This window comes from Pseudophryne corroboree, chromosome 1, assembly GCF_028390025.1.
Source record: "Pseudophryne corroboree isolate aPseCor3 chromosome 1, aPseCor3.hap2, whole genome shotgun sequence".
NCBI lineage: Eukaryota > Metazoa > Chordata > Amphibia > Anura > Myobatrachidae > Pseudophryne > Pseudophryne corroboree.
The window spans coordinates 20,406,879-20,478,967 of NC_086444.1; positions in this window are offsets into that span (position 1 = coordinate 20,406,879).

Below are 72,089 nucleotides of genomic sequence, written 5' to 3' on the forward strand. Positions count from 1 at the left end.
GCCTCGGGCTCTTTGAGCCGATCCTGGTTGCAGAAATATGGGGAAAAAATTGACAGGGGTTCCCCCATATTTAAGCTACCAGCATCGGGCTCTGCGCCTGGTCCTGGTTCCAAAAATACGGGGGACAAAAAGAGTAGGGGTCCCCCGTATTTTTAAAACCAGCACCGGGCTCCACTAGCTGGACAGATAATGCCACAGCCGGGGTTCACTTTTATATAGTGCCCTGCGGCCGTGGCATCAAATATCCAACTAGTCACCCCTGGCCGGGGTACCCTGGGGGAGTGGGGACCCCTTCAATCAAGGGGTCCCCCCCCCAGCCACCCAAGGGCCAGGGGTGAAGCCCGAGGCTGTCCCCCCCATCCAATGGGCTGCAGATGGGGGGGCTGATAGCCTTTTGTGATAATGAAAAGATATTGTTTTTAGTAGCAGTACAACAAGGCCCAGCAAGCCTCCACCGCATGCTGGTACTTGGAGAACCACAAGTACCAGCATGCGGTGGAAAAACGGGCCCGCTGGTACCTGTAGTACTACTACTAAAAAAATACCCAAAAAAAGACAAGACACACACACCGTGAAAGTAAAGATTTATTACATACATGCACACAAACATACATACATACTTACCTTATGTTCACACGAGGGTCTGTCCTCTTCTCCAGTAGAATCCAAGGGGTACCTGTTGAATAAATTCTACTCACCAGATCCCGGGTCCCAGGGTCCTCGGGGCAACCATTTGTAATCCAGGTACTTGAATAAAATAACAAAACGGAAAGCCGAGCCACGAACTGAAAGGGGCCCCATGTTTTCACATGGGACTCCTTTCCCCGAATGCCAGAAACCCACTCTGACTTCTGTCTAAGTGGGTTTCTTCAGCCAATCAGGGAGCGCTACGTTGTAGCACCCTCCTGATCGGCTGTGTGCTCCTGTACTGTCTGACAGGCGGCACACGGCAGTGTTACAATGTAGCGCCTATGCGCTCCATTGTAACCAATGGTGGGAACTTTCTGCCCTGCGGTTGACCTAAAGTGACGTCACCGCTGAGCAGAAAGTTCCCACCATTGGTTACAATGGAGCGCATAGGCGCTACATTGTAACACTGCCGTGTGCCGCCTGTCAGACAGTACAGGAGCACACAGCCGATCAGGAGGGTGCTACAACGTAGCGCTCCCTGATTGGCTGAAGAAACCCACTTAGACAGAAGTCAGAGTGGGTTTCTGGCATTCGGGGAAAGGAGTCCCATGTGAAAACATGGGGCCCCTTTCAGTTCGTGGCTCGGCTTTCCGTTTTGTTATTTTATTCAAGTACCTGGATTACAAATGGTTTCCCCGAGGACCCTGGGACCCGGGATCTGGTGAGTAGAATTTATTCAACAGGTACCCCTTGGATTCTACTGGAGAAGAGGACAGACCCTCGTGTGAACATAAGGTAAGTATGTATGTATGTTTGTGTGCATGTATGTAATAAATCTTTACTTTCACGGTGTGTGTGTCTTGTCTTTTTTTGGGTATTTTTTTAGTAGTAGTACTACAGGTACCAGCGGGCCCGTTTTTCCAAGTACCAGCATGCGGGGGAGGCTTGCTGGGCCTTGTAGTACTGCTACTAAAAACAATATCTTTTCATTATCACAAAAGGCTATCAGCCTCCCCATCCGCAGCCCATTGGATGGGGGGGACAGCCTCGGGCTTCACCCCTGGCCCTTGGGTGGCTGGGGGGGACCCCTTGATTGAAGGGGTCCCCACTCCCCCAGGGTACCCCGGCCAGGGGTGACTAGTTGGATTTTTGATGCCACGGCCGCAGGGCACTATATCAAAGTGACCCCCGGCTGTGGCATTATCTGTCCAGCTAGTGGAGCCCGGTGCTGGTTTTAGAAATACGGGGGACCCCTACTCTTTTTGTCCCCCGTATTTTTGGAACCAGGACCAGGCGCAGAGCCCGATGCTGGTTGCTTAAATATGGGGGAACCCCTGTCATTTTTTCCCCCATATTTTTGCAACCAGGATCGGCTCAAAGAGCCCGAGGCTGGTTATGCTTAGGAGAGGGGACCCCACGCAATTTTTTTTTTGGATTTTACAGTGTTTAATTTAAAAAAAATGAACCCCAGCACGGATCACACAGATCCGGCCGAGATTCATTGTAAAAAAGTCGGCAGTGTTTTGCTAATCACTGCCGTAAAAAACAGAAAAAAAAAACGAATGACATCGACATCGGAAAACCCGAAAAAGGTAAATACGGCAGCTTAGTAAATTAGACGTAATCAATTCAAAAAGTTGCAGTTTTACACTTTCGATGTCATTCGTGATTGAACTTTGACCTCAAACGGGAAAACACGAATCTTAGTAAATTTACCCCAATGTTGTGATGAAAATGTGATTCCACGGTCCGTTTCTTTCACCCGTTTCTCCTTTGTTTTCCTCCAAGGTACAAAGACATCCGCTTGGAAGAAGAATTTGACAACCTTTTACACAGACCATTGATGGACAATGCCATAGACCCCCATTTTCCCTAGTGACTCTAAAATTTTACGATAGCCCAACACTTCAAAGATTGTAAGTCTATGGACATTGAGAAAGCTTTTTGCTCAAGCAATTATAGCAAAAGCATCGGGAGACTACAGGCAACATGTACATCGAGACAAGACACAAGACAAGACCTCAAGCAACAAATGTACATTAAACACACATAGTTTATGACTGCATTTACCATAATTGCTTCTTATCTTCATCTCTACAACCTTCAGGTAATGACACACATAGTCGATAGGGAATATAGGCACATATATCAGCACTCACATATCCCCCCATTCATGTATCATCAACTAAAATGTGCTCCCCCATTTTGTTGCAACCAAAAGCCGAAAAGAGCTCGGTAAAGTTTGACAGCCCATCCACAGACCCGTACTACGGGATAAGAAGGAATTCAAATGTATACTTCGCAATACCTCGAAGCTTGATTTAAAACATGTACGGCACGATGATACATGACCCCTCAAACATGGACTCATACATACATGCTTCTACTATCTCACTAGGTCATACCTTTTTCCCACCTTCTTCTCTTCTCCCTTACCCAATCATAGAAATGTATTTTTACATGACATATATTTTTCTCTTTTTGAACTGTTTTTAGGAAGTGGCAGTTATTGATGACTGCCAAAGGGTGGACTGTCAAAGTCAGAAAAATATCACGCTGCACGTTGCCATATATTCACCTCATGCGCGTGCCTGCTGCACGTGCACATTTTCTCCCGTGCGTGCGGAAACTCGCAGCCGCATGATGGCGCCTCGGCCATGCGCTCGAGCGCGTGGTATGTGCATTTACAGTAGAGTTTGTGTGCGTCTAGCGGGCGACTCAAACGTTAGATAATAAATCCATATAGCATGTTTAATAGATAATGTTCCCCTTAGTAATAACTGTAATTTTGTTTAATGTGACTTGTTCACGGACTCGGGAATCCCTCTTTGTGTGGTACGAAGAGTCAGACAGGGTTTGAACAGCTGTGTCTGGTACCTAACTGAAGAGTATTTTAATAGCAACAATCCAGTGCTGGTTAGGTAAAGATTAATCGCTCCTGCGTATAGTTATGGCCATTAGTAGATTCTGGACATTTCATATATTTGCGATTCATTATCCATGCGGCGGGAATCCGGAGATTCCCACCCACCTGAGCTGTTTGAAATAGTCACAGCCCACCTGTTCAAACTAACCTATGACCTTTTGATATGATGCGAGGAGACATTCCTGTGTCCAATGAACAATGAGATTGTAGGTCCCTTTGTAGTATACTGTACTCATTGTATATAAGATCAGCCAGCCTGAACAGCTCCCCCACTCTCCACAAACGGTTTTCATATTGATTAACTCGGGACTGGTACCAGGCTGCGCTGCGATCGTTCCCAGTGTGTGTAAGTAATTCTCTGTAATCATCTCGCTCTTTGTTTGTATTGGCCACATTCTCTCTCTCTCTCTGTTTAGTATAAGATTATAACGTTATTGTATATTTCTGTCTAGATATTCTGTTAGAATTATATGTTAGTATGTAGTGTATGACTTGTAACTGTTTTACCCCTTTTCGATATAACTAAAAGCTTGTTAGTAAAGGTGTTGGATCCTTAGCACGGTATTGTGTGTTCATGTTCATTACATTGCAGAGGGTAATAGGAGCGTCTCGATCGCTCAAACAGCTTTAGTGTTAACAAGGTTAAGCAGCGTTATATCGCTACAGTGTTTCAGTACAAGGTTTACAGTATAAGAATATCCTTTCTGTGTGTTACATTCAAGGTTTACTGATTGTCATCCTGTGAGCGTCTGCGCCGCTCGTGATCTCCTCGTGGTCTCGAGCGTCCGCTACGCTGGTAGCGTAGCATTACGGTAGTCGCTCGCCTATAGCGTGCTCGACACCACGCATTAAGCTGTGAGCGAGCGTGCCGCATGTGCGTCTCGATCACGGCCTAGCGTATGCTACGCTAAATACGTACCCTTACGGTACCCCATACGCCAATTGCGTACTGTGTCTCTTACCCATTATTGTGAAGTTATAAGGTAATCTAAATCAGCATTATCAATATATATATATATATATATATATATATATATAGTCCCGGTGCCCTCTGGAGGTACTCACACTGATGAGCCCATATTACTACGCCCATGGACGGCGGCACTTGGTAAAAAATCCACAAACTGCAGAATACTGCAACGTTTCGATGTGCCTGACGACGATGTTCTTAATAGCGGCACTCGGAAACGTAGTCAAAAAATCAACAGTGTGTTTAATACATCACTTCAATCAATACAATGTTTCGGGACCCAGCGGACCCTTTGTCAAGGTGATGTATTAAACACACTGTTGATTTTTTTACTACATTTCCAAGTGCCGCTGCTGGTTTGATGTTTTGACTACAAATTCCACCTGATGGCACCGAAACAGATATACCTGCAGTAAGGGTGAGTACCGATTCAATCTGATATATATATATTGGGTAGTGAAGAAAACAAGCGCTAATGAGTGTAGTGACAATTATAACGGAAACACTCAGGTGGGTTAAAAAATTAGTATGGCCTTGGGCACTTATCTGGTGAATAAAAACTTCCAGCCGATGTTCATCATTTTAGGATTAACATGTAAAAGAAGAAACAGCAAACATGTGTATCGTTCATAGATTAAAATAGTGCTTTTCGCAATATAGGGCACGAATTTAGGGAACTAGCTTATTCCCAATAAAAATGTAATCTGTAACTTCACAACATAAAATACAGATTTTAATTAACAATACAGAAACGGCTAGACAACACACGTACAAGATTTAAAATCATAAAAGCTTATCTGTCCATTATGAGGATAGGGAAGTCAGCAACAAACTGTCCCAGGGACACAAGATAGCCAAAGGTTATGCGTACAGGATAAAAAAGTTCAAACGCTTATCTGTCCATCAAGGGGAGTTTCAGCAGCAAACAGTCCCAACGCGTTTCGTCCTTCAGGGTGTGGACTTCTTCAAGGGGAAGAAGTCCACACCCTGAAGGACGAAACGCGTTGGGACTGTTTGCTGCTGAAACTCCCCTTGATGGACAGATAAGCGTTTGAACTTTTTTATCCTGTACGCATAACCTTTGGCTATCTTGTGTCCCTGGGACAGTTTGTTGCTGACTTCCCTATCCTCATAATGGACAGATAAGCTTTTATGATTTTAAATCTTGTACGTGTGTTGTCTAGCCGTTTCTGTATTGTTCATTAAAATCTGTATTTTATGTTGTGAAGTTACAGATTAAATTTTTATTGGGAATAAGCTAGTTCCCTAAATTCGTGCCCTATATTGCGAAAAGCACTATTTTAATCTATGAACGATACACACTATGTTTGCTGTTTCTTCTTTTACATGTTAATCCTAAAATGATGAACATCGGCTGGAAGTTTTTATTCACCAGATAAGTGCCCAAGGCCATACTAATTTTTTAACCCACCTGAGTGTTTCCGTTATAATTGTCACTACACTCATTAGCACTTGTTTTCATCACTACCCAATTTTTTTTCTACGTGTACACCATACACTAATCTTGTATTACGAGCTGCTACTCTTAAAAGGGTTAAACGAGTGTTTTCTTTATTACTGTTTCCACCGCACGTCTGTACTGTAGCGCCTAGGTCTCTATTTCTCTATTGATATATATATATATATATTAGTGATGAGCGGGTTCGGTTTCCGAGAAACCGAACCCCCCCGAGCTTTAACTTTTTTACACGGGTCCGAGCAGACTCGGATCCTCCCGCCTTCCTCGGCTAACCCGAGCGCGCCCGAACGTCATCATCCCGCTGTTGGATTCTCGCGAGATTCGGATTCTATAAGCAGCCGCGCGTCGCCGCCATTTTCACACGTGCATTGGAGATGATAGGGAGAGGACGCGGCTGGCGTCCTCTCCGTTTAGTAGAAGTCAGAAGACAGTTGATTTGATTGCTTGTTTATTACTATAATTGTGGGGAGGATTGGGGAGCAGCTGTTAGGAGGAGTACAGTGCAGAGTTTAGTTTTTTTTATCCGTTCTCTGCCTGAAAAAAACGCTCCATACCATATCTGTGCTCAGTGTGCTGCATGATATATCTGTGCTGAGTGCTCACACTGCTTAATTGTGGGGACTGGGGAGCAGCTATAGCAGGAGTACAGTGCAGAGTTTTGCTGACAGTGACCACCAGTATACGTTGTCTGCAGTGGCGGTTCTTGCCACGGGCAAGCAGGACTTTTGCCCGGGGCGCCGCCTTCCGGAGGGCGCCGCACCGTGGCAAGATCCGCCACTGCTGCCCGCTGTGTCCCCCGTCCGCCTCCGCTGCCCGCTGCCGTCCCCGTCCTCGGCGCCTCCTGTGAAGGGAACTAGACGCTATGCGTCTAGTTTCCCTTCGTGGAGAGTAACTGCTGAGCGGTGCGCGATGACGTCATCGCGCACCGCACAGCAAAGGTCCTCTCCACGAAGGGAACTAGACGCATAGCGTCTAGTTTCTCTTCGTGGAGAGGACCTTTTGCTGTGCGGTGCGCGATGACGTCATCGCGCACCGCTCAGCATTCAAGCGGCGCTTTCAATGTACAGGGGGCGTGACTCACCACGCCCCCTATATTAGGCCACGCCCCTTTCCTGCCCGGGGTGCTCTGCGCCCTTGAACCGGCCCTGGTTGTCTGCCTGAAAAACACTCCATATCTGTGCTCAGTGTGCTGCTTTATTGTGGGGACTGGGGACCACCAGTATAATTAATATTATATAGGAGGAGTACAGTGCAGAGTGCACTGCTGTACCTACCTCTGTGTCGTCATCCATTAAGTATACTATCCATCTACATTCCTATACCTGTGGTGCATTTTAGTTTAGCAGTTTGCTGACAGTGTCCACCAGGTCCAGTATATACTGTATATAGCAGTACGGTAGGCCACTGCTGTGTACCTACCTCTGTGTCATCACTCGTCATCCATAAAGTATACTAGTATCCATCCATCTACATTGTATACCTGTGGTGCCTTTTTTTTAGACTAGTTTAACAGTTTGCTGACAGTGTCCACCAGGTCCAGTATACTGTATATAGCAGACGGGTAGGCCACTGCTGTACCTACCTCTGTGTCGTCACTCGTCATCCATAAAGTATACTAGTATCCATCCATCTACATTGTATACCTGTGGTGCCTTTTTTTTTAGACTAGTTTAGCAGTTTGCTGACAGTGTCCACCAGGTCCAGTATACTGTATATAGCAGTACGGTAGGCCACTGCTGTGTACCTACCTTTGTGTCATCACTCGTCATCCATAAAGTATACTAGTATCCATCCATCTACATTGTATACCTGTGGTGCCTTTTTTTTAGACTAATTTAGTAGTTCGCTGACAGTGTCCACCAGGTCCAGTATACTGTATATAGCAGTACGGTAGGCCACTGCTGTGTACCTACCTCTGTGTCGTCACTCGTCATCCATAAAGTATACTAGTATCCATCCATCTACATTGTATACCTGTGGTGCCTTTTTTTTAGACTAGTTTAGCAGTTCGCTGACAGTGTCCACCAGGTCCAGTATACTGTATATAGCAGTACGGTAGGCCACTGCTGTGTACCTACCTCTGTGTCGTCACTCGTCATCCATAAAGTATACTAGTATCCATCCATCTACATTGTATACCTGTGGTGCCTTTTTTTTAGACTAATTTAGCAGTTCGCTGACAGTGTCCACCAGGTCCAGTATACTGTATATAGCAGTACGGTAGGCCACTGCTGTCTACCTACCTCTGTGTCGTCACTCGTCATCCATAAAGTATACTAGTATCCATCCATCTACATTGTATACCTGTGGTGCCTTTTAGTTGTGCGCAGTAAATATAGTAGTAGGCCATTGCTATTGATACGAAGGGCCATCCTGTCTTGATTGACACTGCAGTGCCACTCCTAGATGAGCCAGGTGTTTGTGTCGTCCACTTGTGTCGCGCTTAGCTTAGTCACACAGCCACCTTGGTGCGCCTCTTTTTTTCTTTGCATCATGTGCTGTTTGGGGAGTATTTTTTGGAAGGGCCATCCTGTCTTGATTGACACTGCAGTGCCACTCCTAGATGGGCCAGGTGTTTGTGTCGGCCACTTGTGTCGCTTAGCTTAGTCACACAGCCACCTTGGTGCGCCTCTTTTTTTCTTTGCATCATGTGCTGTTTGGGGAGTATTTTTTGGAAGGGCCATCCTGTCTTGATTGACACTGCAGTGCCACTCCTAGATGGGCCAGGTGTTTGTGTCGTCCACTTGTGTCGCTTAGCTTAGTCACACAGCCACCTTGGTGCGCCTCTTTTTTTCTTTGCATCATGTGCTGTTTGGGGAGTATTTTTTGGAAGGGCCATCCTGCCTGACACTGCAGTGCAACTCCTAGATGGGCCAGGTGTTTGTGTTGGCCACTTGGGTCGCTTAGCTTAGTCACACATCGACCTTGGTGCTCCTCTTTTTTTCTTTGCATCATGTGCTGTTTGGGGAGTATTTTTTGGAAGGGCCATCCTGTCTTGATTGACACTGCAGTGCCACTCCTAGATGGGCCAGGTGTTTGTGTCGGCCACTTGTGTCGCTTAGCTTAGTCACACAGCCACCTTGGTGCGCCTCTTTTTTTCTTTGCATCATGTGCTGTTTGGGGAGTATTTTTTGGAAGGGCCATCCTGCCTGACACTGCAGTGCCACTCCTAGATGGGCCAGGTGCTTGTGTCGGCCACTTGTGTCGCTTAGCTTAGTCACACAGCCACCTTGGTGCGCCTCTTTTTTTCTTTGCATCATGTGCTGTTTGGGGAGTATTTTTTGGAAGGGCCATCCTGCCTGACACTGCAGTGCCACTCCTAGATGGGCCAGGTGTTTGTGTCGGACACTTGGGTCGCTTAGCTTAGCCATCCAGCGACCTCGGGGCAAATTTTAGGACTAAAAATAATATTGTGAGGTGTGAGGTGTTCAGAATAGACTGAAAATGAGTGGAAATTATGGTTATTGAGGTTAATAATACTATGGGATCAAAATGACCCCCAAATTCTATGATTTAAGCTGTTTTTGAGGGTTTTTTTAAAAAAACACCCGAATCCAAAACACACCCGAATCGGACAAAAAATTTTCGGTAAGGTTTTGCCAAAACGCGTCCGAATCCAAAACACGGCTGCGGAACTGAACCCAAAACCAAAACCCGAAAAATTTCCGGTGCACATCACTAAATTATATATATATATAAATTTCACCTGCTTGCTTGTTAGGGCCATGCTGTTTGAAGTGCTCTGGGCCCCCCATAGCCTTACTCCGACTCTGCCTAGCATCTCACGCTGCATGGCGTATTCATGATAATACCTGTAATCCGGTCACTAGTGTACACAACAAATCTCTAGTCCTGCAGCAAGATCAGCGGTCTGATGGTCAGTATAGTGCCGTAACTAGGCATTTTAGCGCTGTGTGCAAGAAACGGCATTGGCGCGCCCCCTCCCCTTGCAAGACATGGGCAGTGCGCGCCGTAGGCGCGCAAGAAATTTATGGGGGTGTGGCTTCATGGGGAAGGGGTGTGGCCACAAAATAATACCAATTCATACTACGGTGCACAGTAGTCTCCATTATTCAAATTACGCTGCACAGTAGCACCACTACACCAGGTAGAGCCCCTTTTACACATTACGGCAGACAGCGTCCCCTTTTACACATTACGGCAGGCAGCGTCCCCTTTTTACACATTACGGCAGCCAGCGTCCCCCTTTTTACACATAACGGCAGACAGCGTCCCCCTTTTTACACATTACGGCAGACAGCGTCCCCTTATACACATTACGGCAGGCAGCGTCCCCTTTTTACACATTACGGCAGACAGCGTCCCCCTTTTTACACATAACGGCAGACAGCGTCCCCCTTTTTACACATTACGGCAGACTGCATCCCTTTTTACACATTACAGCAGACTGCGTCCCCTTTTTACACATAACGGCAGACAGCGTCACCCTTTTTACACATTACAGCAGAAAGTGTCCCCCTTTTTACACATTACGGCAGACAGCGTCCCCTTTTTACACATTACGGCAGACAGCGTCCCCCTTTTTACACATTATGGCAGACAGCGTCCCCTTTTTACACATTACGGCAGACAGCGTCCCCTTTTTACACATTACGGCAGACAGCGTCCCTTTTTTTACACATAACATCAGCAGGGTCCTAGAGAGAGAGTGTGTGATAGAGAGAGAGTGAGTGATAGATAGAGAGCGTGTGTGAGAGAGAGAGAGAGAGAGAGAGAGTGAGTGTGAGTGTGTGTGTGTTACGCACCTGGGGGGGTCACGATCCGGCATCCAGAAGACGGCAGAGACACCCATCAGCGGCAATACACCAGAGGCGGACAAGCGGCAGGGCACAGGCGGCGGCGGGACTGTCAGCTGGCAGCTGCGGAAGAGCTCCCAGGTGCTTGCGGCGGCCAGCGGGACTCAAGTACAGCGGCGGGACTACAGGGCGGAGTGGAGGAATAACAAACAGTGTGGAAGAGCTCCCTGTACTTGCAGTGGCAATGGCAGCGTTCAGCGGGACTCTGTGACAGCGTCAGCGGGGGCCGGTGGCGGCAGGACTAAGAGATAGAGCAAAGGGACAGGGGGATGGTGTGTGCTGCTGCCAGTTGGCGGCTACGGCAGCGCTTCCCGTCCCTTGCAGTGGGAGGGGGGGGGAGACAAGTGGCGGCTGCGGGACTTTTAGTGTGGTGACTTTCTGCTGCTAACGGCTGTGTGGGGGGGGGGGGGGTGCTGCCGGATGGTGCGCCTTCAGTGCATTTGCGCTGTGGGCAAGGCACTAGAGATGGCTACTGACTCACTGTCTCAACACAGTGACTGGAATCATCAGGAAGTGTGAATGATTCGAGTCACTCACTGTTTAATGAGTGGAGACAGCTGCAGCAGCAGCCTCTCTCAGCCAGAGGGAGGAGACTCAGTGTGTCCTTCAGTCAGTGTGTTCTGCTGAGTGTCTTTAGCTGTGATTGGCCAGAGGCTATACCAGGTGACACCCAGTGGGAGGGGGGAGGGAGCAGTCACGACTCACCAGTCAGTGAGTGCTGTGCTGCTGTGCCTGATCCATGTCATGAATCATGATTCCTCCTGAGTCTGCCAGTGAGTGAGACAGTTGTACACTGTGTAGACTCAGTGACTCAGTGGATGGATCTGATTCATGCAGCATAAGCCTGCAGGAGGTGGAGCCCCTGTGGTACAGTGTTCTCAGCACACTGTTCCTGCACAATGTGATTGTGGGTGGCAAGCTCCCTGGAGGCTAGATAGTGGATAATATAATAAATCCAAGGCCACCTAAAATCATCCAATTAGCAAAGTATGCAAAGTAAAAAAAAATGTTTTTATTTGGTTTAGTTACAGACTGAATGATGTGTTTCATGGCTGTTAAGCTTTCTCTCCTCAGCCAGAAGTAATGTGCATATTCTGTAACTAGTGGTTATTAATAATATATTGTCAAAGTCAGAAAAATATCACGCTGCACGTTGCCATATATGCACTTCATGCGTGTGCACGCTACATATTTAATCAAAATAATGGATTTTATAAGTTAATATTCCCCTGAGTCCAGCAGGTATCAGTGGGTCTCAAATGGCTCTTTGACCTTAGAGATTCCCCAAACAATAGTTTGCATGTTGGGAGGGCTTCACGTGTTCTTATGCATAGTTAAGCACAGGAATAGTAATTGAAGATTAATTGTATTCCAAATCAGTATCTTTCCCGCAGACGGAGTACAATAGCCTTTAATTACACTGAGCTTTGAGACTCAATGAGGAGAGCCAACACCTGTGTTTACAAATGGGCTTAGGGTTTGTCTCCAGAAGAATGATTGCTGAGATGTCATTGTCTCAACTGAAAGTGGACATCATGAATATCGAACAAAACCCAGAGACAGGGTTTTGTTTTGTATTCGCCAAACAATAGCTTTCCACAAGACAGGAATGTGTTAGTCATCACCCAACATTTTGCATAACCAAGGCCACTGATACAAGACAGCCCACATACTGTGAAAGACACACTTCCTGTGGTTGACACACCCCCACAGCTGGAATGCAGGTATGATATTATCCACTGGAAATCACAGGGCTCACTCACTCACACAGCTACCTGGCACCCAGCAGCATGGCTGCTTCATCCCCAGGACTGACCTCCAAGTGAAAGGCTAATTATTGAATTCACATGGCTAGATAAGGAAATATAGACAGATGGCTTTAAGGTCAATGGTGCTGGTTTAAATAGGATATTGTAACTTGTTAGTGTGATAGATCTGGGAATCTGTGATGGTAGCTGGGACATTAGACAACCTGTAGCATAGCATTTGTGGTATTTGTTTGCCTATGGTGATTTAAAATAGATTGTGCTGGTTTGTTATAATATATCTTGTCAATCATGAATACCGCCATGCAGTTACTTGTGAATATGGGTTTTGTAGCAATGGCAGGCTGATATGTGTGGTTACATTGTGATCTGGTCTTGTGATAATTCATATAGCATAGCCAGCATACCATATGCTCTGGTTATTGAGATACTGAGTTTGTTTGGAATGTGAAATTGAATAAGATGGTTCTAGGAAGTTGGATTGGAATGTGGAATAAGATTAGTTGGTTTGTAAGAAATGGCTGCTGCTGGGTGTTTTCCCCTCCCCCTTTCAACCATGTGTTGCAGTCTTTGGAATCATGGGAGGTTTTTCCCAAAATGGAGTCTAGCTTCTGCCCCATGCGGCATTGTAGGGACAATTGTGTTGCTGGGTGTTGTGTATATAGGGACAGGCAGCCTGGGTAAGCTCAAGTATTTTCTCCACAAAGATTCTCAGCATTGACTAACTGCGCAGCGATTGTTCCTCACATGTGTAAGATTCTCTGCAGCCATATAACCATATTGTCTTATTGTTATTGTTAGCCCTCTCTCTCCCCCTCTCTCTCCCCTCCCCCTTAAACGTACTTGTGTCTTTATTGTATTATATGTTAGTTACTTGGTTAGATATTCTATGTTATTTTGGTAGTGTATAGCTTGTATTGTATTATTCTTTTTGAACGTTCATTCTCTCACTAAAGGCGTTAGAACCTTAGACCGGTATTTGATTGATTATTATAAATGCATAAAGGTTCTCAGAGCGTCATAGTCGCTCATACAGCTTTTAAGCTAACAAGGTTACACTGCATTACATCTACACATTATCACTGCACAAATGTTTACAGTATAAGTACATTCCTTAAGGTATAGTTAAGGGCGTACCCTTGCGGTACTTTTTGCGCCAATTGCGTACTGTGTTCTTTAACCTTTAACGTGTTTTTAATAGGACAAATATTATAGACATTGTCAATTGGGAGCTCCTCCGGTCTTCACATATCTGCACTAGGTAACTTCAGCAGACATTATCGGTCAGCAAAGAGTGGAAGGTAGTATCCCTCGTTAAACCGTTTGGAGGTCGGGGATACTGCAGTGCTGACCAGTTAATTGTCTGCTTCACTTGGTAAGGAGTGCTGAGGGAATTCGGGAACTGGAAGGTAGGAACAGTACGTTATTGTCTTTGAAAATCTGTTTTTTTTTTATTTCTATTTGGTGCCAACTACACACGCAGATTGGATGGTTTATCTGTTTAAGTAGGTTTAAAAGTACATTTAAAAGTTGCTGCATAGCCTTGATATAGTTTTTTTTTAAAACTCAGGCCTAGAATAACTTTAGGAGTTTGAATGATGACTTTCTTTGTGACAAGAGGCCGCATGGTCTGTCCACCATTTTGTGTGACCCTCATGCTGGTGAAAGGGGGAGGAGCAGCGGCCATTTTGGGAAGGTCACATTTTTATTTTTTTTCCCTAAGCGGCTGATTTTCAGTTGACTCAGGAAATAATCAGCCATCCATTGTCAAAAAGAAATCATCATTTAATTAGTTTTTTTATGCATTTATTTAATCTATATCATAGTCAATCATAAGTAATAGTGATTGGTACTTATATGTAATATCTATATGCGTGTGCTTACATCAATGTATGTTATTAGATTAAATTTAGAATTGCATGTTCATTTGTGTAGTTTTCACATCTCACCTTCCTGTTTGCCATTTGCATTGATAACGTGCTAAGAAAGATTTGTTGCTATTGGTAGTTAAAAAGATAAAGTAATATTTAAGGGTATAATTGTAAAAAGCACGCACACAGTCTCGCCTAAGAATACAAGGGAGATTTGGGTGGTGTATAGTGAATGATTACAGTTAAAGATCATTCACATTGATAAACGTGTTAATTGTATTTCTGTGGACATATCTGGCTGGCATACACGTGTTTCTAACAAAAGGGTTAGACTAGTGTACGCAACGTAAAGGCCGACGCACGCAGCGTATATTACGCAACGGAGCGTCTGGGTACGCCCACGTAACTCAAATCACACTATAGTATTATTTTCACAGGCGAAAAGGAAGCAACGCGATAAATAGCGCAAGTCAATTTTAGTGTCCGAAATTTAAGCTAATAGATCCTTCTCCAATTTGCGACTCATCTGGTCTAAAGGAAAGAAATTTCTGCGCAGAAATAGAAATAGAAACAAAAGTAAAGTGTACATGTGGTGAGTGAGTGTTTGTATATATAAGTTTCAACAATTTTTTGGGATTGAACTACAGAAATCATCGAGTTCTCGTGAATTACATACGTGTAAGTGACATGCACGGTGGCTAGGGAGGCATCCCTTGTTAAACATATAAAGAGCATTAGAGTGTAGCAGACCAGGAGGTCATACTGTAGCAGACCAGGAGGTCCGGAACAGACCAGGAGGTCTAGGTACAGCAGACAAAGAAGTCCACTATAGAGACAAGTAGCACAACACCAGGAAGGGTTGGTGCGGAACCCATATAGGCCATAAAGCTCAGGCTGAAGGAATTCGCAGCTGCTGAATGTCGATTCCACTGGTCGCTCCGCACATAAGATTAGTTGCTTATGTGCTGAACGATTGTACCGCACGTAATTGTGTGCATTAGTTAGTAATCTGACCCAGTACCATTTGCGTACGGAAGGGGTCATAAACGCTATTTGTACATTCTGACGTGATTTGTGTAATTTTTTATTTTCTATAGGGAAGTTCGCTGGTCACTCAGGAATTATCCAACAACCAACAGTTACTGGAAAGGGTTAATGCTCTGCGGATCACACTCACATGTTCCAGTAAACAAAGGTTCATAGGGGCCCTGGGTCGAGTACGCCAGCACTAGGGCAGTGTGTAGGTCGTATTGGTCGGCGTGGGCGAGTGAGTGGGGTACTCGGTAAACCGCCACCGTCAGCCTATCCTGAACATCTTGGTTTTTGTAAGGGTTCGCTGAAGACCCTGATTAAGGTCAGAGGTAGTGAAAGCAACACCTGCAAGTTATGGGGGCCAGTTGTTCAGGTAGGGGGCGATCAACCTCGGTTCGGGTTGATTTAGTAAACCGACCAATCGGGTCGGCAAGGTACGTAATGTGTGAAAAATACGGTTCACACACAGAGGTTTTATGTGATGAATGGGAAAGAATGACTGTACATGACGGGGAGAAGTTCCCAAGAGTAGGCAGCTTTAGCCCAGATGTGTTACTAAATCTAAGGAGAAAAGGATAGGTCTCATTAAATCAGCAAAGAGACGAGTTAAACATTTTGATTGTTTACAGTTATGGCAACAGGAAAGTGAATTGCAAAGAGAGTTAACTGACATATCTGACTCTTACCTTGGGAGGAGAGACATGGCAATGGAGAGGATTATGGTTGCGGAGAAAGGCACAATGTTGAACAATAAAAACGCACTTAGCAACTGTATTATAGATGATAAGAATAAGTGTAATAAACATAACAATGATAATTGTAATACTGTTAAATGTACAACTATTAACCTATGCAAGTTGCACCCCATGTCAAACTTCCCTCAGGAATACAAGCAAGAAAGTGAGCCCAGCCCGATGTCGGCACCTCTTCCAGCAGCCATCACACAAGACATCCAGGTGGACGCGACCAAATCGGTAAAGGCAATAATCAAACCCCTAACGGAGGGTCAGGTGAGGTCGTGTCCACAGGTACGTACAATGTTTTATATCACGCACAAACAAATGTACCCCATATTGTAAGACCAACACAAGGTGATGTAATTGAATTTAGTCCTGTCAGGGTGATCACAGTCCCCAATGGGAAGACTGACGATCAGGGAATCATTCCCGTCAAGGACAGTGCAATGCGCCATCCCTGGTCCCGGACAGAATTGAGATCAATCATGTCTGATTTCCCAGATCCTAGGAAAGATCTAAGTGTATGATCAAAGATTCACAGAAGGTATATCAACTCCCTAGACAACGACATAATCATGGTATCCAAGGAATCAGGGAGGTACAGGGAAAGCGGTTGATGGTGATGAGCATCCAAGCGTTTGAGGAGTCATCAAATCAACCAAGACCTCATTTCACTGACACTTGGAGGAAGCCCAGGGTTTGTGATCTTTGCAAAAGAGAAGGGCATTATGCCAGCAACTGTAACAGCACACATAAAGTCAGACCCCCTAGACATGAATATGAGCATGAATATGACACACCAAATTATAAAAGGTGATCATTAGGACTGATGGTAAGCCTGAGGTAACAGTTAATAAATTGGGAGGTCATTCCCTGAAGACACAGGAATGACCGGGTGAAACGTTGTAAATGTATCTGTGAAATGTTTCTTTTTCTCTCCCCATCTCTGACGATTATTGGTAGGACTCAAACATTGCATATCTGCTTGGTCTTTGCAGAAGTCTTCCAAACCCAATCATGACCTATCCGCATCAATGTATCCTGGCCAGATACAGAGGGTGGAGTATGGAGGTGCTGGTGGGAGGGACTGCGCAAGGAAACCATTGGACATGTAGATATGACAGCCTGATGATCTGACAATGTTTTAAAATGTTTGAAAAATGTTTTTTTTCCTGTTGTTGTTTATTGATGTGTTATGTTATATATATATATATGAATTGTTCTCTCTCTCTTTTGTTTTTTTTGTTTTCTCTCTTCTCACTCATGTTTTCGTGTTTTAAAGATGGTATGTCACACATCAGTTAGACAAATGGTAATGCAAGATTTTTGCTCCTTACAGAAAGATCGCTGGTTTGGAAGGAATATTGCATCACCGGAATGTTCGTTTGGAAGACTGAGAGACAGCACCTTTGAGATGACAGCAGAACGAGAAGAACAACAAGACTAGAGAACTAATTATCGTAACAAGTTTCTCTCCCCCTCAAACTGTTTTCCTATACCCCCATTACAAATTTCTCCTTTTTTTCCTCCTGTAAGATGGACTTGCCCCAAGAGACTGTGATATGGATTTTCCTGTTGACCATGATGTTGACCAGAGCAGTCTGTTCCGGCGAGAGTACCATGGAGGTCGAGAAAGGATCCAGAAAGGTTCCGATGACTGAGACGGAGGTGTAAATTTCCAATAGCAACACAACCACCAAGCAAAGGCGAGTACCGGAAACGATCTAGCAGCCATGTTATTTGTAAACATTGTTAGCTGAAAAGAGAACTGTATCTGTAGACTCTGTGACAGTGTAGTAGAGGATGGGTGCATCAAGAAATGTCAGTCCAGTTTTAACATTAACATGAACCGGCATCCATTGAGTGACTATCACTCCTTAGTGGGTAAAGTGTTAAATCAGACAGATTGTTGGGTATGCTCTCAAGTACCTCAAGGCCATAGCAAATCAGGATTAGTACCATTTCCTTTAACGGTAGGGGAGGTACTTGAGCTAAGTGGTGGGAGGCCGGTGGACAGGAGGTTTAACATCTCCAGTCCTCCTAGTTTGAAGCTCCACCAATATCATGTGGATAGGTCCCTAGTATGTTTTAACATTTCCAATCCCCGAAAGCCGGGAAATTGGGAAGTGTCATGGAGTAACCAAACCATGACCTTTTCATATAGAGCAGATAGAATGCCTACAGATACAGAGCTTGTACGCCACATAGCCGGTAAGGAAAAATCTTTCCGATATAGGTATACCCTAGGAAATAGGATCATGAGAGTTGGAGAGGTATCACCAGGATACTGTGCACATATCATACAAACAGATACGTGTACTAGACAGATGGGAGAATTAGGGTTAGGAGGTTTCACATGGAAGATGTGTAATATGGTAATGTCCTACTCCGTCCCATATGTTCTCCCCGATGATGCATATTTCATATGCGGGAGGAAGGCGTATAAGTGGCTTGCCCCAAACTCTGAAGGATTGTGTTATATTGGAAAAGTACTGCCTGAGGTAATGACTGTATCACATGCCAAAATGAAAGATATACACCGTGGTGCCCAAGCTCCTTATACTCACACTCATTACGAGCACGTAGTTAAAAGGCAACTGACAGAAAGGACAGAGCATTCGGCCTCTGATATGATCCACGAATCCACCGGGATTCAGGTTCTACTCGCGTTAGACATCACTCGCACCGCCAGAGGAGTGTTGAACTATAAGTATATCTCTGCGCTTGCTAATTTGTTAGACAATATCACAGAAATGTATGATGACACTTTTAGGTATACTGGAAGGGAGCTCCAAGCTTATAAAACAGAACTGGTTCAGCATAGGATGGTTCTTAATTATCTCACGGCAGTGACAGGTGGATATTGTGTCACACTGGCAACGCAGTACGGCGTGAAATGCTGCACTTATATTACGAATAGTACCGAAGACCCGGTCGAGGTCATAGACCAAAAGATGGACGACATTCTCCAATTAAAGTGGGAATTTCGCAGGAGACACAATCTCACCCTTGCTGCTGTGGGTAATGAGTTGACCGGTTGGGTGTCATGGTTGAACCCGCGAAATTGGTTCTCTGGTTTAGGAGAATGGGCTCAAGGAGTGATAATGGATCTAGGGAAGTTTCTCCTATGTATCTTGGGTGTTGTCATAACGATTGGCTTGATATTTAGATGCGGTCAGGCTTTAATGAAGTGCAAACGTAGTACCAGGGTAATGAGTCTAAGGAGTGAGGAAATTGTAATTCCAATGGATTTGATTTATGACCCAACGGTAGAGACAATGATGTGATGAAAATGCGATTATACGGTCCGTTTCTTTCACCTGTTTCTCCGTTTTCTCCAAAGTAAAAAGACCCACTTGGACGAGGAATTTGACGAGCCTGTATACAGACAACTGATGGATTAAAGAAGAAGTTTTGACAACCTTGTACACAGATAATTGATGAACTATGCCATAGACCCCCAGTTTCCCTAGAAATTTTAAATTTACGCTAGCCCAACACTTTTGTAAGTCTATGGACATTGACAAAGCTTTTTGCTCGCACTTTTTGGCAAAAGCCCAAAGAAAACTGCATTCAACAGACACCAGACAAGACTTCAACCGACAAATGTTCATTAACCTGACATAGAATACCACTGCATTTACCATAATTGTTTCTTATCTTCATCTCTACAACCTTCAGGTAATGACACACATAGTCGATAGGGAATACAGGCACAGATATCAGCAATCACATATTCCCCCATTCATGTATCATCAACTAAAATGTGCTCCCCCATTTTGTTACAACTAAAAGCCGAAAAGAGCTCGGTAAAGTTTGACAGCCCATCCACAGACCCTTAATACAGGATAAGAAGGAATTCAAATGTATACTTCGCAATACCTCGAAGCTTGATTTAAAACACGTACGGCACGATGATACATGACCCCCCCAAACATGGATTCATACACACATGCTTCTGCTATCTCACTAGGTCATACCTTTTTCCCACCTTCTTCTCTCCTCCCTTACCCAATCATAGAAATGTATTTACATATGACATATATTTTTCTCTTTTTGAACTGTTTTAGGAAGTGGCAGTTATTGGTGACTGCCAAAGGGTGGACTGTCAAAGTCAGAAAAATATCACGCTGCACGTTGCCATATATGCACTTCATGCGTGTGCACGCTACATATTTAATCAAAATAATGGATTTTATAAGTTAATATTCCCCTGAGTCCAGCAGGTATCAGTGGGTCTCAAATGGCTCTTTGACCTTAGAGATTCCCCAAACAATAGTTTGCATGTTGGGAGGGCTTCACGTGTTCTTATGCATAGTTAAGCACAGGAATAGTAATTGAAGATTAATTGTATTCCAAATCAGTATCTTTCCCGCAGACGGAGTACAATAGCCTTTAATTACACTGAGCTTTGAGACTCAATGAGGAGGGCCAACACCTGTGTTTACAAATGGGCTTAGGGTTTGTCTCCAGAAGAATGATTGCTGAGATGTCATTGTCTCAACTGAAAGTGGACATCATGAATATCGAACAAAACCCAGAGACAGGGTTTTGTTTTGTATTCGCCAAACAATAGCTTTCCACAAGACAGGAATGTGTTAGTCATCACCCAACATTTTGCATAACCAAGCTCACATGCTCAGCTCACTGATACAAGACAGCCCACATACTGTGAAAGACACACTTCCTGTGGTTGACACACCCCCACAGCTGGAATGCAGGTATGATATTATCCACTGGAAATCACAGGGCTCACTCACTCACACAGCTACCTGGCACCCAGCAGCATGGCTGCTTCATCCCCAGGACTGACCTCCAAGCGAAAGGCTAAGTATTGAATTCACATGGCTAGATAAGGAAATATAGACATATGGCTTTAAGGTCAATGGTGCTGGTTTAAATAGGATATTGTAACTTGTTTGTGTGATAGATCTGGGAATCTGTGATGGTAGCTGGGACATTAGACAACCTGTAGCATAGCATTTGTGGTATTTGTTTGCCTATGGTGATTTAAAATAGATTGTGCTGGTTTGTTATAATATATCTTGTCAATCATGAATACCGCCATGCAGTTACTTGTGGATATGGGTTTTGTAGCAATGGCAGGCTGATATGTGTGGTTACATTGTGATCTGGTCTTGTGATAATTCATATAGCATAGCCAGCATACCATATGCTCTGGTTATTGAGATACTGAGTTTGTTTGGAATGTGAAATTGAATAAGATGGTTCTAGGAAGTTGGATTGGAATGTGGAATAAGATTAGTTGGTTTGTAAGAAATGGCTGCTGCTGGGTGTTTTCCCCTCCCCCTTTCAACCATGTGTTGCAGTCTTTGGAATCATGGGAGGTTTTTCCCAAAATGGAGTCTAGCTTCTGCCCCATGCGGCATTGTAGGGACAATTGTGTTGCTGGGTGTTGTGTATATAGGGACAGGCAGCCTGGGTAAGCTCAAGTATTTTCTCCACAAAGATTCTCAGCATTGACTAACTGCGCAGCGATTGTTCCTCACATGTGTAAGATTCTCTGCAGCCATATAACCATATTGTCTTATTGTTATTGTTAGCCCTCTCTCTCCCCCTCTCTCTCCCCTCCCCCTTAAACGTACTTGTGTCTTTATTGTATTATATGTTAGTTACTTGGTTAGATATTCTATGTTATTTTGGTAGTGTATAGCTTGTATTGTATTATTCTTTTTGAACGTTCATTCTCTCACTAAAGGCGTTAGAACCTTAGACCGGTATTTGATTGATTATTATAAATGCATAAAGGTTCTCAGAGCGTCATAGTCGCTCATACAGCTTTTAAGCTAACAAGGTTACACTGCATTACATCTACACATTATCACTGCACAAATGTTTACAGTATAAGTACATTCCTTAAGGTATAGTTAAGGGCGTACCCTTGCGGTACTTTTTGCGCCAATTGCGTACTGTGTTCTTTAACCTTTAACGTGTTTTTAATAGGACAAATATTATAGACATTGTCAATATCAGCATAACAGTGAATCTATGTTAATATATTATTAACAATCAGTGCATAAGCAGCTGCCTCCCCCAGATACACTGCACAATCACAGCAGCTGAATAACTCCCTCCATGAGTCCAGCACTGATCTGCCAGCACTAGCAACTCACTGATTCATGTGCATTCTCTGCAACACATTCCAGTACAAATGAGTCATGACTCGTGTGCCGAGACACTGACTCGAGACACTTCACTGAACTGAGTCATGTGTCTCAACTCAGTTCAGTGAATCACTTTGCCCATGACTACAAGGCACCATCAGCACACACCTAGTTACGGCACTGTAACAGACCCCAACTCTGGGGATTAATCTACAGCAGACACCCCTCCCATAATGAACTCTCCATCCTTGCTGTCCGAGGCTTCCACTCTGCTACTTGGCCATTGGGGTTGGGCAAATGCCACTGGGCGCTGTTATCAGGGTGACTCGCTGTCCAAGCTCTACCCGAGATGCATAAAGTCATGACCTTTCTCCAGTGTGTGAAAGGAAATGTGACATCCATATGATGGTGTTACTGTACATATCATAAGTAGAGGCTGAAAGCAACACCATGATTGGGGTCAAATTAATACATTGTAAAAAATCCAGGGAAATGGGATAAATTCTGCAGACTGACAACATTTGCAACAACAAGTAATTCACAAAGGTTATTCCTTGTTGCATTGTGCTCTCTTTTGTGTCAGGTCTTTGAGTTCCTGGTAATGACGCTGGTGGACCAGTGGTGAAGTCTGAGGAAGGAAACTGGGAGACTTAGGATAGTTCTTGCGCATGGACAGAATGGAATGGTTAGTGAATACCAGTCAGTTGACTAATACCCAGACCAGAGGCGCGGGGTCTAACACGCCGGCGGTCTTCACTGTCATGAGCCACTGCTGTGGCTCATTCCTGTTGCATTCTGTTTATGTATTTTATGTTATATTTCTGTTTGCATGCCAAGTTTTCTCATGTACTTGTTTAGAGTACTGTTGCGGGCCGCCTTTGGTGAGTCTGTGTAACTGCAGCCTGTCTCTTGTATGTGTGGCCTATGCAGCCTCACCTATCAGATAATTAGGCCATTATGTTGTGAGTCTGTATAACTGCAGCCTGTCTCTTGTATGTGTGGCCTGTGCTGTCTCACCTGTCAGTTAATCAGGCCATTACCTTGTGTCTGGCTTCCAGCCATCCTGATTGGGGCGTGCTTCCTTTATTACCCAGCCTGCCTTTCACCTGACACCGGTGATAGATACACGTTTCATGTTTGTACCTGTGTCCAGGCCCAGTCCCATGGTGGAATCTTGAACTTGTCAGGTCGAGAGAGATCCTGTCTATCTGTGTTGTTCCCGTGACCAGGAGACCTTGCTCGATTGATAACCTGACCAGATCCAGCCGGCCTTGTATTCAGGTTTTTGCTAAGCAGTGTGTGGAGTTCCACACAGACACTGTCTCTCTTATATCTCTATTATTACATCTTAGAGCGTTCAGTGAGAAGCTGCCAGCTTGTATTCTGCCTGTGTAGAACCCGTGATCCGGAGACCTTGCCAGTTTGATTACCTGACCAGAACCAGCTAGCCTTGTGGCATAATAATTACCCTGATCTTCTTGAAAATGGCGGTGGAAGGATTGCATTGTTCCCACAAGCCGCAACCAGGCGCTGATAAAAAGCTAATTTCAATTAATAAATCACCATTTGTTGTTTTCAAGCTGCAACACAGAGCTACTGACTTGGGGTCTTCAAGTCAGAATAATTAGCACAGGTGAACCCTGTGCTAGTTACCAAAGCTAATCTACCACTTAACTCTTTGCGCTAATGAATAAGGTATGGCTGATGTTCAAATGACCAAACTACAAATTTTCTTATAATTCATGAGTTTTAATACACATAAAAAACTAGACCGGTCTAAGATATCTTAACAATATAAGAACAATAGTGTAATCAGTATTATCAAAATACTATTAAAAATGACTCAAGGAGGTGGAGCCAAGCTGATCTATGCACAGTTCTCAAACGGACAAATTAGTAACTATATTTCAGTCCGCGTAATATACTTGTTATAATACGAAACAATTTGCTTCTAGAACCCATGTAGACATATAAGTTCTTTAGATGTTTTTTATGTAAAAGCAATGTTCCATATTTTATTGCCCATCAGCAGAGACAGAAAAATGGCATGAAGATATGCTCCTAATCGGAGCCTTACGTGTGGTTTCCGTCACTGTTGTGTAACGCAAGATGGAGCCCCAATGGTAAGTACAGCGGTCCCGGTTTCAGGGGATCCAGCGCCTGCAATGATGCCCGCTGATGACGAGGATGTCCAGCTGCGGGGAACAACAAGACCCAAGAATCATTGGATAAAGCTTCTGTGAAAGGAGCGAAACGCGTCAGAAGTGTGGATTTTGGACCTTTATATTGCCTTTGAACCCATCTGTATTGCTGTTCTTCATCATTAACATCAGCCCGATACCCATTGAGAGGAGAGAGACCGGGACCTGGGTGCTTGCAAGCAGCACTGGAACGATGCGGTCTCGTTGTTCCCCGCGGCTAGACATCCTCGTCATCAGCGGGCGTCATTGCAGGCGCTGAATCCCCTGAAACCGGGACCGCTGTACTTACCATTGGGGCTCCATCTTGCGTTACACAACAGTGACGGAAACCACACGTAAGGCTCCGATTAGGAGCATATCTTCATGCCATTTTTCTGTCTCTGCTGATGGGCAATAAAATATGGAACATTGCTTTTACATAAAAAACATCTAAGGAACTTATATGTCTACATGGGTTCTAGCAACAAATTGTTGCGTATTATATTGCGGACTGAAAATAAGAATTTACTCACCGGTAATTCTATTTCTCATAGTCCGTAGTGGATGCTGGGGACTCCGTAAGGACCATGGGGGATTAGCGGCTCCGCAGGAGACTGGGCACAACTATAAAGAAAGCTTTTAGACTACTGGTGTGCACTGGCTCCTCCCACTAAGACCCTCCTCCAGACTTCAGTTAGGATACTGTGCCCGGAAGAGCTGACACAATAAGGAAGGATTTTGAATCCCGGGTAAGACTCATACCAGCCACACCAATCACACCGTATAACTCGTGATACAATACCCAGTTAACAGTATGATAACAACTGAGCCTCTCAACAGATGGCTCAACAATAACCCTTTAGTTAAGCAATAACTATATACAAGTATTGCAGACAATCCGCACTTGGGATGGGTGCCCAGCATCCACTACGGACTATGAGAAATAGAATTACCGGTGAGTAAATTCTTATTTTCTCTAACGTCCTAAGTGGATGCTGAGGACTCCGTAAGGACCATGGGGATTATACCAAAGCTCCCAAACGGGCGGGAGAGTGCGGATGACTCTGCAGCACCGAATGAGCAAACTCAAGGTCCTCCTCAGCCAGGGTGTCAAACTTGTAGAATTTTGCAAACGTGTTTGACCCCGACCAAGTATCTGCTCGGCAAAGTTGAAGAGCCGAGACCCCTCGGGCAGCCGCCCAAGAAGAGCCCACCTTCCTCGTGGAATGGGCTTTTACTGATTTAGGATGCGGCAGTCCAGCCGCAGAATGTGCAAGCTGAATCGTACTACAGATCCAGCGAGCAATAGTCTGCTTTGAAGCAGGTGCACCCAACTTGTTGGGCGCATACAGGATAAAGAGCGAGTCAGTCTTTCTGACTCCAGCTGTCCTGGAAACATAGATTTTTAGGGCCCTGACTACATCCAACAACTTGGAAGCCTCCAAGTCATTTGTAGCCGCAGGCACCACGATAGGTTGGTTCAGATGAAAAGCTGATACCACTTTGGGGAGAAACTGGGGACGAGTCCTCAATTCTGCCCTATCCATATGGAAAATCAGATAAGGGCTTTTACATGACAAAGCCGCCAATTCTGATACACGCCTGGCCGAAGCCAAGGCCAACAACATGACCACTTTCCACGTGAGATATTTCAAATCCACGGTTTTCAGTGGCTCAAACCAATGTGACTTTAGGAAATCCAACACCACGTTGAGATCTCAAGGTGCCACTGGAGGCACAATAGGGGGCTGAATATGCAGCACTCCCTTAACAAAAGTCTGAACTTCAGGTAGTGAAGCCAGTTCTCTCTGGAAGAAAATCGATAGAGCCGAAATCTGGACCTTAATGGAACCCAATTTAAGGCCCATAGTCACCCCTGACTGTAGGAAGTGCAGGAAACGGCCCAGCTGAAATTCCTCCGTTGGGGCCTTCCTGGCCTCACACCACGCAACATATTTTCGCCATATGCGGTGATAATGGTTTGCAGTTACTTCTTTCCTAGCTTTAATCAGCGTAGGAATGACTTCCTCCGGAATGCCCTTTTCCTTCAGGATCCGGTGTTCAACCGCCATGCCGTCAAACGCAGCATGGCCCCTGCTGCAGCAGGTCTTGTCTGAGCGGTAGAGGCCATGGGTCCTCTGACATCATTTCTTGAAGTTCCGGGTACCAAGCTCTTCTTGGCCAATCCGGAACAATGAGTATAGTTCTTACTCCTCTTCTCCTTATTATCCTCAGTACCTTTGGTATGAGAGGAAGAGGAGGGAACACATAAACCGGTCGGTACACCCACGGTGTCACATAGCGTCCACAGCTATCGCCTGCGGGTCTCTCGACCTGGCGCAATATTTTTCTAGCTTTTTGTTTAGGCGGGACGCCATCATGTCCACCTGTGGCTTTTTCCACCGGTTTACAATCATTTGAAAGACTTCTGGATGAAGTCCCCATTCTCCCGGGTGGAGGTAGTGCCTGCTGAGGAAGTCTGCTTCCCAGTTGTCCACTCCCGGAATGAACACTGCTGACAGTGCTAACACGTGATTTTCCGCCCATCGGAGAATCCTTGTGGCTTCTGCCATTGCCGTCCTGCTTCTCGTGCCGCCCTGTCGATTTACATGGGCGTCTGCCGTGATGTTGTCTGACTGGATCAGTACCGGCTGGTTTTGAAGCAGGGGTTTTGCCTGACTTAGGGCATTGTAAATGGCCCTCAGTTCCAGAATATTTATGTGCAGGGAAGTCTCCTGACTTGACCATAGTCCTTGGAAGTTTCTTCCCTGTGTGACTGCTCCCCAGCCTCGAAGGCTGGCATCCGTGGTCACCAGGACCCAGTCCTGTATGCCGAATCTGCGGCCCTCTTGAAGATGAGCACTCTGCAGCCACCACAGCAGAGACACCCTTGTCCTCGGAGACAGGGTTATCAGACGATGCATCTGAAGATGCGATCCGGACCACTTGTCCAACAAGTCCCACTGAAAGGTTCTTGCATGAAACCTGCCGAATGGAATCGCTTCGTAGGAAGCTACCATTTTTCCCAGGATCCGCGTGCAGTGATGCACCGACACCTGTTTTGGCTCTAGAAGGCCTCTGACTAGAGATGACAGCTCCTTGGCCTTCTTCTCCGGGAGAAACACTTTTCTCTGTTCTGTGTCCAGAACCATCCCTAGGAACAGCAGACGTGTCGTAGGGACCAGCTGTGACTTTGGAATGTTTAGAATCCAGCCGTGCTGTTGTAGCACTTCCCTTGATAGTGCTACCCCTACCAGCAACTGCTCTCTGGACCTCGCCTTTATCAGGAGATCGTCCAAGTACGGGATAATTAAAACTCCCTTCTTTCGAAGGAGCATCATCATTTCGGCCATTTCCTTGGTAAAGACCCTCGGAGCCGTGAATAGACCGAACGGCAACGTCTGGAATTGGTAATGACAATCTTGCACCACAAATCTGAGGTACTCCTGGTGAGGATGGTAAATGGGGACATGTAGGTAAGCATCCTTGATGTCCAGTGATACTATGTAATCGCCCTCGTCCAGGCTTGCAATAACCGCCCTGAGCGATTCCATCTTGAACTTGATTTTTTTTTATATATGTGTTCAAGGATTTCAAATTTAAAATGGGTCTCACCGAACCGTCCGGTTTCGGTACCACAAACATTGTGGAATAGTAACCCCTTCCATGTTGAAGTAGGGGCACCTTTACTATCACTTGTTGTGAATACAGCTTGTGAATTGCCTGTAACACTAGAGATGAGCGCCTGAAATTTTTCGGGTTTTGTGTTTTGGTTTTGGGTTCGGTTCCGCGGCCGTGTTTTGGGTTCGAACGCGTTTTGGCAAAACCTCACCGAATTTTTTTTGTCGGATTCGGGTGTGTTTTGGATTCGGGTGTTTTTTTCAAAAAACACTAAAAAACAGCGTAAATCATAGAATTTGGGGGTCATTTTGATCCCAAAGTATTATTAACCTCAAAAACCATAATTTACACTCATTTTCAGTCTATTCTGAATACCTCACACCTCACAATATTATTTTTAGTCCTAAAATTTGCACCGAGGTCGCTGTGTGAGTAAGATAAGCGACCCTAGTGGCCGACACAAACACCGGGCCCATCTAGGAGTGGCACTGCAGTGTCACGCAGGATGTCCCTTCCAAAAAACCCTCCCCAAACAGCACATGACGCAAAGAAAAAAAGAGGCGCAATGAGGTAGCTGTGTGAGTAAGATTAGCGACCCTAGTGGCCGACACAAACACCGGGCCCATCTAGGAGTGGCACTGCAGTGTCACGCAGGATGGCCCTTCCAAAAAACCCTCCCCAAACAGCACATGACGCAAAGAAAAAAAGAGGCGCAATGAGGTAGCTGTGTGAGTAAGATTAGCGACCCTAGTGGCCGACACAAACACCGGGCCCATCTAGGAGTGGCACTGCAGTGTCACGCAGGATGTCCCTTCCAAAAAACCCTCCCCAAACAGCACATGACGCAAAGAAAAAAAGAGGCGCAATGAGGTAGCTGTGTGAGTAAGATTAGCGACCCTAGTGGCCGACACAAACACCGGGCCCATCTAGGAGTGGCACTGCAGTGTCACGCAGGATGTCCCTTCCAAAAAACCCTCCCCAATCAGCACATGATGCAAAGAAAAAGAAAAGAAAAAAGAGGTGCAAGATGGAATTGTCCTTGGGCCCTCCCACCCACCCTTATGTTGTATAAACAAAACAGGACATGCACACTTTAACCAACCCATCATTTCAGTGACAGGGTCTGCCACACGACTGTGACTGATATGACGGGTTGGTTTGGACCCCCCCCAAAAAAGAAGCAATTAATCTCTCCTTGCACAAACTGGCTCTACAGAGGCAAGATGTCCACCTCATCTTCACCCTCCGATATATCACCGTGTACATCCCCCTCCTCACAGATTATCAATTCGTCCCCACTGGAATCCACCATCTCAGCTCCCTGTGTACTTTGTGGAGGCAATTGCTGCTGGTCAATGTCTCCGCGGAGGAATTGATTATAATTCATTTTAATGAACATCATCTTCTCCACATTTTCTGGATGTAACCTCGTACGCCGATTGCTGACAAGGTGAGCGGCGGCACTAAACACTCTTTCGGAGTACACACTTGTGGGAGGGCAACTTAGGTAGAATAAAGCCAGTTTGTGCAAGGGCCTCCAAATTGCCTCTTTTTCCTGCCAGTATAAGTACGGACTGTGTGACGTGCCTACTTGGATGCGGTCACTCATATAATCCTCCACCATTCTATCAATGTTGAGAGAATCATATGCAGTGACAGTAGACGACATGTCCGTAATCGTTGTCAGGTCCTTCAGTCCGGACCAGATGTCAGCATCAGCAGTCGCTCCAGACTGCCCTGCATCACCGCCAGCGGGTGGGCTCGGAATTCTGAGCCTTTTCCTCGCACCCCCAGTTGCGGGAGAATGTGAAGGAGGAGATGTTGACAGGTCGCGTTCCGCTTGACTTGACAATTTTGTCACCAGCAGGTCTTTCAACCCCAGCAGACCTGTGTCTGCCGGAAAGAGAGATCCAAGGTAGGCTTTAAATCTAGGATCGAGCACGGTGGCCAAAATGTAGTGCTCTGATTTCAACAGATTGACCACCCGTGAATCCTTGTTAAGCGAATTAAGGGCTGCATCCACAAGTCCCACATGCCTAGCGGAATCGCTCCCTTTTAGCTCCTTCTTCAATGCCTCCAGCTTCTTCTGCAAAAGCCTGATGAGGGGAATGACCTGACTCAGGCTGGCAGTGTCTGAACTGACTTCACGTGTGGCAAGTTCAAAGGGCATCAGAACCTTGCACAACGTTGAAATCATTCTCCACTGCACTTGAGACAGGTGCATTGCACCTCCTATATCGTGCTCAATTGTATAGGCTTGAATGGCCTTTTGCTGCTCCTCCAACCTCTGAAGCATATAGAGGGTTGAATTCCACCTCGTTACCACTTCTTGCTTCAGATGATGGCAGGGCAGGTTCAGTAGTTTTTGGTGGTGCTCCAGTCTTCTGTACATGGTGCCTGTACGCCGAAAGTGTCCCGCAATTTTTCTGGCCACCGACAGCATCTCTTGCACGCCCCTGTCGTTTTTTAAAAAATTCTGCACCACCAAATTCAAGGTATGTGCAAAACATGGGACGTGCTGGAATTTGCCCATATTTAATGCACACACAATATTGCTGGCGTTGTCCGATGCCACAAATCCACAGGAGAGTCCAATTGGGGTAAGCCATTCCGCGATGATCTTCCTCAGTTGCCGTAAGAGGTTTTCAGCTGTGTGCGTATTCTGGAAAGCGGTGTTACAAAGCGTAGCCTGCCTAGGAAAGAGTTGGCGTTTGCGAGATGCTGCTACTGGTGCCGCCGCTGCTGTTCTTGCGGCGGGAGTCCATACATCTACCCAGTGGGCTGTCACAGTCATATAGTCCTGACCCTGCCCTGCTCCACTTGTCCACATGTCCGTGGTTAAGTGGACATTGGGTACAACTGCATTTTTTAGGACACTGGTGAGTCTTTTTCTGACGTCCGTGTACATTCTCGGTATCGCCTGCCTAGAGAAGTGGAACCTAGATGGTATTTGGTAACGGGGGCACACTGCCTCAATAAATTGTCTAGTTCCCTGTGAACTAACGGCGGATACCGGACGCACGTCTAACACCAACATAGTTGTCAAGGACTCAGTTATCCGCTTTGCAGTAGGATGACTGCTGTGATATTTCATCTTCCTCGCAAAGGACTGTTGAACAGTCAATTGCTTACTGGAAGTAGTACAAGTGGGCTTACGACTTCCCCTCTGGGATGACCATCGACTCCCAGCGGCAACAACAGCAGCGCCAGCAGCAGTAGGCGTTACACGCAAGGATGCATCGGAGGAATCCCAGGCAGGAGAGGACTCGTCAGAATTGCCAGTGACATGGCCTGCAGGACTATTGGCATTCCTGGGGAAGGAGGAAATTGACACTGAGGGAGTTGGTGGGGTGGTTTGCGTGAGCTTGGTTACAAGAGGAAGGGATTTACTGGTCAGTGGACTGCTTCCGCTGTCACCCAAAGTTTTTGAACTTGTCACTGACTTATTATGAATGCGCTGCAGGTGACGTATAAGGGAGGATGTTCCGAGGTGGTTAACGTCCTTACCCCTACTTATTACAGCTTGACAAAGGGAACACACGGCTTGACACCTGTTGTCCGCATTTCTGGTGAAATACCTCCACACCGAAGAGCTGATTTTTTTGGTATTTTCACCTGGCATGTCAACGGCCATATTCCTCCCACGGACAACAGGTGTCTCCCCGGGTGCCTGACTTAAACAAACCACATCACCATCAGAATCCTCCTGGTCAATTTCCTTCCCAGCGCCAGCAACACCCATATCCTCCTCATCCTGGTGTACTTCAACACTGACATCTTCAATCTGACTATCAGGAACTGGACTGCGGGTGCTCCTTCCAGCACTTGCAGGGGGCGTGCAAATGGTGGAAGGCGCATGCTCTTCACGTCCAGTGTTGGGAAGGTCAGGCATCGCAACCGACACAATTGGACTCTCCTTGTGGATTTGGGATTTCGAAGAATGCACAGTTCTTTGCTGTGCTGCTTTTGCCAGCTTGAGTCTTTTCATTTTTCTAGCGAGAGGCTGAGTGCTTCCATCCTCATGTGAAGCTGAACCACTAGCCATGAACATAGGCCAGGGCCTCAGCCGTTCCTTGCCACTCCGTGTGGTAAATGGCATATTGGCAAGTTTACGCTTCTCCTCCGACAATTTTATTTTAGGTTTTGGAGTCCTTTTTTTACTGATATTTGGTGTTTTGGATTTGACATGCTCTGTACTATGACATTGGGCATCGGCCTTGGCAGACGACGTTGCTGGCATTTCATCGTCTCGGCCATGACTAGTGGCAGCAGCTTCAGCACGAGGTGGAAGTGGATCTTGATCTTTCCCTAATTTTGGAACCTCAACATTTTTGTTCTCCATATTTTAATAGGCACAACTAAAAGGCACCTCAGGTAAACAATGGAGATGGATGGATTGGATACTAGTATACAATTATGGACGGGCTGCCGAGTGCCGACACAGAGGTAGCCACAGCCGTGAACTACCGCACTGTACTGTGTCTGCTGCTAATATATAGACTAGTTGATAAAGAGATAGTATACTCGTAACTAGTATGTATGTATAAAGAAAGAAAAAAAAACCACGGTTAGGTGGTATATACAATTATGGACGGGCTGCCGAGTGCCGACACAGAGGTAGCCACAGCCGTGAACTACCGCACTGTACTGTGTCTGCTGCTAATATAGACTGGTTGATAAAGAGATAGTATACTCGTAACTAGTATGTATGTATAAAGAAAGAAAAAAAAACCACGGTTAGGTGGTATATACAATTATGGACGGGCTGCCGAGTGCCGACACAGAGGTAGCCACAGCCGTGAACTACCGCACTGTACTGTGTCTGCTGCTAATATATAGACTGGTTGATAAAGAGATAGTATACTCGTAACTAGTATGTATGTATAAAGAAAGGAAAAAAAACCACGGTTAGGTGGTATATACAATTATGGACGGGCTGCCGAGTGCCGACACAGAGGTAGCCACAGCCGTGAACTACCGCACTGTACTGTGTCTGCTGCTAATATATAGACTGGTTGATAAAGAGATAGTATACTCGTAACTAGTATGTATGTATAAAGCAAGAAAAAAAAACCACGGTTAGGTGGTATATACAATTATGGACGGGCTGCCGAGTGCCGACACAGAGGTAGCCACAGCCGTGAACTACCGCACTGTACTGTGTCTGCTGCTAATATAGACTGGTTGATAAAGAGATAGTATACTCGTAACTAGTATGTATGTATAAAGAAAGAAAAAAAAACCACGGTTAGGTGGTATATACAATTATGGACGGGCTGCCGAGTGCCGACACAGAGGTAGCCACAGCCGTGAACTACCGCACTGTACTGTGTCTGCTGCTAATATATAGACTGGTTGATAAAGAGATAGTATACTCGTAACTAGTATGTATGTATAAAGAAAGAAAAAAAAACCACGGTTAGGTGGTATATACAATTATGGACGGGCTGCCGAGTGCCGACACAGAGGTAGCCACAGCCGTGAACTACCGCACTGTACTGTGTCTGCTGCTAATATAGACTGGTTGATAAAGAGATAGTATACTCGTAACTAGTATGTATGTATAAAGAAAGAAAAAAAAAACACGGTTAGGTGGTATATACAATTATGGACGGGCTGCCGAGTGCCGACACAGAGGTAGCCACAGCCGTGAACTACCGCACTGTACTGTGTCTGCTGCTAATATATAGACTGGTTGATAAAGAGATAGTATACTCGTAACTAGTATGTATGTATAAAGAAAGAAAAAAAAACCACGGTTAGGTGGTATATACAATTATGGACGGGCTGCCGAGTGCCGACACAGAGGTAGCCACAGCCGTGAACTACCGCACTGTACTGTGTCTGCTGCTAATATAGACTGGTTGATAAAGAGATAGTATACTCGTAACTAGTATGTATGTATAAAGAAAGAAAAAAAAACCACGGTTAGGTGGTATATACAATTATGGACGGGCTGCCGAGTGCCGACACAGAGGTAGCCACAGCCGTGAACTACCGCACTGTACTGTGTCTGCTGCTAATATAGACTGGTTGATAAAGAGATAGTATACTACTAATATTATATATACTGGTGGTCAGGTCACTGGTCACTAGTCACACTGGCAGTGGCACTCCTGCAGCAAAAGTGTGCACTGTTTAATTTTAATATAATATTATGTACTCCTGGCTCCTGCTATAACCTATAACTGGCACTGCAGTAGTGCTCCCCAGTCTCCCCCACAATTATAAGCTGTGTGAGCTGAGCAGTCAGACAGATATATAATATATATATAGATGATGCAGCACACTGGCCTGAGCCTGAGCAGTGCACACAGATATGGTATGTGACTGACTGAGTCACTGTGTGTATCGCTTTTTTCAGGCAGAGAACGGATATATTAAATAAACTGCACTGTGTGTCTGGTGGTCACTCACTATATAATATATTATGTACTCCTGGCTCCTGCTATAACCTATAACTGGCACTGCAGTAGTGCTCCCCAGTCTCCCCCACAATTATAAGCTGTGTGAGCTGAGCAGTCAGACAGATATATATAATATTATATATAGATAATAGATGATGCAGCACACTGGCCTGAGCCTGAGCAGTGCACACAGATATGGTATGTGACTGAGTCACTGTGTGCTGTGTATCGCTTTTTTCAGGCAGAGAACGGATTATAAAGTAAACTGCACTGTCCTCACTAGTAAACTCTCTCCACTCAGTCTCTACACTTCTACAGTAACAGTACTCCTCCTAGTCAGCTCCAGTAAATCTCTCTCAGTCTCTTATAATCTAAATGGAGAGGACGCCAGCCACGTCCTCTCCCTATCAATCTCAATGCACGTGTGAAAATGGCGGCGACGCGCGGCTCCTTATATAGAATCCGAGTCTCGCGATAGAATCCGAGCCTCGCGAGAATCCGACAGCGTCATGATGACGTTCGGGCGCGCTCGGGTTAACCGAGCAAGGCGGGAAGATCCGAGTCGCTCGGACCCGTGAAAAAAAACATGAAGTTCTGGCGGGTTCGGATTCAGAGAAACCGAACCCGCTCATCTCTATGTAACACTGCCTCCCTGCCTGAGGGAGTGGTTGGCAAGGCAGATTTGAGGAAACGGCGGGGGGGAGACGTCTCGAATTCCAGCTTGTACCCCTGAGATACTACTTGAAGGATCCAGGGATCCACCCGTGAGCGAGCCCACTGATTGCTGAAGTTTTTGAGACGGGCCCCCACCGTACCTGGCTCCGCCTGTGAAGCCCCAGCGTCATGCTGTGGACTTAGAGGAAGCGGGGGAGGACTTTTGCTACTGGGAACTGGCTGTATGCTGCAGCTTCTTTCCCCTACCTCTGCCTCTGGGCAGAAAGGACGCGCCTTTAACCCGCTTGCCCCTATTGGGCCGAAAGGACTGTACCTGATAATACGGTGCTTTCTTTGGTTGTGAGGGAACATGGGGTAAAAATGTAGACTTCCCAGCTGTTGCTGTGGAAACGAGGTCCGAGAGACCATCCCCGAACAACTCCTCACCCTTATAAGGCAGAACTTCCATGTGTCGTTTGGAATCTGCATCTCCTGTCCACTGCCGAGTCCATAACCCTCTCCTGGCAGAAATGGACATTGCACTAATTTTGGATGCCAGCCGGCAAATATCCCTCTGTGCATCTCTCATGTATAAAAGTGCGTCTTTTATATGCTCTACGTTTAGCAATATAGTGTCCCTGTCTAGGGTATCTATATTTTCTGACAGGGAATCTGACCACGCAGCAGCAGCACTGCACATCCAGGCTGAAGCAATAGCCGGTCTCAGTATAACACCTGTGTGTGTATATATAGATTTCAGGATAGCCTCCTGCTTTCTATCAGCAGATTCCTTCAGGGCGGCGGTATCCGGAGACGGTAGTGCCACCTTCTTTGACAAGCGTGTGAGCGCTTTATCCACCCTAGGGGATGTTTCCCAGCGTGACCTATCCTCTGGCGGGAAAGGGTACGCCATTAGTAACCTCTTAGAAATTACCAGTTTCTTATCAGGGGAAGCCCACGCTTCTTCACACACTTCATTTAACTCTTCAGATGGAGGAAAAGCTACTGGTAGTTTTTTCTCTCCAAACATTATACCCTTTTTTGTGGTACCGGGGGTAACATCAGAAATGTGCAACACATTTTTCATTGCCTCAATCATGTAACGTGTGGCCCTACTGGAAGTTACATTAGTCTCATCGTCGTCGACACTGGAGTCAGTATCCGTGTCGACATCTGTGTCAGCAGTGCCAGATTAAGGTCCACATGGGCCTGGAGCTGAAATTTTTGACGGGCCTATTATGTTCTGCCACGGGGTGTGTGTGACCAGCACTGTGTGGGAGTGACTTCTGATGTAGGGGTGTGGTCTGTACTGTGGGGTGTGGCTAACATCATGGAGGGCATAGAGAACGCCTACCGTCAACCACTTCAATTTTTTTCCCCACTTTGCTTATATGAAGTATGCGCCACCTGTTATATTGTTAAGTACTAAATACATTTTTTTATTAAAGTACAAGGGGAGCAATAAATCATAGACTGCGTGTATCAGAGTTGCAGGGCAGAGAACAGTTAAGCTGGGTACACATTTATGTCTGATCCAGAGGATCGAAACGACATATCGCTTAATTTAGCGCATATTGGGCAATGTGTATTCCTGAAATACATATGCACACGGTCGCTAGCGACATGCTCAAGTTTGACGTGTATATAGTGACACCATGTATGCTAATGAAGAACGGAATCGTTCATCCTTCATTAATCCTTCATTAATATCGCTTAACGTGTAGCCAGGTTCCAGTATCTCCAGTGTGTACCCAGCCTTAGTGGTGAAGGATGGCTGGGAGCAAAGATATCTGCAATTCAACCCCTATTAATATCACCTTCCAAAAGCAAAACAGAAGTAACAAATTACACATATACAACCGTCCTACCAGCACTAAAACTCACTTTCCCCCTTTTCTTAAATCAGAGAGTTTCAACTCGTGGCACACTAAAGATCACTACCAGTTTATTTTAATAGTGCCTCAGATGCATATTATGCCACATCATAGTGCCCCCTGCTACACATTATGATGGTAATTCAGATGTTGACGGAGGTGCTGTCACTGCTGCTTCTAAGGAAGCAGCAGTGACAGGGCTGTATGCTGACGCCATGGGAGGCGTCTATTACATGCAGACATCTGTTGCATTAGTTATCCGAGCTGCATCCTAGGACGCAGCATCGATCATCGGGCAGCTTGCGGCACCAATGGTGCTGTGCAAGCCACCCATCGCATAGGCCAGGGAAGATCTGTCCAATGACAGAGATCACCGACCTCTTCCCACTCTCTAAACGGCAGTGACACACCTCTGTTTTCACAAACGGAAGCCATTGCCACCCTAGAAACAACATCAGGCTGTCAATCACTGATAGTCTGATGCTGGGTTCCTACCTTCATCGCAAGACCCGTTCGAGAAGACGAGTATCGTGTACTGCGCATATGCAAAGTTCTGATAATCGGTACTTTGCACATGATAGCGCATCTCTGTCCACATCTGAATGACCCCCATGTCACATTGTAGTACCCCTGAAACACATAATACCATATCATAGCGCACTTGAGATACAGTATGCCACATTGTAGCGCCAGCAATACAGATTACAGTAAGGGGGACATGTACTAAGCAGTGATAAAAGTGGAGAAGTGAGCCAGTGGAGAAGCTGCCCATGGCAACCAATCAGCTGCTCTGTATACGTTTATAGTATGCAAATTCTAAATGTTACGTCAATGCTGATTGGTTGCCATGGGCAACTTCTCCACTCGCTCACTTATCCACTTTATCACTGCTTAGTACATGTTCCCCTAAAGGCCCGTACACACTGGCCGATATATCGTCCGTTCTCTTGAACGGCCGATATATCACGGGTCCGTCGGCCAGTGTGTATGGCTGATACGTCTGTGAACTCCGTCGTTCACAGACGTATCGTGTCAGCCCCTCAGCACAGCCGACGGCCAATATATCTACCGATATATTGGCGCGTCGCTACATGCTGCGGCGGCCGGCGGTGATTGACAGCTGAACTGGGCGGGCGTGTGTACACGCCCACCCAGTTCATGACGTCAGTCCCCGACGGATCGGGCAGTGTGTATGCTCAACACACTGCCCGATCTGTCCATAGATATATCTGCAGATCAATTGATCTGCAGATATAGCTTTCCAGTGTGTACCCACCTTAAGTCACCTTGAAAAGCAGAAGCCACTTTATCAGAGGATTGAGTCAGTAATGCCAACCACTACACCATCCATATTGGTCCTTGAAGCTGCTTTTAAACTGTAGTGAGCCGTCTAATGCTGCTTCTTTGCAGCAGAACTTCTGGGACAACCAGCAGAGGTAAGAATCAATCAAACAATGCTGAAGACTCTCACACGTGTAGCTTTGCTGTTGAATCAGTGACGTCTTCACACTGGTGCAGCATGAGACAACGCATCACTGGGATCTATCCCAGAAGTGATGCAACATCATCACGTGTTGCTTATTGAGGTCAATCAGAATGGCAGAATGGAATGTTCATGAAAGCACGCATAAATGCGGCACTTTTTGCTGCTTATACTTTAATGGTGTGCATCCAACATATGTTTCGGGCTAAAAGCACGTCGTCAGGGATCCCTGACAATAGGCTTATAGCCCGAAACATATGTTGAACGCACGCCATTAAGAATTACCTTATCCCTTTTTCCTAATTAATATATATATATATATATATATATTATGCAGAAGAGAAACTGCGGCACTCCGTAATTTGAAAAATTGTATACAATTTGCTGTGAAGAAGGTGCTTGGATGGCACTGAAACGTTGCTATTCGTGTTATTGTGTTTCTGTGATGTTTTTTCACTAAAAAAAAATATTTTTTTCAAATTACGGAGTGCCACAGTTTCTTTTCTGCATATTATGACATTTTTACTGAAGGCACCCAACTAGTACTTTTATAAAGCAATCGAGTGCAGGTTCTATACACAGGAGTGTATATATATAATAAGAATTTACTTACCGATAATTCTATTTCTCGGAGTCCGTAGTGGATGCTGGGGTTCCTGAAAGGACCATGGGGAATAGCGGCTCCGCAGGAGACAGGGCACAAAAAGTAAAGCTTTAGGATCAGGTGGTGTGCACTGGCTCCTCCCCCCATGACCCTCCTCCAAGCCTCAGTTAGGATACTGTGCCCGGACGAGCGTACACAATAAGGAAGGATTTATGAATCCCGGGTAAGACTCATACCAGCCACACCAATCACACTGTACAACCTGTGATCTGAACCCAGTTAACAGTATGATAACAGCGGAGCCTCTGAAAAGATGGCTCACAACAAATAATAACCCGATTTTTGTAACTATGTACAAGTAATGCAGATAATCCGCACTTGGGATGGGCGCCCAGCATCCACTACGGACTCCGAGAAATAGAATTATCGGTAAGTAAATTCTTATTTTCTCTATCGTCCTAGTGGATGCTGGGGTTCCTGAAAGGACCATGGGGATTATACCAAAGCTCCCAAACGGGCGGGAGAGTGCGGATGACTCTGCAGCACCGAATGAGAGAACTCCAGGTCCTCCTTAGCCAGGGTATCAAATTTGTAGGATTTTACAAACGTGTTTGCCCCTGACTAAATAGCCGCTCGGCAAAGTTGTAAAGCCGAGACCCCTCGGGCAGCCGCCCAAGATGAGCCCACCTTCCTTGTGGAATGGGCATTTACATATTTTGGCTGTGGCAGGCCTGCCACAGAATGTGCAAGCTGAATTGTATTACACATCCAACTAGCAAAAATCTGCTTAGAAGCAAGAGCACCCAGTTTGTTGGGTGCATACAGGATAACAGCAAGTCAGTTTTCCTGACTCCAGTCGTCCTGGAACCTATATTTTCAGGGCCCTGACCACATCTAGCAACTTGGAGTCCTCCAAGTCCCTAGTAGGCGCAAGACACCACAATAAGCTGGTTCAGGTGAAACACTGACACCACCTTAGGGAGAGAACTGGGGACGAGTCCGCAGCTCTGCCCTGTCCGAATGGACAAACAGATATGGGCTTTTTTGAGAAAAAAACCACCAATTTGACACTCGCCTGGTCCAGGCCAGGTCCAAGAGCATGTTCACTTTTCATGTGAGATGCTTCAAATCCACAGATTTGACTGGTTTTAAACCAATGTGTTTTGAGGAATCCCAGAACTACGTTGAGATCCCACAGTGCCACTGGAGGCACAAAAGGGGGTTGTATATGCAATACTCCCTTGACAAACTTCTGGACTTCAGGAACTGAAGCCAATTCTTTCTGGAAGAAAAATCGACAGGGCCGAAATTTGAACCTTAATGGACCCCAATTTGAGGCCCATAGACACTCCTGTTTGCAGGAAATGCAGGAATCGACCGAGTTGAAATTTCTTCGTGGGGCCTTCCTGGCCTCACACCACGCAACATATTTTCGCCACATGTGGTGATAATGTTGTGCGGTCACCTCCTTTCTGGCTTTGACCAGGGTAGGAATGACCTCTTCCTGAATGCCTTTTCCCTTAGGATCCGGCGTTCCACCGCCATGCCGTCAAACGCAGCTGCGGTAAGTCTTGGAACAGACATGGTACTTGCTGAAACAAGTCCCTTCTTAGCGGCAGAGGCCATAAGTCCTCTGTGAGCATCTCTTGAAGTTCCGGGTACCAAGTCCTTCTTGGCCAATCCGGAGCCATGAGTATAGTTCTTACTCCTCTACGTCTTATAATTCTCAGTACCTTAGGTATGAAAAGCAGAGGATGGAACACATACACCGACTGGTACACCCACGGTGTTACCAGAACGTCCACAGCTATTGCCTGAGGGTCTCTTAACCTGGCGCAATACCTGTCCCGTTTTTTGTTCAGACGGGACGCCATCATGTCCACCTTTGGTAATTCCCAACGGTTTACAATCATGTGGAAAACTTCCCCATGAAGTTCCCACTCTGCCGGGTGGAGGTCGTGCCTACTGAGGAAGTCTGCTTCCCAGTTTCCATTCCCGGAATGAAACATTGCTGACAGTGCTATCACATGATTTTCCGCCCAGCGAAAAGTCCTTGCAGTTTTTGCCACTGCCCTCCTGCTTCTTGTGCCGCCCTGTCTATTTACGTGGGCGACTGCCGTGATGTTTTATCCCACTGGATCAATACCGGCTGACCTTGAAGCAGAGGTCTTGCTAAGCTTAGAGCATTATAAATTTACCCTTAGCTATATTTATGTGGAGAAAAGTCTCCAGACTTGATCACACTCCCTGGAAATTTTTTCCTTGTGTGACTGCTCCCCAGCCTCTCGGGCTGGCCTCCGTGGTCACCAACATCCAAAACTGAATGCCGAATCTGCGGCCCTCTAGAAGATGAGCACTCTGTAACCACCACAGGAGAGACACCCTTGTCCTTGGATATAGGGTTATCCGCTGATGCATCTGAAGATGCGATCCGGACCATTTGTCCAGCAGATCCCACTGAAAAGTTCTTGCATGAAATCTGCCGACTGGAATTGCTTCGAAGGAAGTCACCATTTTTTTACCATGGCCCTTGTGCAATGATGCACTGATTTTAGGAGGTTCCTGACTAGCTCGGATAACTCCCTGGCTTTCTCTTCCGGGAGAAACACCTTTTTCTGGACTGTGTCCAGAATCATCCCTAAGCACAGGAGACTTGTTGTCGGGATCAGCTGCGATTTTGGAATATTTAGAATCCACCCCTGCTGTTGTAACAGTATCCGAGATAGTGCTACTCCGACCTCCAACTGTTCCCTGGACTTTGCCCTTATCAGGAGATCGTCCAAGTAAGGGATAATTAAGACGCCTTTTCTTCAAAGAAGAACCATCATTTCGGCCATTACCTTGGTAAAGACCCGGGGTGCCGTGGACAATCCAAACGGCAGCGTCTGAAACTGATAGTGACAGTTCTGTACCACGAACCTGAGGTACCCTTAGTGATAAGGGCAAATTTGGGACATGGAGGTAAGCATCCCTGATGTCTCGGGACACCATATAGTCCCCTTCTTCCCGGTTCGTTATCACTGCTCTGAGTGACTCCATCTTGATTTGAACCTTTGTAAGTGTTCAAATTTTTTTAGATTTAGAATAGGTCTCACCTAGCCTTCTGGCTTCAGTACCACAATATAATGTGGAATAATACCCCTTTTCTTGTTGTAGGAGGGGTAATTTAATTATCACCTGCTGGGAATACAGCTCGTGAATTGTTTCCCATACTGCCTCCTTGTCGGAGGGAGACCTTGGTAAAGCAGACTTCAGGAGCCTGCGCAGGGGAAACGTCTCGACATTCCAATCTGTACCCCTGGGATACTACTTGTAGGATCCAGGGGTCCTGTACGGTCTCAGCGTCATGCTGAGAGCTTGTCAGAAGCGGTGGAACGCTTCTGTTCCTGGGAATGGGCTGCCTGCTGCAGTCTTCTTCCCTTTCCTCTATCCCTGGGCAGATATGACTCTTATAGGGACGAAAGGACTGAAGCTGAAAAGACGGTGTCTTTTTCTGCAGAGATGTGACTTAGGGTAAAAACGGTGGATTTTCCAGCAGTTGCCGTGGCCACCAGGTCCGATGGACCGACCCCAAATAACTCCTCTTCCTTTATACGGCAATACACCTTTGTGCCGTTTGGAATCTGCATCACCTGACCACTGTCGTGTCCATAAACATCTTCTGGCAGATATGGACATCGCACTTACTCTTGATGCCAGAGTGCAAATATCCCTCTGTGCATCTCGCATATATAGAAATGCATCCTTTAAATGCTCTATAGTCAATAAAATACTGTCCCTGTCAAGGGTATCAATATTTTTAGTCAGGGAATCCGACCAAGCCACCCCAGCTCTGCACATCCAGGCTGAGGCGATCGCTGGTCGCAGTATAACACCAGTATGTGTGTATATACTTTTTATGATATTTTCCAGCCTCCTGTCAGCTGGCTCCTTGAGGACGGCCCTATCTATAGACGGTACCGCCACTTGTTCTGATAAGCGTGTGAGCGCCTTATCCACCCTAAGGGGTGTTTCCCAACGCGCCCTAACTTCTGGCGGGAAAGGGTATACCGCCCATATTTTCTATCGGGGGGAACCCACGCATCATCACACACTTCATTTAATTTATCTGATTCAGGAAAAACTACGGTAGTTTTTTCACATCCCACATAATACCCTCTTTTGTGGTACTTGTAGTATCAGAAATATGTAACACCTCCTTCATTGCCCTTAACGTGTGGCCCTAATAAGGAATACGTTTGTTTATTCACCGTCGACACTGGATTCAGTGTCCATGTCTGTGTCTGTGTCGACCGACTAAAGTAAACGGGCGTTTTAAAACCCCTGACGGTGTTTTTGAGACGTCTGGACCGGTACTATTTGTCGGCCGTCTCATGTCGTCAACCGACCTTGGCGCGTGTTGACATTATCACGTAATTCCCTAAATAAGCCATCCATTCCGGTGTCGACTCCCTAGAGAGTGACATCACCATTACAGGCAATTGCTCCGCCTCCTCACCAACATCGTCCTCATACATGTCGACACACACGTACCGACACACAGCACACACACAGGGAATGCTCTGATAGAGGACAGGACCTACTAGCCCTTTGGAGAGACAGAGGGAGAGTTTGCCAGCACACACCAAAAACGCTATAATTATATAGGGACAACCTTATATAAGTGTTTTCCCTTATAGCATCTTTTTTATATATTTCTAACGCCAAATTAGTGCCCCCCCTCTCTGTTTTAACCCTGTTTCTGTAGTGCAGTGCAGGGGAGAGCCTGGGAGCCTTCCCTCCAGCCTTTCTGTGAGGGAAAATGGCGCTGTGTGCTGAGGAGATAGGCCCCGCCCCTTTTTCGGCGGCCTCGTCTCCCGCTCTTAACGGATTCTGGCAGGGGTTAAATATCTCCATATAGCCCCCGGAGGCTATATGTGAGGTATTTTTAGCCAAAAATAGGTTTTCATTGCCTCCCAGGGCGCCCCCCTCCCAGCGCCCTGCACCCTCAGTGACTGCCGTGTGAAGTGTGCTGAGAGGAAATGGCGCACAGCTGCAGTGCTGTGCGCTACCTTAAGAAGACTGAGGAGTCTTCATGCCGCCGATTTCGGACCTTCTTCTTGTTTCAGCATCTGCAAGGGGGCCGGCGGCGAGGCTCCGGTGACCATCCAGGCTGTACCTGTGATCGTCCCTCTGGAGCTAATGTCCAGTAGGCAAAGAAGCCAATCCATCCTGCACGCAGGTGAGTTCACTTCTTCTCCCCTAAGTCCCTCGTTGCAGTGATCCTGTTGCCAGCAGGACTCACTGTAAAATAAAAAACCTAAGCTAAACTTTTCTAAGCAGCTCTTTAGGAGAGCCACCTAGATTGCACCCTTCTCGGCCGGGCACAAAAATCTAACTGAGGCTTGGAGGAGGGTCATGGGGGGAGGAGCCAGTGCACACCACCTGATCCTAAAGCTTTACTTTTTGTGCCCTGTCTCCTGCGGAGCCGCTATTCCCCATGGTCCTTTCAGGAACCCCAGCATCCACTAGGACGATAGAGAAATATATATATATATATATATATATATGAAAAACACAAAATTCCCAAGTGCGCTAACGTGGAACGTAATTACGCAATCTTTCTAATGTTCATAGGGATGTAGACTGGAGGATGTTGAAATCTGGGGACCTGCAACAGACACCCCTCACCAAATAGTCACCCAAACAAGAGGCCAACAGGCCAATTAATAAAAAATAGTTTTAATAACATACAATTGAACATATGAATTTTTACACAGTTCAAAGTTTAAAATTGTGTCAATGAGTACAACCAAAGAAATACACAACCAACACGTTATTAGATGGACTTTAGTATCTTCACAAGTTAGGTTGTGATTTTCTGACTGCCAAACCAACGTGTTTCGTCTTAACGACTTCTTCAGGGGCAGCTCAAATGTAAAATTAGAATCTCCTATACCGAGACTCGGTGGATGAAACTCTTATATCAGGGCTCCTGGTTGGAGCTTATATGATGATCCTTCTTAGAAGTATATTCTGTTAAAATGGGTGTTTTTTATGCAAATTACCTTAAAATTAATAGGACATAATTCCTTATAGAGTCACCTAGGGAAATTATTGATTATAGTCTCTTGGAGGTGTTGACAACCATTATGTCGGCGTTTTTGCAAACTGCCTATGATATGGTATTCAACTCCTATAATGAAGACTATTTCTAGTTCAGATGTTGACCCATGTAGAATAAGACTCAGAAATTATGTGGCTGGTTTGACAATCACAAAGATATAAATGATGCGACTTCCTCAGTAAGTCTCACAGAAAAGATCCTGGGAGAGATTTGGCTGTGTGTGGAAGTCATCTTAAAAATTAAAACTTGCCAACTGTATCACATATAATATTACTGCAAATATGCCCACTAAGTTTAATGTATGCCTGCCACATATCTTGTGGCTTTTAAAGGCATACTAGTCACCTGACACAGCCGATAAATTACTAAGGACCAGCTATTTGTATGTATTTGGGTAGGTGGCCATGGGCTGCATGCACCCCACCCTATGAGTGGTGAGTGCAGACACTGCGCCCCGCTTCTGGGGTGGCGAGTGCTGTGGTTTTCTATATTTGTTTGTGTATATATATATATATATATCCAAACGGCGGCACTCCTTTCAGAACCTGATGAAAGTTGAAAGACTGAAACGTTAACAACTGACAGGGGCATTTGTCTCTTCATTTCTTTGCTACTGAAAGTCCTCAAGGAGTGCCGTCGTTTGGATATTTATATTGCATACCTAATTGGTTGGATGGCACCTGGGGCAATTCTCCTACAAGGTGGAGTGTTATGTGACCAGCGGTCAGGAAACCGGAGATCACAATACCTCCGCCTGCATCCCGAACCCTGAAAATCCCGACAGTCGGCATGCTGACTAAAAGGGACTATTCCCACTCATGGGTGTCCACGACAACCACAGAGTGGGACTAGAACCTAAGGCAAGTGCAGTTTGCCACCGAGCCCGCAGCGTGGGACTTCGTTGCACTCACTCCCCCCAACGTCTTTCTGCGGCCGGGATCCTGTCGTTGGGATGCTGACCACTGGGATACCGGCCGCCGGTAACACAGCCCCAACATACACACACACACACACACACACCTGCATACGGGAACAGTATGATTTGCCGGCGTATGGGATCCCTGCGGTCATGATACTGACGCTAGGATCCCAATCTTGAAGCTGACAGGGGTAAGGGGTGTTGCCCCCTTTCCCCAGCCCCCTAACCCTACCTTCCTGCAGCCTAGCCCTAACCTCCCCCTTTGTTTCCTAACCCTAACCTCCCCTGGAAGGTGCTTAACCCTAACCCCCCCTCCCCACAGCCTAACCTTAACCCTCCCTCCCACAGTCTAAACCTAATGGTTGGTTCTAAATCGGAGTGGGAGAAGGGACCTTCTGACGTCACTAGGGGAGGAGACACATCACCAGGGGGAGGAGCTACAGCTTAACAGGGTACCCGAAAAGTACGCTCGCCGCCTGATTACTAAAGGTAATAGTTGGTGGCGTGGATAGTAGAGGAACTATCCCGCTGGCCTAGCTCCTCCCCCTTGTGTCGTGCCTCCTCCCCCCGACGTAAAAGGTCCCTTAGGCCACTTGAATCTAGCATCTACCTTAACAATACGACCGCCCCCCACCTGTGGCTTACCTTTGTAGCGCCGCGGCCTGTCCTCGTTCAGGATTTCGGCTGTTGGTATTAAGAATAGGGTTGGTATTCTGAGTGCCAGGTTACCGGCAGCCGAGATCCTGACTGCATCCAATGCATACCCTTCCTGAGTGAAGTTGGTGGTACAAGCAGCTAATGACATGGTACAAGCTTAATTACATTATCATGGCCCCACTTTACAATGCTGGAAATCTCTGCATTGCATAGCAGGTGGTGGGGCCATGCTGACACGTTCACACCATCATGCCCCCACTCTATCCACTTCTGCTGCCCCATGCTCCTTGCCTCAATAACTTGGCTGCTTCCAGCAGACACCAGTATGCACTAACCTGTGAGTAGCTTATTTAATAATCTATGCAAACTTCACCTCTCTCCCCTCAATAACCTGGCTGCCTCCAGCAGACACCAGTATGCACTAACCTGTGAGTAGCTTATTTAATAATCTATGCAAACTTCACCTCTCTCCCCTCAATAACCTGGCTGCCTCCAGCAGACACCAGTATGCACTAACCTGTGAGTAGCTTATTTAATAATCTATGCAAACTTCACCTCTCTCCCCTCAATAACCTGGCTGCCTCCAGCAGACACCAGTATGCACTAACCTGTGAGTAGCTTATTTAATAATCTATGCAAACTTCACCTCTCTCCCCTCAATAACCTGGCTGCCTCCAGCAGACACCAGTATGCACTAACCTGTGAGTATCTTATTTAATAATCTATGCAAACTTCACCTCTCTCCCCTCCTGACGCAGCAAGCAGCTCTGCCTCGAGTCTTTGGCTCTTCGGCTCTTCAAGCAGCTTCCCAATTTGCTCAAAACTCCAGCACCTACTGTAGCTGGCAATGACATCCGCTCACTTCTTGCTGAGGTAGGATTGAATGGGCGGGGCTTTTGGTAGTTGGGGGCGGGGCTTTGTGTACCCGTTGTTATGGGCGGGGCTTTGCTGCAGTAATAGCTGGGACGAGGCTTTGAACAGACAAAACTAATGGGCGGAGCTTTGAGTAGCTGGGGGGCGGGGCTTTGGATGGCTATGACGGGGAAGCATCCAGAGTGGAGTGTGCAAAGATTGTAGCGCAGGGGAAATGGATGAGTCAGCTGGGGGCGGGGCTTTGAGCAGGCAAAGACTGGGCGGGGTTTCTGTCAGTCAACTTCAGTTAAAGGTTTGCAGTTTCTTTTTGGGCATCTGGCGTGCAGCTTTTAATTTTTCTTTGAAATTGCCAGGGGTGACCGGGCTGGAGTTCTTCTGATGCTTGCTTGTGGTGACAGGAAAAAAAGATCCTGTCCATTCAGTCTGCTGTGGAGCTCTGTGGGCCTATTTTCACTGGGGGCTTGGAGCTGCAGCTCCATCCGCCCCATTGTTAATCCGGCCCTGTGTGTCAGCCATCTGAGGTAGCGGGCGTTTTAGAGCCCCTGATGGCTTTTGAGACGCCTGGGCAGGCACAGGCTGAGAAGCCGGCTGTCCCACAATAGGTATGTCGTCAAACCTTTTATGCAAGGAGTCGACACTGTCGCGTAAGTCCTTCCACAGCACCATCCACTCAGGTGTCGACCCCGCAGGGGGTGACATCACGTTTACAGGCATTTGCTCCACCTCCACATAAGCCTCCTCATCAAACATGTCGACACAGCCGTACCGACACACTGCAAACACACAGGGAATGCTCTGACAGAGGACAGGACCCTACAAAGCCCTTTGGGGAGACAGAGAGAGAGTATGCCAGCACACACCAGAGCGCTATATAACACAGGGATCCCACTATCAATGAGTGTTTTCCCTTATAGCTGCTTTTTTATATATATCATATATATATATTATCTATACTGCGCCTAAATTTAGTGCCCCCCCTCTCTTTTTTACCCTTCTGTAGTGTTCAGACTGCAGGGGAGAGCCAGGGAGCTTCCTTCCAGCGGAACTGTGAGGGGAAAATGGCGCCAGTGTGCTGAGGGAGAAGCCCCGCCCCCTTTTCGGCTGACTTTCTCCCGCTTTTTCTGGAATACTGGCAGGGGTAATTTTACATCTATATAGCCTCTAGGACTATATATGATGTATATTTGCCAGCCAAGGTGTCATATATTGCCCTCAGGGCGCCCCCCCCCAGCGCCCTGCACCCATCAGTGACCGGAGTGTGAGGTGTACATGAGGAGCAATGGCGCACAGCTGCAGTGCTGTGCGCTACCTTGGTGAAGACCGAAGTCTTCTGCCGCCGATTTTCCGGACCTCTTTGTTGCTTCTGGCTCTGTAAGGGGGACGGCGGCGCGGCTCCGGGAACGAACACCAAGGTCGGGTCCTGCGGTCAATCCCTCTGGAGCTAATGGTGTCCAGTAGCCTAAGAAGCCCAAACTACCACCTGTTAGGTAGGTTCGCTTCTTCTCCCCTTAGTCCCTCGCTGCAGTGAGTCTGTTGCCAGCAGATCTCACTGTAAAATAAAAAACCTAAATATACTTTCTTTCTAGGTGCTCAGGAGAGCCCCTAGTGTGCATCCAGCTCAGCCGGGCACAAGAATCTAACTGAAGTCTGGAGGAGGGTCTTAGTGGGAGGAGCCAGTGCACACCAGTAGTCTAAAAGCTTTCTTTATAGTTGTGCCCAGTCTCCTGCGGAGCCGCTAATCCCCCATGGTCCTTACGGAGTCCCCAGCATCCACTTAGGACGTTAGAGAAATATAGTTACTAATTTGTCCGTTTGAGAACTGTGCACAGATCAGCTTGGCTCCACCTCCTTGAGTCATTTTTAATAGTATTTTGATAATACTGATTACACTATTGTTCTTATATTGTTAAAATATCTGAGACCGGTCTAGTTTTTTATGTGTATTAAAACTCGTGAATTATGTAGCCCAGATAAATAAAACAATATTAAAATATAGAGACAAGTGTGACTTCTAAATACAAATATGTATATAACTTTAATGATAGTGTGCTATATGATATTGTTATAATGTACATGCATGCACAGATATATTGAACAAGAAAGTATGGATATGCAACGCAGGGAACAGGAGAACTTTCTAGAGCGGGAGTGTCTCGAGGAATGGGACTTTTCCCTGCTGGGAAGGGAGCGTGAGCCAGCAGAAACGGACTACATACGGGACCCGAAGTAACGGCTAAAAAAAGACAGTTGGTGCGAGCGGCAGTGCTGAGGGAGAGCACAGCAGCAGCAGCAGATCAGGCGGATAGAGAAAGAGGGATATGTGGAGACATCACCGGCGGTGGTGGTATTGAAGGAGAAGAGAACGGCAGCGGCAGCAGCGGTACAGTGAGGTCAGGTATCTGACAGGTACCCGTAGCAACGCACCTGCAGAAGAGGTCGGTGAGGTGATTGTGCTCAGTGCCCGTGTCCCTGAACTACACGTCAGATAAGTCAGGACTAGTGTGGAGGAAGAGAGTCGGGGGAGTACTTACATATACACATTGACTGACACTAAAGAGAGAGGCGGAGAAGAGGGGAGGATCAAAGGATAAAGTACATCAATAGGGGACCAGATTATAGTTAATACCTGGTAGCCCAATTCATAGCCCTCTATGTACGGGGACAGGCTGCTAATGGTGATAGCAGTGGAGAAGTAGTTTTGCCTCGTATTTGGATATGGCACTCTGAACATTTACATATTGAATGTGATACCATTAATACAGGGAGACTGAGCGGTATACACACATGCATTACTGGAAGTCATATCAGGAGGAAGAGGACTAAGTCATTTATGAGCTGCAGCCTAAATATATAAATGTTAATAAGTTATTGACTACTCAGAGTAGAAAGAGAGCACTACTCCCTCTCGACTGTTCACAGGTTGATAGGAAAGGGAGTATGATGGACATTAATGCTCAGTGTCAGTGAAACCAACCACCTCAGGGTACAAGGATCTCCTCCCCCCCTTGCCAGAAATTGTATGGATGGACGAGGGGTGTGCCACTTTAGCAAAACCACTCTCCGAGCTGCGTGAGGTAGAAACACAATGCACCTATATGGATACCCCCTTCTAGCGAATAGACACCACTATACCCCTGACCCACTAAATAGTCATTTGACTAAGACAATTTGAACTATATGACCTTGGAAGCAAAGTGGTGAAGTACTCCCTGAAAGAGTGTCCTTAATTGGCCTTAGCGACAAAGTAATCACTTACATCATCCATCTGCTGACTACAAGAGGTGATCGTTTTGCTTACTAGTGTACCGCAGAGGAAATATCACAGCTATACTACTGGAGATAGTTAAGTTGAGCAGAAGACTGATGGATAATACGAATAAACCAAGACTACCAGGTAAACCAGAACACTGTTAGAGTGCGAACTAATTTACCAGGGCCCCAACAGTGCACTAAATAACTCTGAGTACCCGGGTCACTCATATATATGGTATAATTATTATTTTGTTTTTTTTTGTATTGCATGCAAATCTGTTTGTATAGGCCCATAGAGAGGGATTAGCGGGGGAAACCATACTGCATGTTATTGAGTGTTTCATAAGAGTTATTGGTCATATGCTATTCATTTGCAACATAATAAAACCTGTTATACTTACCATCACTGAGTCGAAGTGAAAGAAGGATCCAAAGAACCTAGAGGGAAAAGGAGAGAAAGGTATAAGGTATGCTAGTGTATATAAATAGCACAACATACTGATCATACATACATACATACATACATACATACATACATACATACACTAGCTAACGGCAGGGCTTACCCAAACAAGCCCGGGTTTACAAATTGGTTTGGGTGGAGGCACAAGATATTCATAGTTATTTTCACTTAACGGTAACCCCCAGATAACTATCAGCTTAGAGAGAAGGGGTTACAATTATAAGAAAATTTGTAGTTTGGTAATTTGAACATCAGCCATACCTTATTCATTAGCGCAAAGAGTTAAGTGGTAGATTAGGATTGCATTGTTGTAAACTCTTTTCTCTGACGTCCTAAGTGGATGCTGGGGACTCCGTCAGGACCATGGGGATTAGCGGCTCCGCAGGAGACAGGGCACAAAACTAAAGCTTTAGGATCAGGTGGTGTGTACTGGCTCCTCCCCCTATGACCCTCCTCCAAGCCTCAGTTAGGTTTTTGTGCCCGTCCGAGCAGGGTGCAATCTAGGTGGCTCTCTTAAGGAGCTGCTTAGAAAAAGTTTTTAGGTTTCTTATTTTCAGTGAGTCCTGCTGGCAACAGGCTCACTGCATCGAGGGACTTAGGGGAGAGAAGTTCAACTCACCTGCGTGCAGGATGGATTGGCTTCTTAGGCTACTGGACACCATTAGCTCCAGAGGGAGTCGGAACACAGGTCTCACCCTGGGGTTCGTCCCGGAGCCGCGCCGCCGAACCCCCTTGCAGATGCTGAAGATTGAAGGTCCAGAAACCGGCGGCAGAAGGCTTTTCAGTCTTCATGAAGGTAGCGCACAGCACTGCAGCTGTGCGCCATTGTTGTCACACACTTCACACCAACGGTCACGGAGGGTGCAGGGCGTTGCTGGGGGCGCCCTGGGCAGCAATGTATAATACCTTATTCTGGCTAAAAATACATCACATATAGCCCCTGGAGGCTATATGGATGTATTTAACCCCTGCCAGGTCTCAGAAAAACGGGAGAAGAAGCCTGCCAAAAAGGGGGCGGGGCCTATTCTCCTCAGCACACAGCGCCATTTTCCCTCACAGAAATGCTGGTGGGAAGGCTCCCAGGCTCTCCCCTGCACTGCACTACAGAAACAGGGTTAAAACAGAGAGGGGGGGCACTTATTTGGCGATATGTATATATATATTAAAATGCTATAAGGGAAAAACACTTATATAAAGGTTGTCCCTGTATAATATAGCGTTTTTGGTGTGTGCTGGCAAACTCTCCCTCTGTCTCCCCAAAGGGCTAGTGGGGTCCTGTCCTCTATCAGAGCATTCCCTGTGTGTGTGCTGTGTGTCGGTACTTGTGTGTCGACATGTATGAGGACGATGTTGGTGAGGAGGCGGAGCAATTGCCGGTAATGGTGATGTCACTCTCTAGGGAGTCGACACCGGAATGGATGGCTTATTTAAGGAATTACGTGATAATGTCAACACGCTGCAAGGTCGGTTGACGACATGAGACGGCCGGCAAACCAATTAGTACCTGTCCAGGCGTCTAAAACACCGTCAGGGGCGTTAAAACGTCCTTTTACCTCAGTCGGTCGACACAGACACGGACACTGACTCCAGTGTCGACGGTGAAGAAACAAACGTATTTTCCTTTAGGGCCACACGTTACTTGTTAAGGGCAATGAAGGAGATGTTACATATTTCTGATACTACAAGTACCACAAAAAAGGGTATTATGTGGAGTGTGAAAAAACTACATGTGGTTTTTCCTGAATCAGATAAATTAAATGAAGTGTGTGATGATGCGTGGGTTTCCCCCGATAGAAAATTATTGGCGGTATACCCTTTCCCGCCAGAAGTTATGGCGCGTTGGGAAACACACCTTAGGGTGGATAAGGCGCTCACACGCTTATAAAAACAAGTGGCGTTACCGTCTCCAGATACGGACGCCCTCAAGGAGCCAACTGATAGGAGGTTGGAAAATATCCTAAAAAGTATATACACACATACTGGTGTTATACTGCGACCAGCGATCGCCTCAGCCTGGATGGGTAGCGCTGGGGTGGCTTGGTCGGATTCCCTGACTGGAAATATTGATACCCTTGACAGGGACAGTATTTTATTGACTATAGAGCATTTAAAAGATGCATTTCTATATATGCGAAACTCTGGCATCAAGAGTAAGTGCGATGTCCATATCTGCCAGACGATGTTTATGGACACGACAGTGGTCAGGTGATGCAGATTCCAAACGGCATATGGAAGTATTGCCGTATAAAGGGGAGGAGTTATTTGGGGTCGGTCCATCGGGCCTGGTGGCCACGGCAACAGCTAGAAAATCCACCTTTTTTACCCCAAGTCACATCTCAGCAGAAAAAGACATAGTCTTTTCAGCCTCAGTCCTTTCGTCCCCATAATATCTGCCCAGGGATAGAGGTAAGGGAAGAAGACTGCAGCAGGCAGCCCATTCCCAGGAACAGAAGCCTTCCACCGCTTCTGCCAAGTCCTCAGCATGACGCTGGGGCCGTACAAACAGGTGCGGTGGGGGGGTCGCCTCAAGAGTTTCAGCACGCAGTGGGCTCACTCGCAAGTGGACCCCTGGATCCTACAAGTAGTATCCCAGGGGTACAGATTGGAAATTCGAGACGTCTCCCCCTCGCAGGTTCCTGAAGTTTGCTTTACCAACGTCTACCTCCGACAGGGAGGCAGTATTGGAAACAATTCACAAGCTGTATTCCCAGCAGGTGATAATCAAAGTACCCCTCCTACAACAAGTAAAGGGGTATTATTCCACACTATATTGTGGTACTGAAGCCAGACGGCTCGGTGAGACCTATTCTAAATGGAGTCACTCAGAGCAGTGATAGCGAACCAGGAAGAAGGGGACTATATGGTGTCCCTGGACATCAAGGATGCTTACCTCCATGTCCCAATTTGCCCTTCTCACCAAGGGTACCTCAGGTTCGTGGTACAAAACTGTCACTATCAGTTTCAGACGCTGCCGTCTGGATTGTCCACGGCACCCCGGGTCTTTACCAAGGTAATGGCCGAAATGATGATTCTTCTTCAAAGAAAAGGCGTCTTAATTATCCCTTACTTGGACGATCTCCTGATAAGGGCAAGGTCCAGAGAACAGTTGGAGGTCGGAGTAGCACTATCTCAAGTAGTTCTACGACAGCACGGGTGGATTCTAAATATTCCAAAATCGCAGCTGTCTCCGACAACACGTCTGCTGTCCCTAGGGATGATTCTGGACACAGTCCAGAAAAAGGTGTTTCTCCCGGAGGAGAAAGCCAGGGAGTTATCCGAGCTAGTCAGGAACCTCCAAAAACCAGGAAAAGTGTCAGTGCATCATTGCACAAGGGTCCTGGGAAAAATGGTGGCTTCTTACGAAGCGATTCCATTCGGCAGATTTCACGCAAGAACTTTTCAGTGGGATCTGCTGGACAAATGGTCCGGATCGCATCTTCAGATGCATCAGCGGATAACCCTGTCTCCAAGGACAAGGGTGTCTCTTCTGTGGTGGCTGCAGAGTGCTCATCTACTAAAGTGCCACAGTTATGCATTCAGGACTGGGTCCTGGTGACCACGGATTCCAGCTTGAAAGGCTGGGAGGCAGTCACACAGGGAAAAAATTTCCAGGGAGTGTGATCAAGTCTGGGGACTTCTCTCCGCATAAATATACTGGAGCTAAGAGCAATTTACAATGCTCTAAGCTTAGCAAGACCTCTGCTTCAAGGTCAGCCGGTATTGATCCAGTGGGACAACATCACGGCAGTCGCCCACGTAAACAGACAGGGCGGCACAAGAAGCAGGAGGACAATGGCAGAAACTGCAAGGATTCTTCGCTGGGCGGAAAATCATGTGATAGCACTGTCAGCAGTTTTCATTCCGGGAGTGGACAACTGGGAAGCAGACTTCCTCAGCACGACCTCCACCCGGGAGAGTGGGGACTTCATCGAAAAGTTTTTTCCACATGATTGTGCACCGTTGGGAAAGACCAAAGGTGGACATGATGGCGTCCCGCCTGAACAAAAAAACTGGACAGGTATTGCGCCAGGTCAAGAGACCCTCAGGCAATAGCTGTGGACGTTCTGGTAACACCATGGGTGTACCAGTCGGTGTATGTGTTCCCTCCTCTGCTTCTCATACCAAAGGTACTGAGAATTATAAGACGTAGAGGAGTAAGAACTATACTCGTGGCTCCGGATGGGCCAAGAAGGACTTGGTACCCGGAACTTCAAGATGCTCACAGAGGACTCAGGGCCTCTGCCGATAAGAAGGGACTTGCTTCAGCAAGTACCATGTCTGTTCCAAGACTTACCGCGGCTGCGTTTGACGGCATGGCGGTTGAACGCCGGATCCTAAGGGAAAAAGGCATTCCGGAAGAGGTCATTCCTACCCTGGTCAAAGCCAGGAAGGAGGTGACCGCACAACATTATCACCACATGTGGCGAAAATATGTTGCGTGGTATGAGGCCAGGAAGGCCCCACGAAGAAATTTCAACTCGGTCGATTCCTGCATTTCCTGCAAACAGGAGTGTCTATGGGCCTCAAATTGGGGTCCATTAAGGTTCAAATTTCGGCCCTGTCGATTTTCTTCCAGAAAGAATTGGCTTCAGTTCCTGAAGTCCAGAAATTTGACAGGGGAGTACTGCATATACAACCCCCTTTTGTGCCTCCAGTGGCACTGTGGGATCTCAACGTAGTCCTGGGATTCCTCAAATCACGTTAGTTTAAACCGCTCAAATCTGTGGATTTGAAATATCTCACATGGAAAGTGACCATGATGTTGGCCCTGGCCTCGGCCAGGCGAGTGTCAGAATTGGCGGCTTTGTCTCACAAAAGCCCATATCTGATTGTCCATTCAGACAGGGCAGAGCTGCGGACTCGTCCCCAGTTTCTCCCTAAGGTGGTGTCAGCGTTTCATCTGAACCAGCTTATTGTGGTACCTGCGGCTACTAGAGACTTGGAGGACTCCAAGTTGCTAGATGTTGTCAGGGCCCTGAAAATATAGATTTCCAGGACGGCTGGAGTCAGGAAAACTGACTTGCTGTTATCCTGTATGCACCCAAAAAACTGGGTGCTCTTGCTTCTAAGCAGACGATTGCTAGTTGAATGTGTAGTACAATTCAGCTTGCACATTCTGTGGCAGGACTGCCACAGCCAAAATATATAAATGCCCATTCCACAAGGAAGGTGGGCTCATCTTGGGCGACTGCCCGAGGGGTCTCGGCTTTACAACTTTGCCGAGCTGCTACTTGGTCAGGGGCACACCCTGGCTGAGGAGGACCTGGAGTTCTCTCACTCGGTGCTGCAGAGTCATCCGCACTCTCCCGCCCGTTTGGGAGCTTTGGTATAATCCCCATGGTCCTGACGGAGTCCCCAGCATCCACTTAGGACGTCAGAGAAAATAAGATTTTACTTACCGATAAATCTATTTCTCGTAGTCCGTAGTGGATGCTGGGCGCCCATCCCAAGTGCGGATTGTCTGCAATACTTGTACATAGTTATTGTTACAAAAAAATCGGGTTGTTATTGTTGTGAGCCGTCTGTTCAGAGGCTCCTACGTTTGTCATACTGTTAACTGGGTTTAGATCACAAGTTATACGGTGTGATTGGTGTGGCTGGTATGAGTCTTACCCGGGATTCAATATCCTTCCTTATTGTGTACGCTCGTCCGGGCACAGTATCCTAACTGAGGCTTGGAGGAGGGTCATAGGGGGAGGAGCCAGTACACACCACCTGATCCTAAAGCTTTAGTTTTGTGCCCTGTCTCCTGCGGAGCCGCTAATCCCCATGGTCCTGACGGAGTCCCCAGCATCCACTACGGACTACGAGAAATAGATTTATCGGTAAGTAAAATCTTATTTTTGGATCTGGTAAGGACGTGTTCTGGGATGGCCCCGTAAAAACTTGGTCACCATCCATAGCTATCATTAACATCTAGTGGTTAATTCATATCACTGAGCAGTGTTCTGCTATCCAGCTGCAGAGTACAGACTGGTTTCACCAGCATTCATTCGGCAGACCGCTGAAAGACAGATCAGTGATATGGAAACCACTTAGAGTCATCAATGAAAGACGGGTAGAGTTCCATTTAGATGTAAAGTGAATTTACTGTAACTTACAGCATTTTCACAAGTACAGTAGTTCAATCAATGCAAGAGATCTAGCAAGATTATAAAGACACCTCTATTTTATTATTCTCAGCTATATAATAATTCTCTACGGTCTGTCTCGTTTCCAACATGCATGTACAGTATGGAGAGGGGAAGGAGGTGTGAGACGGAGTGGAGGGGGGCTCTATGGAGCTGGGCAAGACAAAGCAGGACCTTGGGCATAGGGGCTCCTGTCTCTAGGTCGGCAGTAACTAGGTCGACCACTATTGGTCGACTTTAACTAGGTAGACAGGGTCTCTAGGTTGACATGTTCTAGGTCGACAGGTCAAAAGGTCGACATGAGTTTTTCACAATTTTTTCTTTTTTTTAACTTTTTCATACTTAATGATCCATGCGGACTACAACTGGGAATAGTAACCTGCGCCGAGTGCGGTAGCGGAGCGAGGCACCTTGCCCGAAGCATGGCGAGTGAAGCGTGCCATGCGAGGGGACACGGTGCACTAATTGGGGTTCCCGGTCACTGTATGGAGAAAACGACACAAAAAAAACACATTAAAAAACTCATATCGTCCTAGACCATGTCGACCTAGAGACCCTGTCGACTTAGTTACTGTCGATCAATAGTGGTCAACCTAGTTACTGTCGACCTTCCATACCACACCCAGGCATAGCAGGACAGACAGGAAGTCAGGACAGAGCAGGGGGTCAGAATGAGGTGACCCACATCCCCTTAATATTTTAGTGAAATAGATGGTGAGAGCTCAGGAGAGGAAAAGACAGGGCCGGTTCTACCATTAGGCAGCTTTAGGCGGCTGCCTAGGGGCACCAGCCTCTGGGGGGCTCCACTGAATTAATCTAGCAAAAATCTGAAGGATGTCTCTGTATGCAGCCTCCTCCTTTTACACTGCGCTGGCTGCTCCTGCAGGTCTAGTCATATGTATAATGATGCAATTCACCCCAGTCCACCTGCATCTCCCCTCCGAGAGGTGGTGGGTGGGATTACAGGTTAGGGGGCGCTAGGCTGAAGCTGTGCCTAGGGTGCAGAGAGACCTTGCACCGGCCCTGGGGAAAGATACATTTGGTGTCATCCACATAGAGGTGATAGTGACATTCAAAGGAGCTGATCAGTTTTCCAAGAGACTTTTTATCGCTAGAGATAAGCGTAGTGAACAGTGAAAACAAACACCGCCAGAGCAATGAGATAAGGCCTGCATGGGCTTACTCTGCCACCCGCCCCTACACCTTGTGGTACAAGAGTTCTTTCTTACCATCAGTAACCGCCTGTTACTGACTCCTCCTACTGCGCCGGCAGGGATTTATTAGCCGCTGTCACCACCAGATTCCTACACTGGCACCTGGAACTGCGTACGTCTCAGTCTGTGCATGTAATGCCGCTGCAGCACCTCGTTGCCGAAGTCGACTAGTTCCTCGGACCGCTTAATGTGGATCAGGCCTGCTTTGGAAGGGAGCAGAGACCCCGGCTTCAGCTGAGGACTGCCAGAAAACAAGTGTTTGCGCTTATCAGGTGGCCACAAGATAAAAGCAGATACAGGCGTCTTGTTGAAGCGCCAAAGATGTCTATTAGCGCAAATAAAATGTTCTGGACGGGAACCGAGCTCTCGGTACACAGGATGCACAGCACTCTTCAGAAGTTTGTTACACACTTTGGGGGTAATTCCAAGTTGATCGCAGCAGGAATTTTTTTAGCAGTTGGGCAAAACCATGTGCACTGCAGGGGGGGGGCAGATATAACATGTGCAGAGAGAGTTAGATTTGGGTGGGTTATTTTGTTTCTGTGCAGGGTAAATACTGGCTGCTTTATTTTTACACTGCAATTTAGATTGCAGATTAAACACACCCCACCCAAATCTAACTCTCTCTGCACATGTTATATCTGCCCCCCCTGCAGTGCACATGGGCCCTCATTCCGAGTTGTTCGCTCGGTAAAAATCTTCGCATCGCAGCGATTTTCCGCTTAATGCGCATGCACAATGTCCGCTTTGCGACTGCGCCAAGTAAATTTGCTATGCACTTAGTAATTTTACTCACGGCTTTTTCATCGTTCTGGCGATCGTAATGTGATTGACAGGAAATGGGTGTTACTGGGCGGAAACAGGCCGTTTTATGGGCGTGTGGGAAAAAACGCTACCGTTTCCGGGAAAAACGCGGGAGTGGCTGGAGAAACGGAGGAGTGTCTGGGCGAACGCTGGGAGTGTTTGTGACGTCAAACCAGGAACGACAAGCACTGAACTGATCGCAGATGCCGAGTAAGTCTGAAGCTACTCAGAAACTGCTACGAGGTGTGTAATCGCAATATTGCGAATACATCGTTCGCATTTTTAAGATGCTAAGATTCACTCCCAGTAGGCGGCGGCTTAGCGTGAGCAACTCTGCTAAAATCGCCTTGCGAGCGAACAACTCGGAATGAGGGCCATGGTTTTGCCCAACTGCTAAAAAAAATTCCTGCTGCGATCAACTTGGAATTACCCCCTTTATATGGGCTTGGAGAGAGATAAAGTGGAGATATATAAAGTACCAGCCAATCAGCTCCTAACTGTCATGTTACAGGTGAAGTTTGGAAAATATGACAGGAGCTGATTGGCTGTACTTTATCACTCTCTCCACTGTACCTCTCTCCAAGGTTTAGTACATAGGACCTGATTCAGTAAGGATTGCAGATTCTGCTCTGTTTAGTAATTTCAGTCTTTCTGCAGAAAATGAAACAAGATCTGACCCTTCTTATCTATACTTATAAACCGTCTAAATTCCTAGATATCAATATACTATGGGACGAGCGCTCAGCAGCTGCGGGCCGTCGGCAGCTATATTATACTTCTCTAGCAAATATTATTTTTCCAGTTAATTCCCAGAGGACGCCAGAGAAAATCCTGACACACGCCTGGGGGATCATCTGGATTGCGGACTGGTAAGTAATAGGGCTGCAGTCTGTGTCATGTATGGATTTTACAAGGCTTCCCATTTCTTCCATTACATCCCATTAGTATTGTTTTCCATTGTTCTGAAAGTAGTTTCATCTGGAGGTCGTCTGACCTTCTACAGCGTGCAGCAAACTCTTTGTTCTGTCACTTTTATATATGTATCATTATACGGGATCCGGTCTGAAGATCGACAGTGTCTAGGTCGACAATGTTTAGGTCGACCACTATAGATCGACAGTCACTGGGTCGACATGGATGGAAGGTCGACAGGGTTTCTAGGTCGACATGTGCTAGGTCGACAGGTCTCAAGGTCGACATGAGTTTTTCAAAAAAAAATTCTTTTTTTGAATTTTTTCATACTTAACGATCCATGTGGACTACGATTGGAACGGTAAAGTGTGCCGAGCGAAGCGGTAGCGGAGTGAAGGCACCATGCCCGAAGCATGGCGAGCGAAGCGAGCCATGCGAGGGGACGCCGTGCACTAATTTGGGATCCCGGTCACTCTACGAAGAAAACGACACCAAAAACAAAAAAAATCCTCATGTCGACCTTTAGACCTGTCGACCTACTTTTTTTGGTTGTTGTTGTGGTTATGTTCTGGTCCAAAAAAAGACCAGAACATTTTTAAAAAAATTTGACACTTTTTTTGATATATTCTTCATTCTCTTTCTTACTTCACATTTGGATCATAGATGGGTAACGGTTTTAATTTTGAATAATAAATGGATGTTTTAAATATCTTCCTGACACACATTTGAAGAACTTTCTTCTTTGTATAAGAGTGCGCCCACACAAGAGCTTTCTTTCTCTCCTATTGTTAGTGCATCAGGGACTCATCAGCACCAGTGAGAGCATAAGAGTGCCTTCACATACAAAATTATCCTGGGTTACTATCCAGTCTCTAGCTGTGGAAATATCTTTGTGTGGAGTCTTTGGGGTATATTCAATTAGCGTCGGATCCATTACGACATGCATTTGTCGGAATGGATCCGACAACCCCTATTCAAATCTCATCTCAATTCAACTTTTTCAAGTCGAATTGAGATGAGGAACCAAGAGGAGGAGCGGGGGAGGGACAGGGGCGGATTCGGAACAAAAAGCGGCCCTGGATAAATTTGTACTAGTGGCCCCACATGGGCAGCACCAGAGGTGTAAGGTCTAGCCATGGGCCATGGCAGCAGCACGCTCCCCCCAAGACTTTCCAGATAGTGGGAATGTCCAGCATCAAGGGGGAAGTTAAAAAGAAATAAAATTATATATTATGAGCACATTATATGATACACCTTCAGAATTTAGGAAACTATATCATTCTTTAGAAATATATATTTTCTTGCTTATTACACCAACCGTATCCCAATCACTATTCACTCAATCTTATATGTCAGCCAAGCAGGCAGACAGAGCATACACTAGATCATCTGCAATCACAGACTAAGTGGCAAAGTCATTTTCATATATGCAAATTATTTTGCATCTTATTCATTATGTCTATAAAAAGGACCACATGTCCTCAAACAAAACAGGCCCCACGGGTGTGTCGGCCCACCGGGAATCTTCCCCGTGAACCCTATGGCCAATCCACCTCTGGGGGGGGGAGCCGCGGGGAGACCAGTGGGGACAGCCGCGGGCAGACAGAGGAGAACAGCGCTACAGTAGCGCTGCAGGAGGATGTCACACAGCCGCCCGACCTCACGGCAGTGTCCACCCGGCTCCAGCAAGCGTGACCTCACTTGCTGGAGCTGGGTGAATGCTGCCGTTAGTGGCGCGGCTGTGTGACATCCTGCTGCAGCGCTGTGCTGTAACGCTGCTCTCCCCTGTATGCCCGCGGCTGTTCCCCGTCTCCCTGCGGCTCTCCCCCCTCTCCTGCTCTAATCCCTCATTTCAGTCCAACATTTTTTTTATGTCGCACTGAGATGGTCGAAAAGGGGGCCAAAACTATTTCGACACAAGCACATGGATTGGCAGCTATTCCGCCGATCCACGTGCTTTTCGACAAGTCGAATTCATCAACTTGTCGAAAAATTTTGGGACATATTGAATAGGTCGAATCACGATTTGACCTTAAAAAGTCGAAAACTGCCATCTTTTCGACAGATGGCAGCTTTCGACTTCAATTGAATATACCCCTGTCTTATTCTCTGTAGATATCAGCTGACACTATGGTGTACATGTATGAAGCCTCTTAAAGACTGGAGAGAAAACAAATGTAGAAATTGCCCAAAGCAACCAATCACCTTCTTGCTAAGTTGCTACGGGCAACTTCTTCACCTGCTCACCTCTCCACTCTGTAGAAGGTGTCATACATCTCCCTCTATATTACTATAAAGCACATGATCTGTCAGTGATGGCTACTACCCAACTGAGGTGAAGTGGCAGATGACAGCAGTCAACTCAGTCTGGTATGCAAGTACTCTCTCTGGCCGGCCTTCAGCCTTGGACTTCCAGTGGTCGTTACGAAAGGAGTGCACTACTGCACTATTTCCTTACTGTGCATATATGCTGGGCACTAGGACCCAGGGAGGTCTGTCCTCCAATCTGATGTACTGCTACACTATAGACACAAGTCTCCCACTCGGCTCCGGAGAGACCTGCAATATAAAGTTGCTCCAGCATACTGCACCACTACCTGCAAGCAGCATACACTCGCTGGCTGGTGAGCGGTATAAAAGCCCACTATGCTGAAGCTTCGTCATCACCAGTGTGCATACAACAGTGAGTACGACTTTACTTGTGACACTTAAAAAAATCAACACCACTGTGTAAGTAACTTGGACTGTTCTGTGCCTTCATTTCTCTGCAATAACAACACCTGCACACAAAGCATTCCCAACAGGGCCAACCCTAAAGCTATCACTACCTGTCAGGTATGCCCAGCACTTTGTATTTGTATTATGTAAGCCCCACCCCCTGGTTATGTAGATGGGAGATATCAGCAGGCCAGAGAGGAGGAATAGAGGGCATCCATGATGTGATTGGCAGATGGCTGCTTACTCTGTGAGGGGTGTGACCTATCATTGTGCTAAGGCCTGATATGCGTTCCCTTGTGCAGGCCCAATGCTTCAAAAGTCTCCATTTTCCTGCATCTATGGGAGAGGAAGGGCGGGGTGGTGATGCCAGTAGAAAGTTATAAATGAGATGAGGGGGAGCACCTAGGACTCAGGAGCAAGGGGTCCACTGGAGAAGCACCTTGTACGGACTGCAAAAGTTGCAGGAACCTGAAATAAGGATGAATGCTCACTACGCTGTCTGTCCCATCTGTGTCACCCCTGTCTGTCTGCCCCCCCCCCCTCCCCTTTAGAATGTAAGCTCTCACGAGCAGGACCCTCTGTTCTCATGTGCTTTGTCATCCCTTACTTCTACTCCATATACTCCCTTCAACAGTACCCACACTAACCCTTGGTTTCCACAACCCTGCTGTTTATTTGAGTGCTATGACCACTGATGCAGAAATGTTTATTAACCATGTACCTGTCTGGTATCATAAGTCAGTTTTCTTGTGTACTTTGTCAGGCGCCGCGGAACCCTAGTGGCGCCATATAAATAATGGATGAAATTAATATCAATGGTGAAGAGAATCCCTTGGACGGAGATAAAGTGGAGAGACATAAAGTATCAGCCAATCAGCTCCTAGCTACCATGTTACCGTCTGTGTTTGAAAAATGACAGTCATGAGCTGATTGGCTGGTACTTTTTCTCTATCCCAGGCTTAGTAAATAGACCCATGTGTGTGTATCTAATGGCAAGCTGACATCTGCTGAAATATTGTGCTGGACTGAGGAGTCATTACCGTAAGATGTGTTTTATGAAACTGTTACAATTGGTTCTGGAGTTTGGCGTTGAGTATTATTATTATTATTACATTTTATTTATAGGGCGCCACAAGTGTTTCGCAGCGCCGTACAAAGGACAGTACAGGGAGACAAAACTTAGCATAACAATAAATAACAAAAATGGAGTGCAGGTAACAAAGAGCAACACAATTCTCAAAACATAATACAGCTTAGATGTAAGTAGCGAAGGAGTAATCATTGTACTACTTGGGGCTGGCGGCCATAGATAGAGATGAGCCTTTACCAGCAGGAGAGAAAGCAGGTAAAGATGGTCGCTGAGTGAAATGTGTCAAGAAGAGGGTTTAGACAAGAGGAAAGAGGGCCCTGCTCTGAAGAGCTAACAATCTAGTGGGGAGGGGCAACAGACAGATGACATGAGGTGCAAGCAGGTAAGCCTGATGGTGGTATGCGAGCAAAGCAGAGATGTCCAAGGCATGGGGCAGGGGGATGGAGGAGCAACCTAAGGACTAGGTTATGCATTGGAGGGGTACGCTTTGGTGAATAGGTGGGTTTTCAATGCCCGTTTGAAGCTTTGCAAGGTCGGGGAGAGTCTAATGGAGCGGGGGAGCGCATTCCAATGAAGGGGTGCAGCACGGGCAAAATCCTGAACTCGTGCATGGGAAGCAGTGACCAAGGCAGAGGAGAGGCGACGGTCATCAGCCGACCGTAGTGGGCGGGAGGGAGTATGAAGGGAGAGGAGGTTGGAGATGTAGGGAGCAGTGGAATTAGAGATGGCCTTGTATGTGAGGGTGAGGAGTTTGAAGAGGATTCTGTAGGGGAATGGGAGCCAGTGTAGATTTTGTTGAAGGGGAGTGGCAGAAGTGGTGCGGCGGGAGAGGAAGATGAGCCTAGCTGCAGAGTTGAGGACAGATTGGAGGGGAGCGATGTGGGAGCAAGTGAGGCCAGTGAGGAGCACATTGCAGTAGTCAAGTCGTGAGATGACCAGTGAGTGGATGATTAGTTTAGTTGCACTCTGGGAGAGAAATGGCCTGATGCGAGCAATGTTGCGTAGCTGGAACCGACAAGATTGCGCCAGAGCTTGGATGTAGGGTGCAAAGGAGAGGGAGGAGTCAAGAGTGACGCCCAGGCAGCGGAGTTGGGGAACGGGGGAGATGATAGTGTTGTCAACAGTGATAGAGATGTTTGTAGGGGGTGTTGCTCTGGCTGGGGGAAAGATAATAAGTTCAGTTTTATCCATGTTGAGCTTCAGAGAGCGCTCAGACATCCAGGAGGAGATGGCAGAGAGGCAGCTGGAGACCTGAGAGAGGACAGAGGGGGACAGATCAGGAGAGGAGAGGTAGAGTTGTGTGTCATCAGCATAGAGGTGGTATTGAAGGCCAAAGGAGTTAATGAGCGCACCCAGGGAAGAGGTGTAGAGGGAGAACAGAAGGGGGCCTAGGACAGAACCCTGAGGGACACCAACAGGAAGGATGGAAGGGTGTGAGGTGGTTCCGGAGGCAGACACAGAGAAGGAGCGGTTAGTGAGGTATGAGGTAAACCAGTCAAGGACGGTGCTAGAGAGGCCAACATTTTGGAGTGTGCGGAGGAGGAGAGGGTGATCCACGGTGTCAAAGGCAGCAGAGAGGTCCAGAAGGATGAGCAAAGAGAAGTGGCCCTTGGATTTGGCCGAAAGCAGGTCACTGGTGACTTTCACCAGGGCAGTCTCGGTGGAGTGGAGTGGGCGAAAGCCAGATTGTAGTGGATCAAGGATGGAGTGGTCAGAGAGGTAGCTTGTGAGACGGCTGTAGACCAGTCGTTCAAGTAGTTTGGAGGCGAAAGGGAGAAGAGAGATGGGGCGGTAGCTAGTGAGTGATGAATGGTCGAGGTTGGATTTTTTGAGAATAGGGGACACCAGAGCATGTTTGAATGGTGAGGGAAAGATGCCAGTAGAGAGCGATAGGTTAAAGAGGTGAGCAAGGTGGGAGCATGCGGAGGGGGGGAGGGAGCGGAGAAGACGGGAGGGGAGGGGGTCCAAGTGGCAGGTTGTGGGGGGAGAGGATAAGATGAGGGAGTGGACTTCCTTGTCTGAGGTGGGACGGAAGCAGGACAGAGTGGGATAGATGGACGGGAGGGATGGTGGGAGCAGGGGGGCAGCAGAGGGGTGACGGGAGGAGATGTAATTTTGAATATCCTCAATTTTGGAGATGAAGAAGGAGGCAAAGTCAGTGGGAGTGAGGGAAGAGGGGAGGGGAGGAGGAGGGGGGCGAAGGAGAGTGTTGAAAGTTTCAAAGAGTCGGCGTGGACTGGAGGACTGAGAAGAGATGAGTGTTTGGAAAAAGGATTGCTTGGCTAGAGAAAGAGCAGAGCTATAGGAAGAGAGGATAAACTTGAAATGGAGAAAGTCCGCCAGAGAGTGGGATCTCCTCCAGGAGCGTTCTGCAGACCGTGAACATTTTTGTAGGAATCGTGTGAGTTTGGTGTGCCAGGGTTGGGGTTTGGAGCGGCGGAGGGGGACAGATGAGAGGGGGGCCACAGAGTCAAGAGCAGCAGTAAGGGAAGAGTTATAGAAGGAGGCTGCCTGGTTGGGACAAGTCATAGTGGAAAGAGGAGAGAGGAAGGTCTCGAGGGAGGACATGATAGTGGGGTTGAGGGACCCGAGATTGCGTCTGGTGATGGTGGGTCTGGGTGTGGAGCAGAGAGGGGAAGATGAGAGGGTGAAAGAAAGCAGATGGTGGTCAGAGAGAGGGAAGGAAGAGTTAGAGAAATTAGAGAGATCACATCGGTGGGTGAAGACAAGGTCGAGGGAGTGGCCGAGATTGTGAGTAGGGGTGGAGGACCATTGAGAAAGTCCAAAGGAGGTGGAAAGAGCAAGAAGGTTAGAGGAAGCTGCGTTAGTGATGTCGATAGGGATGTTAAAGTCACCGAGGATGATAGAGGGGAGGTCGGAGGAGAGAAAGTGGGGAAGCCAGGCAGCAAAGTTGTCAAGGAAAGGTGTACAGCGGCCAGGGGGGCGGTAGATCACTGCCACATGGAGGTGAATGGGGTAGAAGAGGCGGATAGTGTGGACCTCAAAGGTGGAGAAGGTGAGGGAGGGCTCAGGTGGGATGACACGAAAGGTGCAGTTAGGAGAGAGAAGAATGCCCACGCCTCCACCCTGGCGGCCATCAGGTCTGACCGTGTGGGTGAAGGAGAGGCCTCCGTAGGAGAGGGCAGCAGGGGAGGTGGTGTCAGAGGAGGAGAGCCAGGTTTCAGTGATGGCGAGAAGGTTAAAAGAGTGGGAGATGAAGAGGTCGTGGATAGTTGGCAACTTGTTGCAGATTGATCTAGCATTCCAGAGTGCACAGGAGAAGGGAAGGGAGGGGACGGGGGAAATGGGGATCAGGTTGGCTGGGTTCTGAATGCGTGTGGGTAGTCTGGAAATTTGGGTGGCGGGTGATCTAGCAGTGAGGATTGGTATGGGACAGGATCGAGGAGCCATAATTCCTGCTCAGTAGTGTTGTTCTGAGGAATAGTATTGAATGGAGTGGCTGTAATAAAGAAATAACAATCAGAAGGGGGATGTAGTCAAAGCAAAGACAGTGGAGACCAGTTTTTTTTTTGTAAATAATGGAGGGAATGGAAACACTGAGAATGTTACACAGTGGTTGAAGAGAGTATAAATGAGGAGCAGAAAGCAATGTGTGAGAGCAGTATGGCTGTTACTTAAGCAGACAGGGAGGTCAGTGTCCAGGCTGTGTGGATTGCAGGCGTTGGTGGTACTGGATTAGGTTACTCTCTGTAGGCTGTTGATTGCAGGTGTGGAAGATAGTCTGCTGTCCTTCTGTAAATATGTTACAATTTACAATTATCAAGAGTCGTGCTGGAGGTATGTGGTGTCAATTGAAGTTTTTATTTTTGCACAAGAGATGGTCTGGTGCCCAATATGTGTATCACCAGTGCACAGCATAAGTGGTACCCAGAGTGGGGAGGTACTTAATACCCAGGCCTGGGCTTGTGTGGTGGACCTGGCGGGGTCCAGAGCCAGTCCTTGCGGTGGAGCAACACTGCATGCATAATCTTGTAATGGAAGTGGAATGGTTTTCAGAGAGTATGGGGGTAATTCTGAGTTGATCGCAGCAGCAAGTTTGTTAGCAATCGGGCAAAACCATGGGGGTCATTCCAAGTTGTTCGCTCGGTAAATTTCTTCGCATCGCAGCGATTTTCCGCTTAGTGCGCATGCGCAATGTTCGCACTGCGACTGCGCCAAGTAAATTTGCTATGCAGTTAGGAATTTTACTCACGTTTTTTTCTTCGTTCTGGTGATCGTAATGTGATTGACAGGAAGTGGGTGTTTCTGGGCGGAAACAGGCCGTTTTATGGGCGTGTGGGAAAAAACGCTACCGTTTCTGGGAAAAACTTTCTGGGAAAAACGCGGGAGTGGCTGGAGAAACGGAGGAGTGTCTGGGCGAACGCTGGGTGTGTTTGTGACATCAAACCAGGAACGACAAGCACTGAACTGATCGCACTGGCAGAGTAAGTCTCGAACTACTCAGAAGCTGCACAGAGATGTCTTTTCGCAATATTGCGAATCTTTCGTTCGCAATTTTAAGAAGCTAAGATTCACTCCCAGTAGGCGGCGGCTTAGCGTGTGTAAAGCTGCTAAAAGCAGCTTGCGAGCGAACAACTCGGAATGACCCCCCATGTGCACTGCAGCGGGGGGCAGGTATAACATGTGCAGAGAGAGGTAGATTTGGGTGGGTTATATTGTTTCTGTGCAGGGTAAATACTGGCTGCTTTATGTTTACACTGCAATTTAGATTTCAGTTTGAATACACCCCACCCAAATCTAACTCTCTCTGCACATGTTACATCTGCCCCCCCCCCCCCCCCCCCCCCCTGCGGTGTGCATGGTTTTGCACAACTGCTAACAAATTTGCTGCTGTGATCAACTCAGAATTAGGCCCTATGTGACCACGTCTCCAAATTATCTGCACACAGCCAGAGATAATTAACAAGGCTGCTAAGCAATTAACAAGCGCTATGGGGGTCATTCCGAGTTGATCGCTCGCTAGCAACTTTTTGCAGCGCTGCGATCAGGTTAAAACTCGGCAAAACTGCGCATGTGAATGCGCCGCAATGCGCAGGTGCATCGTTCAGGTACAAAGAGGATCAGTGCTGGGCGATGGATTTAACAAAGAATCCATTCGCACGGCCGACCGCAAGGTGATTGACAGAAAGAGGGCGTTTATGGGTGTCAACTGACCGTTTTCTGGGAGTGTTTGGAAAAACACAGGCGTGTCCAAGCGTTTGCAGGGCGGGTGTCTGACGTCAATTCTGGGACCAAAAAGTCTGAAGTGATCGCAGCGGCTGAGTAAGTCTAGAGCTTCTCAGAAACTACAACAAACTTTTTCGTGCCTTCGGCTGCAAAAGCGTTCGCACACTTGCAAAGCGAAAATACACTCCCCCATAAGCGGCGACTATCTGATCGCAGCGCAGCAAAAAGTTGCTAGTGAGCGATTAACTCGGAATGACCCCCTATATGTGCAACGCAGTGGTGTATCTATAACGGACGCACCCATGTTCTTCAACACATACCTCTGACATTTTCCCAGCGATTTGCACATGCGTAGTAAAAATCACCAGTAAAATGGCCGCATTTTTCTGGAGCCCGGTGTGTGCGCAGTAGACTATATCATAGTGCCAGAGTCTACTCACTTGTGCCACTGGCTAGAGAGGAGGGGCCCGGCAGAGATTGCACACGGGCCCCCTCCTCTTATTATGCCACTGGTGCAAGGAGTCGCTTTCTTCTCTGTTGGAATTTGTGACCAAAGAGCCTAATTCAAGGTTGATTGCAAAACAATATTTTTCTCTAATGGACAAAACCATGTGCACTGCAGGTGGGGCAGATGTAACATGTGCAGAGAGAGTTAGATTTGGGTGGGTTATATTGTTTCTGTGCAGGGTAAATACTGGCTGCTTTATTTTTACACTGCAATTTAGATTTCAGTTTGAACACACCCCACCCAAATCTAACTCTCTCTGCACATATTACATCTGCCCCCCCTGCAGTGCACATGGTTTTGTCCATTAGAGGAAAATGTTGTATTGCAATCAACCTTGAGTTAGGCCCAAAATGCTTAAAAAAGACTTTGCCAATAAATAAGCCTGAAAATGTGCAAAACAAAGAAAGAACCAGACTCACACCTGAAACTGATGCGACTGCTGACTGCGAAAAGCTCGGCACTGCCGCTGACGTGAGGGTTGTCGGTTAGCGGTGCTGGAAGACGTCACATACAAGTAATATAATGATTTGTCACACAGACACAAAGGTCAGGGAGGCCACGCTGATATATTATTATCTATATCAGGGCTGGCCAAACCGGTCCTCAAGATCTACCAACAGTTCATGTTTTCCAGGCCTCCTGGAGATCTGTTAGGAATGAATGCAGCACATCTTAATTAGTAATGACTACACATGTGCACCAGCTAGGTGGTCTGGAACATGTGAACTGTTGGTAGATCTCGAGGACTGGTTTGGCCAGCCCTGATCTATATAGTTGGCTAATTGTCTGCATCTGGAAAGTTATCTGCAGCAGCTGCCTGTGTACACCGGATATGGGGCAGGTAACAATAGGAATGCCCTGGTGGACACAATATTCAATAATTACAGCGTTCAGAGGAACAATATCGTCATGAAAGATGTGAAGGTTCCGCCTGTTTGATAGAGATGAGCGGGTTCGGTTTCTCTGAATCCGAACCCGCCAGAACTTCATGTTTTTTTTCACGGGTCCGAGCGACTCGGATCTTCCCGCCTTGCTCGGTTAACCCGAGCGCGCCCGAACGTCATCATGACGCTGTCGGATTCTCGCGAGGCTCGGATTCTATCGCGAGACTCGGATTCTATATAAGGAGCCCGCGTCGCCGCCATTTTCACACGTGCATTGAGATTGATAGGGAGAGGACGTGGCTGGCGTCCTCTCCGTTTAGAATTAGAATAGATTAGAGAGACACTTGATTTACTAATTTTGGGGAGCATTAGGAGTACTCAGTAGTGTACAGTGCAGAGTTTTGCTGATAGTGACCAGTGACCACCACTTTTATTTATAATCCGTTCTCTGCCTGAAAAAAGCGATACACAGCACACAGTGACTCAGTCACATACCATATCTGTGTGCACTGCTCAGGCTCAGGCCAGTGTGCTGCATCATCTATTATCTATATATAATATTATATATATCTGTCTGACTGCTCAGCTCACACAGCTTATAATTGTGGGGGAGACTGGGGAGCACTACTGCAGTGCCAGTTATAGGTTATAGCAGGAGCCAGGAGTACATAATATATTATATAGTGAGTGACCACCAGACACACAGTGCAGTTTATTTAATATATCCGTTCTCTGCCTGAAAAAAGCGATACACACAGTGACTCAGTCAGTCACATACCATATCTGTGTGCACTGCTCAGGCTCAGGCCAGTGTGCTGCATCATCTATATATATATTATATATCTGTCTGACTGCTCAGCTCACACAGCTTATAATTGTGGGGGAGACTGGGGAGCACTACTGCAGTGCCAGTTATAGGTTATAGCAGGAGCCAGGAGTACATAATATTATATTAAAATTAAACAGTGCACACTTTTGCTGCAGGAGTGCCACTGCCAGTGTGACTAGTGACCAGTGACCTGACCACCAGTATATAATATTAGTAGTATACTATCTCTTTATCAACCAGTCTATATTAGCAGCAGACACAGTACAGTGCGGTAGTTCACGGCTGTGGCTACCTCTGTGTCGGCACTCGGCAGCTCGTCCATAATTGTATATACCACCTAACCGTGGTTTTTTTTTCTTTCTTTA